At 58.1% G+C, this 67,303-nt stretch overlaps 4 protein-coding genes across 6 annotated transcripts in view; 1 reads left to right on the top strand and 3 right to left on the bottom strand.

Annotated features, from left to right (window-relative positions):
* The window catches only part of DOK3 (docking protein 3), a 9,227-nt gene extending 2,668 nt beyond the window's left edge, over nucleotides 1–6,559 (bottom strand). Inside the window, exons 1-3 of the mRNA XM_039910525.1 lie at nucleotides 6,454–6,559; nucleotides 1,923–2,216; nucleotides 27–123 (exon numbers count right to left, since the gene is read on the bottom strand). Of these exons, the coding sequence (XP_039766459.1) occupies nucleotides 27–123; nucleotides 1,923–2,216; nucleotides 6,454–6,510 (448 nt within the window). The 5' untranslated portion in view covers nucleotides 6,511–6,559. The remainder of the gene's footprint in view (nucleotides 1–26; nucleotides 124–1,922; nucleotides 2,217–6,453) is intronic.
* A 1,340-nt stretch (nucleotides 6,560–7,899) lies between these two features.
* Nucleotides 7,900–17,697, bottom strand: DDX41 (DEAD-box helicase 41). Its single transcript, XM_029053434.1, has 17 exons — nucleotides 17,598–17,697; nucleotides 15,528–15,632; nucleotides 15,226–15,385; nucleotides 14,932–15,006; nucleotides 14,498–14,558; nucleotides 13,795–13,931; nucleotides 13,112–13,184; nucleotides 12,840–12,993; nucleotides 12,574–12,710; nucleotides 11,064–11,226; nucleotides 10,819–10,950; nucleotides 10,313–10,384; nucleotides 9,956–10,052; nucleotides 9,533–9,682; nucleotides 9,035–9,106; nucleotides 8,438–8,548; nucleotides 7,900–8,168 (listed from the first exon to the last, which is right to left on the bottom strand). The coding sequence occupies exons 1-17, from the start codon at nucleotides 17,622–17,624 to the stop codon at nucleotides 8,032–8,034; spliced, it is 1,863 nt and encodes a 620-aa protein (XP_028909267.1). The 5' UTR covers nucleotides 17,625–17,697; the 3' UTR covers nucleotides 7,900–8,031.
* A 5,106-nt stretch (nucleotides 17,698–22,803) lies between these two features.
* FAM193B (family with sequence similarity 193 member B) lies at nucleotides 22,804–44,806 on the bottom strand. 2 transcript variants are annotated; one of them, XM_029053130.2, is made up of 11 exons: nucleotides 44,461–44,806; nucleotides 35,118–35,357; nucleotides 34,064–34,322; nucleotides 33,412–33,624; nucleotides 31,867–32,287; nucleotides 30,834–31,029; nucleotides 30,362–30,601; nucleotides 27,247–28,309; nucleotides 26,950–27,025; nucleotides 26,054–26,151; nucleotides 22,804–25,928 (listed from the first exon to the last, which is right to left on the bottom strand). In XM_029053130.2, exons 1-10 carry the CDS (start codon nucleotides 44,728–44,730, stop codon nucleotides 26,055–26,057), a joined length of 3,075 nt encoding a protein of 1,024 aa, XP_028908963.1. In that variant the 5' UTR covers nucleotides 44,731–44,806; the 3' UTR covers nucleotides 22,804–25,928; nucleotide 26,054. The 2 variants fall into 2 exon arrangements, with proteins under 2 accessions (XP_028908963.1, XP_039766431.1); XM_039910497.1 differs by having other exon boundaries at nucleotides 26,059–26,151.
* An 8,401-nt stretch (nucleotides 44,807–53,207) lies between these two features.
* On the top strand, nucleotides 53,208–66,975 carry LOC100084149 (lateral signaling target protein 2 homolog). 2 transcript variants are annotated; one of them, XM_029052479.1, is made up of 13 exons: nucleotides 53,208–53,614; nucleotides 58,907–59,047; nucleotides 59,320–59,457; nucleotides 59,688–59,902; nucleotides 60,605–60,694; nucleotides 60,826–60,915; nucleotides 61,168–61,269; nucleotides 61,956–62,366; nucleotides 62,806–62,906; nucleotides 63,468–63,560; nucleotides 63,938–64,021; nucleotides 64,349–64,452; nucleotides 65,859–66,975. In XM_029052479.1, exons 1-13 carry the CDS (start codon nucleotides 53,573–53,575, stop codon nucleotides 65,973–65,975), a joined length of 1,728 nt encoding a protein of 575 aa, XP_028908312.1. In that variant the 5' UTR covers nucleotides 53,208–53,572; the 3' UTR covers nucleotides 65,976–66,975. The 2 variants fall into 2 exon arrangements, with proteins under 2 accessions (XP_028908312.1, XP_028908313.1); XM_029052480.1 differs by lacking the exon at nucleotides 63,938–64,021.
* The last annotated feature ends 328 nt before the right edge of the window (nucleotides 66,976–67,303 follow it).

Here is a 67,303-nt window from a genome sequence, read left to right as displayed (position 1 = left end):
CTCCTGCCCGCCACGGCTTGACTCACCTTCCTGCCAGGAGGAGTAGATGGAGTTCTCTTCCATATGGAGGTCCCCTCGGGGCAGCGGACCTGACTCCCCCAGGCCCAGGTTCTCGTTCATGCACTGGAGGCGGAGAGGAGGGTAGGGGTTGGGTGGAGGGGGGAGCGGGGCTCAGAGCTCAGGGGGACCCCAGATGCCAGCAGGGCAGCACGTAGATCATGAAAATGCCAGTCAGAAGGCCCCAGTCAATCCCTGGCTCTACCCCTGGCCTGCTGTGTGACTTTGGACAAATCACTTAAGCTTTCTGGGCCTCAGTTTCCTCATTTGTAAAATGGGGATAAAATACCTGCTCGCTCTCTCCCTCTTACACTGAGTCTCATATGGGACAGGGACTGAGTCCGATCTGATCATCTTATACCTACCCCAGCGTTTAGTACATTAATAATTTCCATGATCATTGTCGATGATTATTATTCTTATATATTTATTCTTCTTTTATATTAGTAATAAGAATAATAATACCTTAATAAGAATAATCGTACCAAGAACAATAACTGTGGCATTTGTTAAGCATCTGTTAAGCGCTCATTTGCTCTAAGCACTGGGGTGGATACAAGCATATCGGGTTGGACGCAATCCCTGCTGTCCCCTATGTGGCTCACAATCTTAATCCCCATTTTACAGATGAGGTAACTAAGGCCCAGAGAAGTGAAGTGATCCGCCCAGGGGAACACAGCGGACAAGTGGCAGAGCCGGGATTAAAACCAAGGTCCTTCTGATCCCCAGTCTCACACTCTATCCTCTAGGCCACGCTGTTTCCACAGTTATATATGAAGTATAGAGCACAGAGAATAGAGGATAATGTTATTCCATTATGCCAACCTATACAATTATTATATAATTATTAGGGATCAGAATCTTCTCCCCAGACTCAATCGAGCCGCCGTTCAAGCTCTGCTCCTGCCAATAGAATCCTATGATTGACTGTCTGACGACGACTTCTCAGCCCTGGAGAGGTCATCGAGATTGAAACAGGCACCCCCGGGCTGTATCACCCCTTCGACCAACTCTGGCCTTAGCAATCAATCAGTCAATCAATCAATCGGTTGCGTTTCTTGAGTGCTTCCTTTACACAGAACACTGTTCTAAGCAATACAACAGCATTCAATCAATCAGTGGTATTTATTGAGCGCTTGCTGGGTGCAGAGCACTGTTCTAAGTGCTTGTGAGTGTACAATATACTAGAGTTGGTAGACATTCCCTGTCCCCAGTGAGCTTACTGTCTAGAGGGTCTTATTTAAGCATTCAATTTCTCCCCTCCTTGGTCCCCTCCCTAGCCATCTCCCCCAGAAGAGCATAAGCTTCTCGTGGGCTGGGAATGTGTGACTCTGTACTTCCCAAGCGCTTAGTACAGTGCTCCACTCCACGAGGACGTGCAGTAGCTCCTGCAGCAGCATGTAAGAAGCATGGCCTAGTGGATAGAGCACATGCCTGGTAGTCAGAAGGATGCGGTTTCTCTTCCCAGCTCTGCCACTTGTCTACTGGGTGACCTTGGGCAAGTCACTTCACTTCTCTGTGCCTCAGTTCCCTCATTTGTGAATTGGGGGTCAAGAATGTGAGCCCCATATGAGACAGGGACGGTGTCCAGCCTGATTAGCTCGTATCTGATCGATTGATTAACTTGTATCTACCCCAGTGCTTAGAACAGTGCTCGGCCCCTAGTAAGCGCTTAACAAGAGACATGGTTATTACCCCAGAGCTTACAACAGTGCTTGACACATAGTAAGCGCTTAACAAATATCATCATCACCAGCAGGAGCAGCAGGGGTGACGCTATTAGGGTCCTCTCTCCCTCCCGCTCTGGCAGAAGCCCCCAGTCCCCCGCCACCCATCTGGTCCCCCCAGCCGGGCCCGGGCCTCACCGGGAAGGCCAGCTGGCAGATCTGTGCCATCCACTCCGCCCGCTGCTCGGCCGCCAGCACGTGGCTGCGCTCGGACGTGTTGAGGAGAAAGGCGGCGGCCGCCCGTGGACAGCTCTCGCCGTCGACGCTCCGCACGGACACGCAGTCGGCCAGCCGGATGACGCGCCTCTCCCCCCGCCGGCTGCTGGGCTTGTCCCCCGCGGGGCCGCCGTCCCTCATGTCCCAGCTCTCCAGCCGTGCCACGCCCGAGGGGCCGCCGGGGTACAGGAGCGCCCACACCTTCCGCCAACACTTCTGGGGAGGGGGACAGGGGGCACGTGAGAGATTTTTACCCCCCTCCTCCTCTCTGCTCCCACCCATGCTCCACCCCTTCCCTGGGGTCACCAGGCAGGGTCACCCCGGGACCCAGCCCCTCTCCCCAAATTCAAAGGAACTTTTCAGCGGGGTCTCAAGGATGAGGATGCTAATGGGGGACTCCCATCAGGGATGAACGACTGAGCCTCGGTCCTGATACCTAGTATAGAGGCGTTGTGGGTAGTCCCTCTCCCTCCTGCCTGTCGCAGGCCTGTTGGGGCCTGGGATACCACCAGCGAGTAGGCGGGCAGGGGTGTGGAGCAGAGCGCAGTACCTGAGCAGACTAGCAGCCAGTTCTCCCCATTGCCAGGGCAGGGACAGCAGGGACCGAGTTAGGCCCATCACTGTGGGTAGCCTATGGCCATCGCCACCCTGCCAGCTGCTTGGCAGAAGCCGGGCCAGGAACCAGTCCAAGGGGGGCGGTCGGCCTGACCCTGCGGGGTCCCAAGGAGCCTCTTGTTTGTGCTTCCCGCCCCCACCCTGGGCCTCTTTGGCAAAGCTGGGGACTTCTCCTGTTATGGACTACCTCTCCTTGGCCCTCAACAACCCGGAATGGACAGCTGGGGCCATTCCATTCCTGCTGCCCCCGGGGGCGGGAGGGTGGGAGGGGGAAACTAAGATAATTACCCCCACACACACATACACAGCTAGGAGCATTACATACACACACACACACCTAGACCCATTACCTACCTACGGGCACAGAGGAGCATTAAGCATACACATTCACACACTGCACACAGATCTAGAATCATTACAGGCATACCCACACAGGCATACCCCCCCCCACACACACAGAGCTAGGACCATTACATACCCAAACATACAGTTAGGACCATTATATACCCACACAGGCGGTTAGGACCATTACATAATATGCACATGCAACGGTTAGGACCATTACATAAACACACTCGCACGGAGGTAGGATCATTCCATACCCCCTCCCCGAGACATACAGAGTTACGGTGACACAAAGACACACAAACAGCGGTAGGTCCAATACACAATAGGCCCACAATACACAACACCTGCCACTTCTCCAGAGGCGCCACCTAGTGGTCGATCCCGCCCACTCCAGGAGCCACGACCCGCCCCCCTCCCCGTGGACCCTTCCCTCCTTCAGCCTGGGCAAATCACTTCACTTCTCTGGGCCTCAGTTACCCCATCTGTACCACGGGGATTAAAGCTGTGAGCCCCACGTGGGACAATCTGACTACCTTGTATCTCCTCCAGTGTTTAGAACAGCGCTAGGCACATAGTAAGCGCTTAACGAATACCATCATCATTCATTCAATAGTATTTATTGAGCGCTTACTATGTGCATATTATTTTTATGATTACACCAATCAGTGACACGACTGCGTCTCCCCATCACAGTGTCCCCAAGAGGCTCTTCTGCTGCCCCCTCCCCACCCCAGTAAAGTTTCTAACCCTCTTCTACCCCATCACTTGAAGCCCACGTCCCCCACCCCTCTCTCACCTGCTCCAGCGACCGATATGATGAGGATGTTGGTATTTGTTAAGCGCTTACTATGTGTAAAGCACTATTCTAAGCGCTGGGGTAGATACAAGGTCACCAGGTTGCCCCACGTGGGCCTCATAGTTTTAATCCCTGTTTTACAGATGAGGAAGCTGAGGCACAGAGAAGTAAGGTGATTTGCCCAAAGCCACACAGCTGGCAAGCGGCAAAGCCGGGATTAGAACCCATGACCTCTGACTCCTAAGCCCGGGCTTTTTCCACTGAGCCACGCTTCTTCTCTCGATATGAGTATGACTACCTCCCACTCTTTCCTCTGCTTTCTGGATGGATTTACGGATGGCTCTCTCCCTTCCCACCTTCTGGATCCATCCCTTCCTCTGCATTCACTCATTCAGTTGTATTTATTGAGCGCTTACTGAGTGCAGAGCACTGTACTAAGCACTCGGGAGAGTACAATACAATAAACAGACACATTCCCTGCCCACAGCGAGTTTACAGTCTAGAGTGGGGGAGATGGACATGAATAGAAAGAAATAAATGAGAGATATGGACATAAGTCCTGTGGGGCTGGGAGGGGGGGAAGAACAAAGGGAGCAAGTCAGGGTGACGCAGAAGGGAGTAAGAGAAAAGGAGTGGACTTAGTCTGGGAAGGTCTCTTGGAGATGTACCTTCAATAAGGCTTTGAAGGCAGGGAGCGTAATACAATTATCCTTTTCCTAAAATGCCATTTGGAACCCATCACTCGGCTTCTCAAAAAGCCCCAGTGGCTATCCCATCTCTCCATGTCAATAATGATAATTATTGTTAAGTGCTAACCCAAACTCCTAACCATCAATTTCCAGGCTCTAACTGGCCTTTCCCTGTTAACTCTTCCCTCATCTCTCCCCAGCTCATTTTGGTGTTTCCCAAGCTGATTTCTAGCTGGCTGTGGCTCATACATCTCCCACCTCCACCCCCACGGCTCATACCTTTCCCCTGGGTGGGATTCCCTCCCCACTCAAAATCCATCAAACCCCCCACCCTTCCCACCTACTCCTTAGACCGCATTATCCAATTCCTTCCCACCTCCCACCTGCCACTCTTAAGCACCTAGGTGTATATCTGTTAATTAACTCATTCTCGCTCACTTTGGCCTTTTACTGGATTCCCTTACAGTTTGACTCTTATTCCTCTTGTATAAACACAGCCTGAACCTGCCTGTCTCCTTCACTCAACTGTAAGCTCCTTAAGGGCAGGGACTCCTAGACCTTAAATTCCCTCCGGACTGTAAACTCATTATGGTGTGGGAATGTACCTGTTCTATTTTACTCTCCCAAGAGCTTAGTACAGTGTTCTGCACACTGTAAGCATTCAATAAACACACTTGACTCGTGCCCCCGGCTTTTGCCAGGTGCTCCCAGGAGCCTGGTACAGTGCTCTGGACACTCCGACAGCTCATTAACTTCTGATGACCCACCTCTGCTGAGCCCCTCTGGGACACTGGGGGTTGGGGGCCTCAGCAGTGAACTGAATAAGGGGTAAGTGTAGCTTCTTCAGGGCCACAAGCTTCCTCCTCTGTCCTCTCCAGGCTCAATTGACGCCTAGACCGAGAAAAGATCCTTTTGGTGCAAGCTCCAGGTGGAGAACCTGGCACTGCTATGCCCAGGATAGTGGGGTTCACCAGGCCCGACCTTCCCCCTAGCACTGGGGCCCTGGGGGTTCACACACACTGTTGGGGACCCAGAGGGGAGGGACGGGGTAGTGGAACCGGAGTGGGAACCAAGAAGACGGCTCCCTCCCCAAGATCTCCTGCTTGGACTCCTCCTCTGGGGCAAGTTGGGCTATCCCGAGCAGGGGGTGGGGGGAGGACAAGAGGACTCAGGAGGAAACTTATGCAAATGGACCCCAGCAGAGGAAACAGCAACCGTTACTGCAGCTGTTCGGCCTGGCAGAGGAATGGGCCCTGTGACCTGTGTGTGTGTGGTGTGTGAGAGAGAGGAGAGAGACAGAGAGATGGGGGATGTGGGAGAGAGGAAAGGAAGGGGAAGAACTAGGAGATAGATTAAGAGAGAGAGACATCATGTGAGGGGTGGGAGAGGCGAGGGGAAGGCTCGCCTCCAGCAACCCCAGCTCAGGCCAAACCACATCCTGGCTCCTCTCCTCTCCCCTGACTGGATTCAGGAGCCCTTGGGGGCAAACAGCCAAGCCCATGGACATGGGAACCTTAGCCGCCTGCGTGTGGGTGTACCTACGCATCCGTGCAATTTACGTGATCCGCACTGGGGCCGGGGAGGGAAGAGAGGGTGTGTGTCGAGAAGCAGGGTCAGTGAGCAGTCCATGTCATTTGGACTGGTCTTGGAGGTCAACTTCTGCCCACTACTCCCTGGGCCCCCAGCCTAGTCCACCTCCAAGCACTCATAGGCCTTTGCTGGCGGAAAAGCTGCCTCGTTTGCCCGCCTCAGGATGGCAGTGCCCCAGCCCGATTCCCGGCTCTCGCCCAGGCTGCAAGTTGCCCACCTGGGGCTGCGTTATGGCCGGCTGGGGGGATATCGGTGGGGGGACCCGAGCAAGCCCCCACCCCCTGACCCCTTCCCCATCACTCCTGAGGCGACCCAGGCTCCGTGCAGTACAGGGGCGACCTTTTGGGAAGCCCGGGCAGGGGACCCGTTGCCGGAGAGGTTCCCGGGACGGCTGTGCCCCTGCCGGCTCTGTTACCTTGCCGAATTTCACGTGCTGCTGGTACAGGATCCCGTCCCGCAGCGGCGTCTCCATTGCCGGGCTGGGACTGGGGCCGGGACTGGGGTCGAGACTCAGTGGCGCTGGTGGCCGCCGATGGTGAGTGGGAGCCCGGAGGGGAAATCACACTTCCTTTCTTGGCTACTTCCCCTGGGCTGAGCCCAGAGCGGGCGGGGGGCGGGAGGGGGGGAGCCGGGACGGCTCCGGGGGTGGTGACGGTGGTGGGAGATTGGCCGGTTGAGAGGGGGGCACCTCTAGGACCACAGGCCACCGCGGGGGAGGTGAGGGCCCCCTGACCCCCAGGTGGCCCCCAGAGACGGGATCAGCTGTCTCTGAGCCAGTGGCCCACGAGGCTGTGCCAACTCAGCGGTTCCACGCCCCTCTCCCCACCTCTCCCACACCGTCCTCCAAGGGCAGGACCGAGGTTTGCCCCCCTCCCCCCCACGCCAACCAGGCTCCCCCAAACCCGGGCTGAGAAGGGGTCCAGGAGTGACCCCACCCAGACATGGGGGCCCTCCTGGGAACCATGGCCTTCTGATGTTACTCCCACCCCATGGTGCCGCTTCCCCTCTCCCCCTAGGCCTGCCCCTCCCTCATGTAGCCCTGGGGACCCCGCCTCCGGCTCAGGGCCAAAGATGGAGTGCGGGGAGGGGGACGGTCCTTTGGTCTTGGGGCTCCTGCTTCCATCTCAAACTGACCCTGACGAGGGCGTGGGGGGAAGGAGAACGGGAAATACTTTGTGGCGGCGGGGGGAAGGAATAGGGCAACAGCAGAGGAGAAGACTGGCGATTTCAACACGCTTCAGGGACCGGAAAAACGCCACTTACTACCCAAAGCCCTGGCTTTCCTTCCCCCCACCCCCCTGCTGCTCCAAATGGACCAGGGTGTGTGGGGGGGTGACAGGGATGGGGGGCCTGGGTCCATCGGTCATCCCTGGGAATTGGGGTGGGGGAGGTCGAGGACCATGTGTCAGGGTGTGGAGGGGAGGGCGACCACTGGGCAGGAGTGAGAGGAAAGAGATAAGTAGCCTGGGGGGCCCAGCCTGACGATTCAGGAAGCCAGAGCCAGGCACTCGCTGCCAGGGCCAGCTGCAGTCAGTGAGGTAAGGAACAGGGGGTGCCTGGAGGGGGGTTCCTGTGTCGGGGGTAAGTCCAGGGGCTTGGAGGCCAGGGCGTGAAGGGTAGGAGCGGGAAGGGGGCGAGGGGCACTTTCACAACGACAGCTCTGAGTGGTGCCCATTGTCAACACGACGGTGACTCGGGCTCTTGCGCCAGGCAGCAGTGCTGGCGACAAGTTTCCGGGGACACCGCAAGTGACAGGACACTGGCCCAATGCCCCCTTCCAGCCTCTAGGTCACCCCTCACATGACACCCCACCCCCACCATCCCCGGTCCCTCCCTCAAATGCAAGCCAGAGAACAGTCAGTGCCAGCCACTCCTCCTCTTTAATGGACAGGGAGGGGGCTGGGGTGGGCAGGAACAAGCGGAGTTCTCGGCTGTGGCATGGGCACCGGCCCGGGGCGGGGTCCCCGAGGCCTCGGCGCCAGCTCTCGGGGGCTCAGAAGTCCATGGAGCTGTGGGCCAAGTAGTCCTTGCGGCCAATATTGCTGACCTGCTTGGTCTGCATGGCCTCCAGCTTGGGGCAGTCGGTGATGCGGTGGCCCAGGCCTCCGCAGAAGGCACAGCCTCGCTCTCCTACAGGAATGAGAGACAGAGAGACAGAGAGTGTGTGTGTATAGCCAGGGATCCCTCCCGGCCCAGCCCCAGCCCTGCTCTGGCCATCCCCAGAGCCCTGTGGAAGTGAGCCCGTTGTGGGCAGCGATTGTCTCTATTGCGTTGCTTAATTGTACTTCCCAAGCATTTAGTCCAGTGCTCTGCACACAGTAAATACGACTGAATGCATGACATGCCACCCGTCAGCCCCCCGACACCGGTGGCGCGGAAAGGGTGGGGGTCCCCCTGACCTCCGATGTCCAGCATGGACTCGTCGCCACAGTGCAGCACCTGGAGGACGGGGGGTACCTTCTGCTTGGCCTCCAGCAGGAGAGCTTTCAGGTCCATTAGCACCGACTCATCTGGGGGGACGGGGTGGGGCGGAAGGGTAACAAATGAGGGAGGGGAAGGGGTCAGCAGAACACCACTAGCGGGATCAAAGACCAGCCCGCCTCGCCCCCCTAGAGCCGGGCAGAGGGCGCAGAGGCCCCGGGTGTCCCGGGGGAGAGGCAGCAATAGGGTCTGGGAGGCAGGCGACCTGGCTTCTGGTCCCAGCTCTGCCCCCGGCCTGCTGGGAGACTGCCAGGAGGTCCCACCGTCTCTCTGGGCCTCGGTTTCCCCACCTGTGAAACGGGGATGAGATACCCGCTCTCCCTTGCTCCATCAGGGTGAGGTCGGAGTGTTTCGGAACAATAGAAATGACATCCCGGGGCAGGAGTCACGGCTAAGGTGGGGCGGCGACAGGCCCTCTCAGGGGGTCACTGCCTCAGCACTGCTGCACCCCTGGGGACAAGGGACTCCCGGTGCCCACAGCTCCCGCCCGCCCCCCGCCCGCACTCAGGGCTCACCGCAGGCCTTGTTGATGAAGGTGGTGGCGATGCCGGTGTTCCCCGAGCGCCCGGTACGGCCGATCCGGTGAACTGGGAGGGAGAAGGGGAGAGCGTGCGGCTGGAGACAGAGGGCAGGAGAGGAGGGAGGAGAGTAGAGAGAAGAGGAGAGGAGAGGAGGGAGAGATGCGGGCACACACGGCCAGGGAAGAGGAGAGTAATCTCCTTGTGGCCAGGCATCGCGTCTTCTCCGAGTACTCAGTACAGTGCCTGCACCCAGTGGGCGCTCAGTAAATGTTACAGCCAGATTAATGCTCTGCACCTAGTAGTTGCTCAGTAAATACCACTGATCACATGCTCTGTACCCATTAAGCATGCAGGAAATCCTACTAAGAAAAGAGGGAGCAGGTAGAATCCGAGGACCAAGAGACCTCGTTACTGCTCTTTAGCTCAAGGTCCCAGTTTTAAAAGGGGGAACCCCATATGAGCTCAGCAACCAGGCGGGTGGGACCCCCCTACCATAGTTCTCGATCTCCTCGGGCATGTCGTAGTTGATGACGTGCTGGATGGCTGGGAAGTCCAGGCCTTTGGATGCCACGTCAGTGGCCACCAGCACGTCCTTCTTGCCATCCCGGAACGCCTCGATGGCCTTGGTGCGCTCCTCCTGGTCTGAAAGGAGAAGGCCCGTCGGTCTGGAGACGTGACGGACTCGAAGATCCACCCCGACTCAGCCCCCTCCCCGGCCCCCACCTCACCCTCTCCCAGGAGCACCAGAGGATAGGGCTTCCTGGCCCCTTGCCCGTCACGGATTGTGGGGTGGTAGTGGGGTGCCCGGCCCCTTTCCTGGGGGGCCAACTCTCCCCTTCTCTCCCTGCCAAGCCCCCGGTCTCCCTGCTCTCTCCTGGGGGAGAATCAGCCTCTCCCCTGGCCCAACCCCCTGACCTTTGCCCCCATGGATGGCCACAGCCTCCACTCCCTTGAGCAGCAGGTACTCGTGGATGGCGTCCACATCGGCCTTCTTCTCCGCAAAGATCAGCACCTGACGGAGTCCGAGGGAGGCGGGCGTCGGGCTCTGGGCTTCTTCCCTGGGCGGAGCCCGGGCCCTCTGTCCCAGGATCCTGCAGCCCCACATCCCAGGGTCGGGGGGGGGGGAGGGTACAGAGGGCGAAACAGCTGCCAGAAGAGTGCCTCTGCCCACATGGACCTTGGAATTCCCCTTCCCATCACGGGGCCCCCGGGGACGGCTGCTCAGAGAGCGTGCCGGACCCCCCACCGGGGGCGGCCACGGCCGGAACTCACAGGCGGGGGTGTCTTCTGTAGGCACTCCAGCAGGTACACCATCTTGGCCTCCTCCTTCACATACTCCACTTCCTGTACCCCACCCCCACCAGACAGAGGTCAGGAAAACCAGGAAAGGGGGTCAGCCTCTATCCCCTCGCCTAAGGAGTCTCCCCCCTCTAGACTGTAAGCTCACTGTGGGCAGGAAATGTGTGTGTTTATTGTTGCACTGTATCATCCCAAGCGCTTAGTACAGTGCTCTACACACAGAAAGTGCTCAATAAATACGACTGAATGAACTAATTTAAAAAGGAGCCTGAGTCCCCAGCCTCTCGCCCATTCAGGGCACCAGAGGCCCACCATGTTGTGGCGGGGCGGGGCAGTGGAGGGCAGTGATTTCCTTCTTGCCTTTAAGGGTTCCAGATAGACACCAGGGGGGTTGGGAGGGAGGAGAAGGACCCAACTGGGATGGGGGAGGGGGCTGCAGTGGCTCGGGGCCCGCCAGGGCACAGCTCCCTTTCCCGCACCTGGATGACATCCAAGCTGGCGGCCCCTGCCCGGCCCACGTTGATGGTGACGGGTTTCACCAGGGCGCTCTTGGCGAAGTTCTGGATCTTCTTGGGCATCGTGGCACTGAACAGGAGGGTCTGTCGCTGGCCCTGGGGTGGACAGCAGGGTCAGGCTGGCTGACGGGGGGGGCGGGGGGCGGCGACGGCGACTGGCAGCCCCCTCCCCCTGCCCGGTCCCTGCCCCCCTGCAGGAGCGGGCGCACCTTGAAGTAGGAGAAGATGGTACGGATGTCGCCCTCGAACCCCATGTCGATCATCCGGTCGGCTTCGTCCAGAGCCAGGTAGCGGCAGATGTCCAGGCTGACCATCTTCTTCTGCAGCAGGTCCATGAGCCGGCCCGGGGTGGCCACCATCATGTGCACGCCGCTGCGGAGATGGGCCGGGGTCAGCGCTGCCCGGTGGGGCGCGGGCCTCCTCCGTCGCCGTGACAACTGAGGCCGAGGTGGTGGCGGGAGGAGGAGGGCCACCTGGGGGAAACCGGACCCCCCGCAGACCCTGACTGCTGCTGCTTCCCTCGGGGTCAGTTCTGGTAGTTCCTGGCTTCCAGACACCTGGGCGGGGCCCCATGTGGAATCAGTGGAATCAGTGGTATTTATTGAGTGCTTACTGGGTGCAGAGCACTGTACTAAGCACTTGGGAGAGGACAATAATAACTGTATTTGTTAAGCGCGCAATATATGCGAAGCACTGTTTTAAGCACTGGGATAAGATACAAGGTGATCAGGTCGGACACAGTCCACGTCCCACATGGGGCTCACAGTCTCCATCCCCATTTTTACAGGTGATGGAACTGAGGCACGGAAGTATAGCAACTTGCCCAGGGTCACCCAGCTGACAAGCGGCAGAGCCGGAATTAGAATTCAGGTTCTTCTGATGCCCCGGGCTCTTGCTCTATCCACTAGACCACGCTGCTTCTCCACTATAACAGACTTGGTAGATGTGTTGCCTGCCCACAGTGTGTTTACGGCCACCCCCAGGATCCCAGGGGAGTGTTCTCCGTTAGTTTCTTGAAGGCAGGGATCATGTCTAAGATCTCAATTCCATATTGATGGCATTTCTTGTGCAAACTCTCTGCTAATCACACGGCTAAACCCTGGGGACATGGTCCCTGCCCCACATGGGGCTCAGGTTCTCTCATGGAGGGAGAACAGGGCTTTGATTCCTATTGAACAGATAAGGAAACTGAGGCCCTGCCAGGTTAAGGTCAACTAGGGGGCCTAAAGCAGAGCCAAGAGTAGAATCCACTGCCTCTAAATCCCGTGCTCTTTCTGCTGAGCTGAACCCAAGCTCTTAGGGCACTGCCTGGCACACGGAAGGCGCTCCGTCCCATGGGCATCGGCTCCCCCGACTTCCAGGGTCCCAACTCTCAAGGCCTCCCAGTCTGCCCGGGAAGGGTTTCCCGAGAAGCAGCATGCCCTAGTGCTTAGAGCCCTGGGCCTGGGAGTCAGAAAGACCTGGGTTCTAATCCCATCAATGGCACTTGTCTGCTGTGGGTTTTTGGGTAAATCGCTTCACTTCCCTGTGCCTCCATTCCCTCATCTGTAAAACGGGGATTAAGAATGTGACCCCGTTGGGGCCCAGACTGTGTCCGACCTGATCGCCTTGTATCTACCCCAGAGCCTGGCACACAGTAAGCGCTTAACGGATCCCACGAAAAAAAAATAAAAGAGGGTGGCCCAGTGCCCGTTCAGTGCCCGTGGTGAGGCCGCTTACTGCCGGATGGTCTCCATCTGCTCCTTGACCGACATCCCCCCGATACAGAGGGCACATCGCAGGGGCGGGGAGTTCTCCTCCTGCAGCAGGCGGCAGTAGTACTCCAGGATGCCATGGGTCTGGCGTGCCAGCTCCCGCTGTGGGAGACAGAATGCCCCACGTGTCTGCCCCACCCCGAGCGGGGCCGGAACCGCCCCCAATCCCACGTCCCTGCCACCCCCTCCCCCGGCAGACGCCCCCCGACCCGGGACCCCGCCGTCCCTCACCGAGGGGCAGATGATGAGTCCGTAGGGCCCCTCCCGCTTGGAGAACGGCAGCCTCTTCTCCTGCTCCAGGCAGAACATGATGACGGGCAGGGTGAACACCAGCGTCTTGCCGGAGCCGGTGAAGGCGATGCCGATCATGTCCCGGCCGGAGAGGCTGACCACACGGACGGACGGAAAGACAGACGCCCGCTCGGTGAGCCCCGGGGGGAGACCGGGCGCCTGCGGACGAGGCCTCACCCTCCCGCCCCCGTCTCGCTCCTCCCTTCACTCACATGGTGGGGATGCCTTGGATCTGGATTGGGGTGGGGTGATGGATGCCCTTCTTCTTCAGGCCTCTCAGGACAGCTGTGGATGGGACAGCAAGAATTGGCGGGGGTCGCCCAACTGATGGAATTAATTGTGAGCTGACGAAGCGCTTGGGAGAGTACGATAGTGTTAGTTAGAGAAGCGGCGTGGCCTAGTAGATGGGGCATGGATCCGAGAATCAGACGGAGCTGGGTTCTAATCCCGGCTTCGCCACTTCTTTACGGTGGGACCTTGGGCAAGTCACTTCACTTCTCTGGGCCTCATTTACCCCATCTGTAAAATGGGGATTAAGACGGTGAGCCCCATGTGAGGCAGGGACTGTGTCCAATCTGATTAGCTTGTAACTACCCCAGCACTATAGCAGTGTAAGGCTTAACAAATACCATCATTATTATGACTTATGAGAGGGACAATCCCTACACTCAAGGAGCTTGGAGTCTAGCTCCCCCAAGTTGCCTCAGCAGCAAGTGGTCAGGACCCCAGCCTTGAAGATCTGCCTACCCCTCTGATCTGAAGGGGAACACAGAGTTAAATGGGGGCGTGGGGGAGGGACTGGACATCCACCTGCCACCTGAGACTGACATCACCGTTCTAAGCGCCCCCCATGCCCCCACTCCACTGCCCGAGCGAGGCAGTTTGGGAGACTCACCTGCGGGAAACTTCATCTCCCGGAAGCTCTTGATGGGCGGTGGGATACCCTCCCCCTCCACCAGGATGTGGTACTTCTTGCGCACCCGGTCGTGGCGGGCTTCGGACATGCTCAGGACGGAGCGAGGGGGTTTCCAGCTGCGGACATCGGCCAGGGTCAGGGCGGAAGGACCACCCCCAGGGACCACTGTTTCTTCCTGACCCCACCAGGGGAGAGTCATTCCCCTCAGAAACGAGCCAGTTTCCCAGAGACGGCAGACCAGACAGCCAGGTATATTTCCAAAGTCCTCCACAGTCCGTTCTTTAAATGGGAGGCAGCGGGGCCGAGGGGAAAGAGGCCAGGCCTGGGAATCACTGGACCTGTATTCTAAGCCTGACCCCGCCACTCCACTTGCCTGCTGGGTGACCTTGAGCAAGGCACTTAGTCTCTTTGAACCTCAGTTTCCTCATTTGTAAAATGGGGATAAGAATCCCCATCTCTCCCTACTTTGCAGAGGTATTGGGAGATAAGGGAGTTAAAAGTGTGTTGGGATAACTAAGAGTCCTCTACAAATTCAAGGTGCAAACAGATCCGAGGATCTGACAAGCTGGCAGGGCATCCCAGCTCTTCCTTTCCTGAAACGTCGATTCCCCCACCCCAACCGGGTCCCCGCTCCCTGGGGATTGGGGGGGATGAGGGGGACGGCACCTCCCACGGGCAATACCTGGTTTTGATGGGGTCATCATAAGTGATTCCCTTTGCCATTTCCTTGACGGACATCAGCGCTGACAGGACAGAGGGATCAGGATCAACATCCACTCGGCTTGACACCCGGCTTCTCCCAGGCTTGGGGAGAAGGGTGAGGGGTGGCAAGGTGGCCATCTGGCCAGCTGCCTCTGACCCCAGGGAGCCAGAGGAGCTGGTTTGGTGGTAATGGGATTTATTGAGTGCGCTGCACTAACCATTTGGATGACAGGTCAGTAGCACAAGGCACGTTTTCAGCCTGCAAGATGCTCATGCTCTACCAGGAAGAGAGATGTCCATCTCAACCCCTTCTCTAGGTTCCCGTCCCTCCACCCCCACAGGGCCCCAGTACCAAAGACCCTCTCCCACCCCAAGCCCCCAGGCATCACTCTCGCTGCTTCCGGTAGCCCTCACCTCGCCCTTCGGCCACACTCTCCAGAATCTTCTCTTCCTCCTTAAGCTGTTTCTCCTTTGCAGACTCCTTCCGAGCTGGGGAAAGAAACCCGGGCATTCCGAGGAGGGGTAAACCCTCCCCCCTGGGGCTTTGCTGCCCAGCCCTGCCCACCCCAAGGGGCATATGCTGGATCACCAGGAGGCCGGGGGCGGTGGGCTCCAGCTCCCCCCACCTGCCTCTGAGCTACATGCCTGGAGAGCCCCCACCCGATCATCCCACTTGGAGGGTCCAGCTGGGTCCGAGCTGCCCACTACCTTCCGCCTTCTCCTTCAGGTGCTGGTGCTGGTCCAGGAGGCTCACGTTGGACTGGGGGCCCAGCGGGATGTCATCCTCATCCCCTCGGTGCTCGCTGCCGCTGTCTTTCTGCTCCTCCTCGGCCGTCCCTTTCCGACGCATCTGCAGCAGCTTCTGCAGCTGGAGGGGTCGGGAGGTCAGCGCTGACCCTCTTGGGTTCGTGGTGGTACCCACAACACTATCTTCCGCTTCTGGGGTCGGGGCCTTCCGGCGCTCCTACTCTCCCCTCCCAGCCTGGCCGGATCCCTGGTAGATGAGTTACCATTTGCTGCTTCCTCTGCTTGACCGGGACATAGGGGACGTAGTCTTCATCCTCAGACGGGTCCCCCGATGGCTGCCGCTGGACATCCTCCTCCTCGCGGAGCCTCTGTGGGGACAAAGTGTTCAGGAGGGAGTTGGGAGGCAGGGGTGGAGCAGGTCCCAGCTCTCGACCCCACAGAGACCTCAGGCCGGCCAGGATCGGGACCCAGTTATTATCCCAGTTCCACTGCCGTGGGATCTTGGGCAAGTTACTTCACTTCTCTGTGCCTCAGCTTCCTCTCTCTCCTCCCACTCCACCCCAGTTCACACTCATCATTCCTCTCAAGCCAGCCTACTCACTGTGCCTCCTTCTCATCTCTTCCACCCTTCATTAACCTCTTGTTCCCACCCTCCCTCCTAACTGGAACCCTCTCCTCCCTTCACATTCGACAGACCCCCTCCTCAAGGTCCTTCTGAAATCACATTTCCTCCAGGAGGCCTTCCCTGATTTAGAAACTCAACTGCAAAATGAGGGTTCAATACTGGTTCTCCCTCTCTCCCCCCGTTCAAAACCTTATTGAAGGCACACCTCCTCCAAGAGGCTTTCCCTAAACCTTCTTTTCCATTTCTCCCACTCCCTTCTGCATCACCCTGACTTGCTCTCTTTATTCATCCCCCCTCCCAGCCCCATACCACTTATGTCTCCATCTGTAATTTTATTTATTTTAATTAATGTCTGTCTCCCCCCTCTAGACTGTAAGCTCGTGTGGGCAGGGAACGTGCCTGTTTTACTCTCCCAAACACTTAGTACAGTGCTCTGCACACAGTAAGCACTCAATAATTATCTGATTGGGTCCCTCTCTTTGACTGGGAGCCTCATGTGGGACAAGGAATGTATCCTCCCTGATTTGCTTGTACCTGCCTTAACACTTAAAACGGTGCTTGGCACCTAGTATGCGCTTAACAACTAGCATTAAAACAAAAAACAACCCCCAAAAAACAAAACCCGTGGCCCGGGATGTGCGGGATGAGTCTAAAGGAAAAGCTCAGGAAGGGAGCCCTGGTCCGGGCATCGAGAAAGCTCGTTATGGGCAGGGAATGTGTTTACTGTTAATTAATCAGTGGTATTTATTTTCACTCATTCAATCGTAATTATTGAGGGCTTACTGCGTGCACAGCATTGTACTAACCGCTTGGAAAGTACAGTTCAGCAACAGATAGAGACAATCCCTACCCAGCAACGGGCTCACAGTCTAGAAAGGGGGAGACAGGCAACAAAACAAGTAGGCATCAATAGCATCAACGTAGATAAATAGAATCAGAGATATATACACATCATTAATAAAATAAATAGAATAATACGTACAAATAGGCACAAGTGCTGTGGGGCAGGGAAGGGGACAGAGCACAAGAAGGGAATCGGGACGACGGGGAGGGAGGGAGGAGCAGAGGAAAAGGGGGCCTCGGAGAAGCAGCGTTGCTCAGTGGAAAGAGCCCGGGCTTGGTGGTCAGAGGTCATGGGTTCTAATCCCGACTTCGCCGCTTGTCAGCTGGGTGACTTTGGGCAAGTCACTTCACTTCTCTGGGCCTCAGTTTCCTTCTCTGTAAAATGGGGATTAAGATTGGGAGTCTCATGTGGGACAACCTGATGACCCTGTATCTCCCCCAACGCTTAGAACAGTGCTCGGCACATAGTAAGCGCTTAACAAATACCAACATAATTATTATTATTACAATGAGGATGAAGCCTGTGAGCCCCACGGGGGGGACAACCTGATGACTTTGTATCCCCCAGCGCTTAGAACAGTGCTTTGCACCTAGTAAACGCTTAACAAATGCCAACGTTTTTTTTTCTTATTTTGTTTTCCCCCAAGCGCTCAGCACAGTGCTCTGCACACCCTGAGCGCTCAACAAAATAGGACTGGCCGCCTCCAGGCGCTGATGGGGAACCTGTCTGCTAATTCCGTGGCATTGTACCCTCCCGAGCGCTTAGCACAGTGCTCTGCGCCCAGGAAGCGGCCGACTACAGCTGGGAAGGGGGATGGAGGGGGATGGAGGGGGATGGAGGGGGATGGAGGGGGGGGGGTCCCACCTTCCGATCGGGTTCCGAGTCGTCCATGTCCTGACGCCCCTGGTCACGTGGTACGATCTTACCCAATCAGAACCCGAGCCGCTTCCAGGGGGGCGGAGCCTCGTCTCCCAGCAACTTCTCAACGCTCCCCCCTCTCCCCCCCCCCCACGGATGGCGCCGACGGACAAACTTCCCCTTCGCGAGGCGGGTCAGTCACGTGGTGGGGAGGTGCCGGGCGGGCTGAAGGCGCATGCGCGGAGGCGACTGGGTGGCCTGGCTGGACAGCGCCCCCTGGAGGCCCCTCTCCAAGCGAGGAGACGGGCGGGGCGAAAGGAGAGGGGAGAGAATATGGGATAAAAGAGGGGGAATAATAATAATAACGTTGGTATTTGTTAAGCGCTTACTCTGTGCAGAGCGCCGTTCTAAGCGCTGGGGGAGATACAGGGTCATCAGGCTGTCCCACGTGAGGCTCACAGTCTTCATCCCCATTTTGCTGAGAAGGTAACCGAGGCACAGAGAAGTGAAGTGACTCGCCCACAGTCACACAGCTGACAAGTGGTAATAATAATAATAGTAATGATGATGGCATTTCTTAAGCGGTTACTATGTGCCAAGCACTGTTCTAAGCGCTGGAAGGAATGGAGCAAATCTAAGCCTTGAAGGGGAGTCACCTCTACATGTCACTCGGAAAGACCCACCATGGCCCTTTGATAGGAGCAGCATGGCTTGGTGGCAAGAACACGGGTTTAGGAGTCAGAGGTCGTGGGTTCTAAACCCGATTTCACCACTTGTCTGCTGTGTGACCTTGGGTAAATCAGTTAACTTCTCTGTGCCTAAATGACCTCATCTGTAAAATGGGGATTGAGACTGTGAGCCCCACGTGGGACAATCTGATTATCTTGTATTCACCCCAGCGCTTAGAACAGTGCTTTGGCTCGTAGTAAGCGCTTAACAAATACCATTATTATTATATTTTCAAGATAACCCAGCCCCCTTCCCCACCCTCAAGGCACTGTGGGATGCTGCGGAGGGGAGAGCACGTTCCTTCTCATTCCTCTAGGAACCCCTCCAAAATGGAACATACCAGCTGGGGTGGCAGCACAGGGCTCACCCCTAGGGAAAGAGGGTGCCAAGGAACTCTTCCACTCTCACCTCCCACTCCACCCCAGCTCACACTCACCATTCCTTTCAAGCCAGCCTACTCACCGTGCCTCCTTCTCATCTCTTGTACCCGTCAGTAACCTCTTGCTCACGCCCTCCTTCCTAACTGGAACCCTCTCCCCGCCTTCGTATTCGACAGACCCCATCTTCAAGGTCCTTCTGAAATCACATTTCCTCCAAGAGGCCTCTGATTTAGAAGCTCCCCTCTATCTCTCCTATTGCCTGTTCAGTCCTTCTGCACCACTTATATACCCGAAGCTTTCCATAATAATAATAATAATTACGGTATTTGTTAAGCACTTACTATGCGCCAGGCACTTTACTAAGCGCTGGGGTGGATACAAGCAAATAGGGTTGGACACAGTCCATGTCTCATGTGGGGCTCAGTCTCAATCCCCATTTTACAGATGAGGTAACTGAGGCACAGAGAAGTAAAGTGACTTGCCCGAGGTCACACATCAGACAAGGGGCAGAGCCGACATTAAAACCCATGACTGTCTAACTCCCAGGCCCATGCTCTATCCACTCTGTAGCACATTTATCAATATCTTCACTTATACCAGGACGTAATCCTTTTTCATTCTTTTTCCTTCTCTGATATAGTGTAAGCTTCTTGTAGGCAGGGATCGTGCATTTTAGTTCTGTTGTACTCTCTGAGGTGGTCAATAATAACTGTGGTATTTGTTAAGCGCTTACTATGTCCCAAGCTCTGTATTAAGCACTGGGATAGATACAAGATAATTAGGTCCTATGAGGGGGCTCACAGTCTAAGTAGAAGGAAGAAACATCAATCAATTAATCATATTTATTGTAATTTATGTATTCATATTAATTTCTGTCTTCCCAACTAATAATAATTATGGTATTTGTTAAGCACTATGTGCCAAGCACTGTTCTAAGCAGTGGGATAGATACAAGGTAATCAGGTTGTCCCACGTGGGGTTCATAGTCTCAATCCCCATTGTGCTGATGAGGGAATTTAGGCACAGAGAAATTAAGTGACCAAGGTCACACAGGAGCATGTGGCGGAGCCTAGACTGTAAGCTCATCATGGGCAGGGAATGTCTGTTTACTGTTATTTTGTACTTTCCCAAGCACTTAAGATGGTGTTTTGCACACAGTCAGTGCTCAATAGATACGATTGGTTGATTGATTCGATAGAATTGGTGGATGTGATCCCTGTCCACAAAGAGCTTACACCTTACACGGGGAGATAGACATGACAGTATGTTGAAGTATAGCAGAGAATAGGTATAGGACAAAAGTGCTGTGGAGGTGGGGTGAGTATAGAAGCATTCCAGGGGTACCCAGCCAAGGGCATAGTCGACACACGGAAGGCTCTGTGCCTCAGTTCCCTCACCTTGCAAAACCTGTTCTCCCCCTGCCTTAGACTGGGCACCACATATGGGACAAGGACCGTGTCTGAACAGATGATCTTGTAGCTACCCCAGCGCTTAGTACAGTTCTTGGCACATAGTAGCACTCAACAAATTCCAGTTAGTATTATTGAGTCAGTAGTGATAGTAGGAGGAGGAAGAAGAGCAGCAGCATTTACTCTCTAAGGGGGAAAATGCTTAATGGTTCTAAGGACAGGAGGGGAGGAGAGCAGAAGATGGGAAGAATCAAAAGGAAATTATAAAAAGGTCTCAGAGCAGAGGAAGGTATGAAACATCACAGGGAAGAGAAATTGTCCCCAGAAGAAAAAAAATAAAAAGGGCAGGAAGACCAAGTAAGTTATCTCCAGATTCCTAGCTGTTGAGCTCATTTTCCAAAATCAAAAGGAATTCCCTGCTGCTTTAGCATAGAGCTGAACTTGAAACTTAATATCCCTGGGGTGGAGGGGGAATCTCTGGCTAGAAGTCACAGTGCAACAAAAGTAGTTACATTCTGAATGTAGGAAGAACAAAACCAACGTGTTTCAAATTTAGCAACGTTTCGTTTTCTAAAGAGGAAAGCAGGGTGGAAGACTGGAAGAGGAAGGCAGTCTCCCAGCTGAGGCTTTTTAAAGGTTCAAATTGGCTTGTGGGACCTGAGCCCGTGGCAGTAGGACTCCCCAGGAATGGGACACTTAGGGTCTCTGAAGACTAGGGGGGCGGAGGGGGAACGGTCTCTGTTGGCTGAATGGTAAGCTCCTCGAGGGCGGGCGTCGATCGTATCTAACTATTGGACTGATTCCCAAGTCCTCATTTCCTTTTCTCCCACTCCCTTCTGCATCATCCTGATTTGCTCCCTTGGTTCATCCCCTTCTCCGACCCCCAGCCCCATAGCACTTCCGCACGTATCCGTAATTTATTTATACTAATGTCCGTCTCCCCCTCTAGTAAGCTCGTTGTGGGCAGGGTATGTGTCTACCAACTCTGTCGTACTGTCCCAAGCGCTTACTATAGGGCACATAGTAGACTGTAAGCTCCTTGATGGTAGGGATCCTGTCTGCTAACTGCATTGGACTCTCCCAAGCACTCAGTACAGTGTTTCTACAAACAGCAGTAAGGTCATTGAGGGCAGGGATCTTATCTTCTAACTCAAATGGACTCTTCCAAGTGCTTATTCTGGTGTTCTACACAGAGTAGACTGAAAGCTCCTTGAGGGAAGGGGTCACGTCTACTCGCTCTTATTTTACATCCCCAAGCACTTCGTTCAGTTGGCACAGAATAAGCACTCAATAATTTACAAATCTAGGTCAGTGCAAGGTTTTGACTCCCTGGTCAATCAGACACCTAGCCTGACCATTCATTTTTTTTAATGGTATTTGCTAAGCGCTTACTATGTGCCTGACACTGTTCTAAGCATTGGGGTAGATACAAGGTAATCAGGTTGGACAAAGTCCATGTCCCACATGAGGCTCACAGTCTTAGTCCTCATTTTACAAATGAGGGAACTGAGGCCCAGAGAAGTGAAGTGACTGACCCAAGGTCACACAGCAGACGAGTAGCAGAGCCGGGACTAGAACCCAGGTCCTTCTGACTTGCCACTTGTCAGCTGTGTGACTGTGGGCAAGTCACTTAACTTCTCTGTGCCTCAGTTACCTCATCTGTAAAATGGGGATTAACTGTGAGCCTCATGTGGGACAACCTGATTATCCTGTATCTACCCCAGGGCTTAGAACAGTGCTCTGCACATAGTAAGCGCTTAACAAATACCGACATTATTATTATTACAGTGCCTGGCACATAGTAAGAGCTTAATAGATGCCATTTAAAACAAACAGAAAGACCAGGGTTCAGGAGAGCTGGCTTCTATTTCCAGCTCCTGTCCACGGCCACGGGACAATGACCTGCGACAACTCGCGTCTCCTTAAACCTATCTGCCATTCTTGTCCACTTATGCACAACTTGCCCTCTCCCATCTCTAAGCCACTCCTACTAATAATTAATAATAATTGTGGCACTGGTTAAGCGCTTACTGTGCCAAACACTGTACTACACACTGGGGTAGACAAAAGATCATCGAGTTCTACAGGAGGGACATAGGTATTGAATCCCCATTTTGCAGATGAGGGAACTGAGGCCCAGAGAACCGAAGTGGCTTGCCCAAGATCACGCAGCAGGCAAGTAGTGGATCCAGGAGTAGAACCCAGGTCCTTTGACTTCTAGCCCAGGCTCTCTTCTGCGAGGCCACACTGTCCCAATTCATCACTCCCTTTTCCCCCAATCTCCGCTTGAAACCGTCAGTGATTTAGACTGAGAGCCCCATGTGGCATAGGGACTGTGTCCAATCTGATTATCTTCTATGTACCCCAGTGCTCAGTACAGTGTTCAACACCCAGGCAGTGCTGAACGAATCTCACAATTGTTACTGCTGAGTCTCCGTCGTAGGTCCAGTGGAAAAAAGCACTACTTTCACTAGACCGCAAGCTCTTTGTGGGCAAGTACCGTGCCTATCAATCGTGTTGTATTATCCCAAGTGCTTAGTCCAGTGCTCTGCACGTGGTAAGCGCTCAATAAATGCCACTGGTTGATGCCCCCCTGCCCCTCCCTCAGCAGAAGAGCAGATGCCAGGCCTGGCCACCCCACCAGATGCAAACACCCCAAGGCCCCGCCCCCACAGAGCACCACACAGACAGCTCTGTGTCCAAATGTCCTTTAATCTTTCTCATTGAAAGACCTTCACAGTATCAAAAGTAAATCATAATTAAAAAAAACCCCACAGAAAAGGGCCGGGTCGGTACAGTGAGGACCCCCCACCCCCCGGCCGTGGGGGTCAACGGTCCAGACGGTGGTTAGCACCAGAAATCGGCTTTTCTGACACGGCGGGGGGTGGGGAGGGTAGGGGGAGTCTAGTTTCCATTACAGCTCAGTAGAAACCTGGGTTTGGGTTGGCCTGGGGGAGGAGTGTGGGCAAAGGAGGGAGGGATGGGGGTGACCTGATAGAAACCGTCCCCGTCAAATATTCGTTCTCCCTACTATGGCCATTAGGGAGGAGGGGAGAGTCTGTCCCCCAACCACCCTCCGCTCCTGCTCCCCATCTCTGGTTGCCACAGGCACCCGGAACGCTCCGTTCTCCCCTGCCCGCTTCAGCATCGCCATGGAAACAGGCAGGCCGGCGGGAGACACCTGCTGCTGTTTCTGCTCCCGGGATTGCAGGAGGAAGTGGGAGGTGCAGGGTGGAATATCGAGGTTCGACCCGGAAGCCGGTGGAGATGGGGGGGGAGGGAGGGGAAACGTAAACCCTCAAGAGCCGGTACCACCGAGGGAATGTTCGAGAGTCCCGTGTCCCCTGCATCCAGGGCTGACCTCAGGCTCCCACCGAGGGACCTGGGCCTGACAGAATCAGATTCCACTCCCCCCGGGCTAGCCGCCTTCCTCTAGTCAGGGGGGCCGGGACTGCTCTGGATGCTCTGGGGCTTGGAAGGAGTCTTATTTAGCCGCCCCTTGACTTGCTTCTTAAGCAACCCGGTAGTCCTGACCTTCCCTCCCTCCCCCAGCAGCACCCAGAGCCAGAAGCTTTGCTTTGGGAAGGGAAAGTGAGGCAGAGGAATGGGGCAACCTAGTACCTCCCCCCTTGGCTTCGGGGGAGGCCAGCTGGGAGGGTCCCAGGGGAGGAAGAGTCGAGTTGGCTGAGGGTGGCAGACAGCAGAAAGGGGAGGGGGAGACCTCGGAGGGAGGAAAGGAGAGGGGAAGGGGAGACCCTGGCTGGAGGCTCACAGGCGGGGGAGCAAAAGGAAATCGGGGAGTAGCAGTAGCCCACCTTGGGATCTCCTGCTCCCCTTCACTTCCCCCTCTCCCTGCACCACACTTGGGCTATGGGGAAGAAGGTGGAGGGAGAAGTGGGTAGCCTTTTGGGACCAGAGCTTGGTTATCAGCAGAGGCTTCTAAGGTCCCCGGAAGAGCCATCATGGCCTGGGCTACCCGAACACGTGTGAGTCTCAATAGCTGCCCCGCCCAGGGTGGCCCATGGAGGGAAGGGCCTGCCAGGTGGCCCGGTGCCAGGACTGCCTGAGGCTCTGCCAGTCCAGAAGAGTGCCCAGCTCAACTGGTGACCCAGTGGGGACAGAGGAACCAGCAGCCGGGGCGGGGGAAGGAGGGAGTTGGAAAGAGAAAAGGCCTAAACCCCGGCCCTTGGGTGAGGGCGGGGGGCATCCAGACCCTGCTCTGCCAGGCCAGCGGCTCCGGCCAGCAGCCAAGAGGGGCTGGAAGGCAGAGGCCCCATTCAGGGGGGAGGGGAGGATGGGGGGGCCCCTGCCGCCTACTCTCCAGGAGGGGACCTGGCTTCTTCCGAGAGAGGGAAGGCGGGTGTGGGCGGATGCGGGCCCCGCCCCGGGGCCAACCTGCCGGGGCCCCGCTCAAGCTTCCGAGGCCACTGAGCAATGCGGAGCAATGCTCAACCCCCTGGGCACGCGTGGGCCTCCCCCGGGGGCCCGGGGTGCCGCCACAGAGGTCTCGGACAGAGGAGTGGCACGGAGAGGCTCGGCCCCGAGCCAGGCTGAACAACAGCGCTATTGTCCTGTCCGTTTCCCCGGAAGGGACGGGATCGGAATCTCCCTCCGGTCTCCAGCCCGGCTCCCCGGCCCCAGACCGACAGCAGCTGCTGCTGCTGCCGTTGGCGGGGTGGACGAGCCAACCTGGCTGGGGCTGCAGGGTGGACACCTGTACGCATGTGTGTGTGCCTGGGGGTGGGGGGGTGGCGGGGAGGTTGTCTTCCCGGGACCCTTCACCTTTCCAGCTATCCCACGGCGACGCGGGGGGGCGTTGGAAGAGGCGGAACTGGGGGCCCGGCGTCTCTGCCCGCTACCACTTCTCTCCCCTCGTCTCCAGTCGGCCCTGGACCGGCTCTGTCACGCAAGGGTCTCTTGGCCCTTGGTGGGAGTGGGAGGGGGCGGGGGAATTTGAGCAGGGCACCGGGTCAGGATAGAAAGGGAGAAAATGCAGGCCGGTGGGAGGGAGGGAGGGAGGGAGGGATGGACAGAAGGGAAAGGCGGAGGCACTGGAGAACAGGCCTTAGATTGACCCTGCAAGTGCAGGTCCCCGCAGACTGACGGGGTACCCGGGATGGGCCCGGGAGCCAAGGAGGGGAGGAAGGTAACGGCCGATGGGTCTTCAGGGTTCTAGCAGGCCGAGGGAGAGGGGGCGGGCAGGAGGGGAGAAGCCGGTAAGAAACAACGGATTTTTTTTTTTTTAAATAAAATAAAAAATTAAAAAGTTCTTTATTGGGTCCAGCATGGTCCTTCTACACACCTGGCGGAGGTTCGGTGTGAGTACAACACGGGGGGCCAAAGCTCCCGGCTCTCAGGTCTGTCGGGGGCGGGGGGGTGGGGCGGGGGAGGCCTCCTCCACTTATCAAAAACTAACACGGTAAAAAAAGACAAAACGGGGAGAAAAACAGTCTAAACCTGGTGGATCGGGGCAGCTGGGCTAGAGGGAGGGGCCTGAGCCACCGCCCCGAATGGTTAAGGTCACAGGGGTCCCTTGAGGAGCCCGGACACCCTGAGGCCCTGCTCGCTTTTTCTCTGCCCCCCTGCCGACTCCCAGACCAGAGTGGGGGAGTTGGGGGAGGGGGCTCACAGCGGAGGGAGGGAGAGAGACCCCGGGCTTGCACTTGAAGGTGGACAAAAGGAGGAACCCCCTCCACCCAGACCCCGGGGGACAGGAGGTCCAGAAGGCTATGCCGTCCGCCACCCTTCTGAGTCCGCGGAGTCAGATGCCTCCCCGGGCCCGGGCAGCGCTGGAGAAGGGGGCCGGGGAGGCCCAGGGCCTGGGGGTGGGGGGAGAATAGGGGGCCGGTGAAGAGTGGCAAGTGAACGGGGTGAGGAGGAGGGGAGGGAGGAGCCTCCTTCCCACTGCCCGCCCCGCTCCCGGGCGCCCCCCACCCCACCCCACCTCACTGAGCTGCGCTGGAAGTGGTTTTCTTGAGGGTGAAGTTGGTCCAGTTGACGGCCACTTTCTGCCGCGTCTGCTTGGCAGAGTCCAGACAGAACCTGCAGCGGGAGCGGGGGCGATGCCACGTCAGAGTCCGCGCGCCTTCCGCGGCTCACCGGACCGCCCGACGCGGGACGGGACCGTCCCGACCCCCCGGGGCCCCGTGGCCACCTGGATGATGACCGACAGGTGGGACCGACCTCCTCGGGGCAAAAGGAGGGCCCGCCCTTGGTGCAGCCCCAGAGGTGAAGGGGAATGAGGCAAGCCCCTAGGTTGGGGGTTCTGGGCCTGCAGCAGGGAATGCTTCGGGCTTGGCCCTCAGAGGGTACCCCCTAGGCCCGTTCAGGAAATGACACAGGGCCTCAGGGGGACTCAGGCCTGGGGAGAGCGTGAGCACAGAGGTGACCTACTCGGAGAGGATTCACCCGGCTCTGGCGGTCCTGGGGCTAATGCGGCAGCAGAACGAGATCCAGGCCCAGACTAGGGGTCTGGATTCTAAGCTCCGGGGGTCCAAAGGAGTGGCCACTCTGACCCTGAGAGCGCCCAATCCTAGCCAAGGAGCAGGTGCTGGCACTGGGCTGCTTACCCAGCGCTTAGAACAGTGCTTGGCACACAGTAAGGGCTTAACAAATACCATCATTATTACCCTGCACAGGCCTCCAGGCAGCGGACACCACAGGGGGACGAAGAAGTCACATTACCCTGCCCGCCCCCCGAAGGGTGGTCAGCTCCCCGGGCAGGGCCCAGGTCCAAAGCTCCCCCGTGCTGGGGGGGGGGGGGGGGGGGGGCGAGGGGGAGAGCAGGGCTAGCCCGTTGCCCGGACCAGGAGCCGCGGGGGTGCAGCTGCCGGCACGTACCTCTTGAAGTACTCCACCTCCCGATCTGTCTCATCCATCTCCACTCCGTCCACGTCCTTGGGCAGGAACACGTCGTCTGCCAACACACGCCAGGCCCACTTAGCATACGAGACCGGCCCGCCCCCGTGGCCCCGCCAGACTCTCCCACCGGCCCCTCACCACTCTGAGCCCCCTCTGGCCGGTCCTAAGGCATGGGGGGGCCCGGTCCTGGCCCGCAGATGCGGGCCACCGGTAGGGGTGCCCCACGGACCGTTTTGGGCGGGGGGGAGAGGGGGAGCCAGGCCCCAGATCACTCACCGATGGCGGTGGCGGATTTCTCCGACTTGCTGCGGCTCTTCCGGGTCTTGCCCTTGGTCGGGGGCAAAGCCGTCACCGGCGCCAAGCTGGCCGGGGCCCGGTCCCCAGCACCCGCCGGCGATGTCGACTCCGGTTCCCCCCGGGCCTCATTCTTCCGGGGTCTCCACAAGCCGCCTTTCTCCTTCTCAGCCTTTGGGGGGCCGCAGGCCCAAGGGGGCCCCGGCCGGGTGCCGCGGGTCGCCTCAGCGGGTTCCGGGCAGCACCCGCCCCTGGGGAGCTCTGGGGCCAGGCTGGGCTTGGGCGGCTGCCTGGCGCCCGGCCCCTGCCCCTTGGCCCCGCTGGGGGTCTCCACCTTGGCCTGCTGCCCGGACAGCGGGCTGGCCTCCCCTCTTCTGGCCTGCCCGTTGGGCCTCTTGTTCTTCCTGGGCCTCCCGCCTCCGGGCCCGATGTCGGGAACATCCGGCCGGTCCGCCGGGGCCGCCTCCCTGGGGCCGAGCCCATCCGGGGCCGGGTCGGTCGCCTTGGGGGACTGGACCCAGATGACGCGGGAAAGGCTGGGTACGGCACTGAGCCGCCTCACCACCCCATTCTCCCCGGCGGGGGGCACCCCCTCGCCCCGAGGCGGACCCGGCTCACCGGGCGAGGGCGGGGCCTGGGGGCTCTTGCCGGGGGGGCCCAGAGTCAAGGGGGACAGGTCCAGCCCGATCTCCTGCAGGTCAGAGGAGCCGTTGAGGTGGGAGAGCAGGGCCTTCTGCTCCAGGACGGCCGCCTTCTTGGGGAAGTCGTTGACGTCCAGGTTGAGGTCGTAGACGCTGAAGCTGGCCCGGATGGAGTCTTTGATGGTGTTCTTGATCTCCTGCAGGCGGCTCGTCAGGAAGCTGTTGACCCGTTCCAGCTCCAGCTGGGGCCACTCCAGGAGCTTTTCCCCGGCGGGCTCGGCGGCCGCGGGGCCGGAGGGGGCGGGGGCGGGAGCTGGTGCAGGGGCAGGGGCAGGGGCAGTGGAGGGGGTGCTGGGGTCGGTCTGGCGCTGGGTCTCCGCCTCCAACTGGGCTTTTTCCTTCTCCTGCCGGCACAACAGGAGAGAGGGGGACATGGTCAGTCTGAGCAGCCTGCTCCCCGACGGCTCGGGGGATGAGGTCCGATAATGAAAACAAAGGAGACGTTGGTGGAGCGCTTACTCTGGGCTGAGCACTACAGCAGCCCACGTTCTATACCAAGGAGAAGGGGTGAACGGGACAGTTAGTGAAAGGGAATGGATGCGAGGGGCTCAGGCCCCACTGGTCCTCAGACTATAAGCTTGTTGTGGGAAGGGAATGTGTCTGTTATACTGTACTCTCCCAAGCACTTACTATAGTGCTCCGCACACGGTAAGTGCTCAATAAATACGACTGACTGACTGATCCTGCTGGCACTCCACTTAATGTTCCCCCACCAAGACTGCAAGATACTCGGGGACCACGGGTCAGAGATCCGATCGCCTCAGGTTGGCTGGGGGGAGAGGGGCGAGATGCACCGACACGGGAGTATTTCAGCCATTCTTGAGATTCGAAATACAGGTGGCGGCGGAAAGTGGGCAGGTTCGGAAATGGAAAACTTGGACGCGAAAGAAAATTCCGCTATTTTGTTTCAATGCAGCGATTCTGGAAAGCCCCCCCCCCCCCCCCCCCCGGGGAGAGGCCAGGTGGCACGGTGAGGCAAGACAAAGGACAGGATGGGGGTGAGCCCCTCTCCCTGGCCTCTGGATGTGCCACAGCCCTCCACTCCTTCGAGGGACAAGCTGAACAGACAGAATGGAGGAGGGCAGAAAAGTGGGGGAGGACCAGTCGGGTGTGAGGGCTTCTGAGTGGGAGGGAAATGTTGGCGGGTGAGAGGCCCCACAGGGAGTGGGAAGCCCTGGCCAGCTCCCTGAGAGCCAGAAAGGGGATTCCTTTGGCTAGTACCAATCGGTCTAGAAAGGAGCGGAGGATGATGGAGAACAGGCCTGTTTGCCCATCAGCTAGTATCTCCCCAGCTTGATGGGTGACTCGCGGCCCCTGGCTCGGGAGAGGAGTTGAGGTGAGGGGACCGAGTCCACCGTGGCTGAAGGGAGAGTGGCAAGGGAGGAGGTTGGGGAAGAGAGAAGGCTGGAGCTTCAGCAGTGAGAAAAGGTAGGAACCAAGGATTCTAGGAGGGCCTGCAGGAGGAGGGCATTTGGGGTGGGGAGCGGGAAGGAAGGGGCCACAGTGGGAAGGCCTGAAAGATGAGGTCGGGAGTCCACACTGAATCTGGGGAGTATTCAACCCGGAGGGTCGCCCTTCCCGCCACAAGGACTGAACAGACGGTTGGGTCTCTGGAGCCAGGGTGCGGCTCCAAAGCCCCACCCTCCCAGGGAGCTCCAGGGCAGAGAGCCCGGGCAGGCTTGCCCCCATGGTGTTGCAGAGAGGTCCCACAAGTCTTGCATAACTGCTGTAGTATCCTCTCCCAAGTGCTTAGTACAGTTCTCTGCACACGGGAAGTGCTCACTAAGTAGAACCGATTGACTGGGATTTGCCGGGGAGCAGCACCCCTCCGGGAACCCACCAGCTTCACCGGGATCCCACACAAAGGTCCTTTTTCTAGGGACCACCCCCACACCTCCCAAGGTAGGGCACCGATCCCGTTGGCTGGGGTGGGGAGCCGCCACCGGGCAAACCGGGCCTGCCTCCAGGCTTGAGATTCTTTAGCTCCAGCACTCTTGGGATGAGGGGGCACAACCTGCCCACTGACATAGCTCATGGCAATGAGAATGGGGTTTGGAACAGGCTATAAACCCTTCTCTACCACAAGGCGCTGGGGCCAGACCGTCCCTGAGCAATGACCGCTTCTTAGCCATCTAGGGCAGCCCTGAATGACTGATTCCGAGCCATCTCGGGCGGCCCCGGCCTCGGAGATCCTTGGGAACTCTCTCCAATTAGGTAGCCACATCTGAGACCCGACCCAAGGTTTCTTTTTCAGTTCCCACCCTCTGCTCAGGCACCGGGCCCGGCACCCTCCCGGGACCTCTGGGGGCTTTCCTTTCTCGCCCGCTGCCCCCGAGCTTGCAGGGGGGCGGAGGGGGGTTCCCAGGGCAGCCGGAGAGCCTGACAGTCCGACCCACCTTCTTCTTCAGCTTGTGCCGGGCCCGCTTGGCAGCCTTGGCGCTGTTGAGGGGCTTGGGCTCGGTGCTGTTGATGTAGTCCAGGAGCTCGTCCACGTCCCGATGGTCCACGGCCGGCTCCCCGGGGGCGCTGCCCACCTGCCCCGCCTTCTGGGGCAGCTCCTCTTTCCGCTTGGTCAGCCGAGAGCGCAGCTTCTCCCGGATCTCAGCGTAGTTCCGGCTCGTCGGGGCCGCCGGGGGCTGGAAGGTGGAACGCCGGCCCCGTGAGCCCTGAGGCTTGGAAGCCTGGTCCCGCTCGGGCTGCCCTTTTGGCCGAGCCCAGTCCGATCCCGCGTTTTGGGGGAGGCGGGGGTGGGGGCGTCTCACCCCGCTCCCGGCCGCCGGAGAAGCCCGGGTCTGCGGGCCGGGGCCCGGCCCCGGCCTCCTGCCTCCCGCCACCACCCCCAGCCGCGGGCTCGAGTCCCTCACTCACCGCGTTGTGGCCGAAGAACTCACAGTAGCAGCAGTCACAGAACTTCCCGTCTTTCTGATTGGTGGACGAGGAGGTGCAGGAGCTACGCTCCGAGCTGCTGTCCTCGTCCTCTCCCAGCCCCTCGTCCGCCTCGCAGGACTGCGGCGGGTGGCAGCCTGTACCGTTTGTAAACTTGTGGCCCTTGCAGCCGGGGTCCCTGCCATTGGTGGGGGGAAGGCGGAGGCGCCCGGTGAGGCTCGGCAGGGGAGGCCCCGCGGGTCCGGTCAATGGGGAACCCTGGGACTTTCGGGTCCCCTCAGCTGGGCAGAGAGGACCCCCAGGATCTCCCCAGCCATGCTCCTCCCTGCGTCAGTGGGCAGACCCCGGGCCCTGGGGCGTCATGGCGTGGGGATGCCAGAGTAACCGCCCCCCCGACACTTCCTCCGGCCCCGAGTCAGAGCCGCAGTCTGGAAACAGCTTCTCTGAGGTCCTCTGGGACAAGGGTGGGACCAAGGCTTGGCCAAGAGGGGAGGTTGCCTGGTCAAGCGTCTCGGTCGAGGCCGCTTCTCCAGCACTGGGCTAGATGCACAGACACCCACATGCACAGACAGCACGCACCCCTGAGCAGGAAACAAAGAGCAGAGCCCCATCTCCGGCAAGGGTGACGCAAGCTGGAACGTGACCCCGCGCTCCAGAGGGCGGGGGTGAGGACCAGGGCAGAACTAGAGGACCCACGTGTTGGAGAGGGGAGACCCCGAGGGCGGTATCTGTCAAGGAGGCTCCCCTGGCCACTCGGGGGATTACCGTGATGCCTCCCCCCTCTGAGGCCGCTCTCCCCCAATCCCCGGAAAGCCCCCAAGGCAACCCAACTCTGCGCTTACGGCAACGTTCCCCAGTCCTCCCTCACGTGGAAGCTCGGCTCCCTGGGAATGCCACTCCCACCCCCTGCCCTGCTGACCCCCTAGCGTAGCCCGAGTCTTGGGGCCTGCGGAGACCGCCTCCCCATCTGCCAGCTAGCCAGCAGCTCCCCGCTCCCGGCCAGCGTCCCACTAACCTGTTGGTGCCAGGGAGCTGGTGGGGTGCAGGCTGGGGGATCAGGGCCCCGCTGCAGTGCCCGTTGCAGGGGTGGTTGCACCCTGAGAGCGGTGGGGGCATCTTGAGAAGCGGTGGCACGTTGGCGGAGGGCAGGTGAGGGCTCTTACATGACGCCGGGCTGTGGGGGGGGGCGGCAGTGGCGGCTGTGGCGGTGGGGGACTCGGCGGCCGCCTTGGGCGCCGCGGGGTGTGGGCCGGGGACGGGCGTGGGGAAGGGTGTCGCCGGGGCGGAGGGCGGCTGGTGGCCGTGGGGTGGAGAGCCGAAGGGCCCAGGATGAGCGGGGGCCAGCGGTGCTGGAGGTGCGGGGTGGCCGGTGGGGCTGTTGGGAGGGGCGGCGAGATCTGCGTGCCGGTGGTGTTCCGAGGAGTGGAAGGCTTCGCCTGCGGGCAGACGGGAGTGCGGGGCTGTCAGGGTCCGTTTTCCCGGGCCGCGTCGCAAGGCCGCCTGGCCCAGATGGGGTCTCCCCTCGTCCACTCCGGCGGCCGGCACGAGCGTGGTGGGAGACCCTCTCGTTTCCTTCAGCCGTCGGGGAAGGGATGGAACGCGCCTGCTTTCCATCCTTTACCCCGGGGCCATCCCGGCTCGACCTGGGAGCCTCTCTCCAAGCGGGAGGAAGTGAGCCACCCGGGCCACCTCGGCCCTTCCCCTGGGACCACGTAGCGCTGCCAGGGACCCACGGGGCGGCAGGAGGGGAGGGGGCGAACCTCCACCCTGCACCCTCCAGAGGCAACCCGGCAAGTGGGGAGAGGCCACCTGGGGGTCAGAGCCAGGGTGTGGCAGCCGGCTCGGCGGGTGGGCTGTGCTGAGCGTGGGCAGCCAGGCTGGGGTGGCGGGGGGGCGGGGAGGGAAAAGGGGGGCTGACTCACTGGGAGACAGAGCCGCTGGAGAGCCGCTCCCAGCCCCGGGGCCCTGTCGCCGCCCCTTCAGGTTTGACCGGGCCGGAGAAGGCCAACAGAGGAGCCCAGCGGTGTCGCTCCTCTTGGCGGCCTGAGGCCCGACGGACCACGGGCCCAGAGGCCTCGGCCGGAGAGGCCAGTGGCCAAGCTGGAGGAAGGGGGTTCAAACCCCAAAGTCAGGAGGAGGTGGCCCGAGGCAGAGGTGCCCACTCCGTGGGGGCCAAGGGGGAGATGGCCCCACAGCCTTTGGAGCTAGGAGCTAGGCTCCAACCTCGTTCTTCCCAACTCTCCGAGACCTCGGTTTTCAGTCGGGGCCGGAAAGGCCCGGAATGGCGGCTTTCTGGTCTGTTTGCTCTTGGAAACCTGTCCCCCTCCCCTGTCCCCACTGGGCCCCCGAAGTGTGGGTGCTTTCAACAAGGAACTCTAAATCAGGATCAGGTCTGGCTTTGCAAGGCCAACAAGGGGAGGGTCAGGCTCAGTGACTGAGGGGAGGGGGAGACGGAGAGACAGAAAGACAGAGAGAAACTCCCAAACCTGCCGGGATGGTGGCCACGGCCTGGGCCCCTCGGGAAGTGGCGGGGATCCATCCGGGGGCTTTTGTCACCTACCTGGAGGGGTGGGCCGTCTGCACATGCTCTTGAACTGCTTGGGCAGCGTCTTGCAGAACTCAAGTGAGGTAGGCAGAGGAGAGCCGGGCACAGCTCCGCCGCCAGAAGCGGCCTGGGAGGGGAGTGTGTGGCTGAAGGGGCAGGTCTTCGGGCCAGGAGCGGGAGACTGGCTGACGCACTCGGGAGCCAGGGGAAGGCTCGCGTGTCTGTCACCTGGAGGAGTCAGAGGGAAAGGGCGGTTTCTCCTCTGCCATCTCCCGGGTCTCGCGGACCCCCAGCAGGGTGGGTCTCGGACTCCGAGGCTGAGCGGGCCTGGCTCTCTGGGGTCGGGAGGAGCCTGGAGGAGGCCCTGCCAGGCGGGAAAGGAAAATCAGGCCCTCATGCAGGACATCAGGGCTGAACCCCCCAGACCCCCAACACTGACTCGGGCCAACCCTTCCAGGTCCCCCGACACCTCCTGTTCCCACTGGCTCGTGGCAGGCTCATTTCGAGGGAGCCACAGGGCTGACCGGGCCCTCCCCTCGCCGAATGACCTCCGACGCACCAGGAAGAGAGCGAAGGAATTCCGTAGGGCCGACCGCACCCCTCCTCCCCCTGCCCACCGTCGGTGCACCAGGGAGAGAGCAGAGGGGGTCTGCAGTGTGGGACTCACCTGCCGGGGGGGCCGGAGGGCTCCCTAGTGAACTGCCCTGGAGGGGGCCGTGGGCGTGCTGAGAGTTCCAGAGGCCAGAGAGTTTGTGTGCTGACAGGAATGAGCTGGGATCCCAGTCTCCTGAGTTCCCATGGCAGGAGGAGGAGGAGGAGGACGAAGACGACGAGGAGGAGGAAGAGGAGGAGGAAGAGGAGGAGGAGGAGGAGTGCAAGCCGCTTCCACATGACTGGAATTTGCAGGACGTGTGTGATAATGAGACCTGGAGGGGGTGGGAAGAGTTGGAGGGGGAGGAGGAAAAAAGGGCCGAGAATTCAGGAGTGAAGGTCAGAGACAGCTGAATCCCCCCAGCCTCCCTCGGGGAGACGACAGCCCGCCTTGGCACCGCTCCCGTCGGGCCCCACCTAACCTGGTTAAGACTTCAAGGAGGCACCCCAGGAGGGCGGAGGAGCCCACCTCCCAGGACCTTCAGGCCTGGCCCCGGCTCGCCCCTCCTGGCCGGGTGGGCCGGGCTGCTCCCGCACAATCTCCTCCCGCCCGTGAGGCTGGAACCCTGGCAGAGAGGTAGCTGGGCAGGGAGAGAAGTAGCTGTTCTCCAGGGCTTGGGATCAAGAGAGAGGCAGGAAATCCTGCATATCCCTGGGGCAGTGGCCTGGCCCCCGGGCTGCGGGGGGACGAGGCCTCTAGCCCTCCTGCCCAAGCTGCCCGGCACCTGCTGGCCTTGGAGGCCGCCTCTCCCGGAAAGCTGGCTGCCGGGTCCCACCATAGCTCCCCGATCCCTGCAACAGGGCTTGGCTTCTTTCCCCGTAGCTACGGGACCGACTCGACCTTGGCCTGGTGACCCGTCCCCCGAGCTGCCGCTCCCGGCTGGTTCTCCCACGTGGTCCCCAGCGGTTAACTGCAGGACCCCCAACCTGCCGAGAATGACTCCCTCCCACAAAAGGCTTCGGGATCCCCCGCACAACCTGGCAAGTGTTCAGGAAGGTCCAAAGTGTCACCGACAGGGAGCCGAGGGACCACCGCGGGCACCCCCGAGATCGCCTGCCCGGGAACTTACCGCCAGCGCCTGCTCTTGAACTGCCCTGCGCTCCTCTTCTTCCACGCTCTTGCGGCAGCTCTGACAGATCCACAGAGGCATCTCTCCCAGCAGGTTCTGCACGAGTGTTGGCACAAAGTCGGGTGGCAGCCTCTCGCTCGGGGAGACCAGCCCGTTGGGGGAGGGGCCTCCCCAGTCCTTGCGCTCCCGGTGGCACAGCAAGCAGCACGTCTGAACGGACTGGTTGGTGGTGGGGAGGACCTGGATAGGAGGCATAATGCTGTGGGTGTGTGTGGTGGGGGGGAGGCGAGGGGGAAGGGGGTGCTGAGGGCGAGGGCCAGGGCCAGGGCCTCTCAGCACAGACAGGAAGTGGCTCCCAGAGGCGGATCATTCGCTCGTCCTCACCTCCCACCAAGCCCCTGTTTCGGGACAAGCGAGCCGACAAGCGAGCCACAGGGAACGTGAACTCTACCTGGACGCTAAAGGGTGGCAGGGATAGCGCTGCGTGCGTGAATGGGTGTGTGCATGCGTGCGGGAGAGCGTGTGAATGGGAGATCGCAGGCAAGCAGGTGTGAATCCTTGGGTAGGGGTTTCGTCTACAGCTCCGCCTGGATGAAAACCCGCGTTGGGTCCGGTGCCGCAGAAGCGGCTGGGCCGGGCCTCGAGGCCCAAGATCACTCCTGGCTCACGAAACCTGAAAAAACCAGTCGGGGGACGGGGCAGGTGGGAGCGAGCGCCTGCCTGCCTGCCTGCCCAGACGGCTAAAACCGGGACGGTTCCATTGGCCGAACTCGGCCGCCTCCGCCCCAGAGGTGCGGGGCGGCGGGCAAGCACTGCCCGGGGGGCGCTGAATGTTGCCCAATAAAACCCGCGTGAGGATGATGGCAAGGTCGGCCAGAGTCCCTCCATCCTGACTCGGGGCCACTGGAGCCACGCGGCAACATCGTAGAGGGCCGGGGGCCCAAATGGCTCGCGCCGCATGCCCTACTGGAAGCACCCCGAGGACAGGTCTGCTGGCTACCCTGATCCTCCCAAGCTCTCACTCAGCCTACGGCCCTGTATGCGGCAAGTGCTCTCTCTAGGGGCCCCGACTGAGTCCAAGAGGGACCTTCAGAATTGGGGGGGGGGGGGGGCCAGGAAACGGCCTCAAGGTCACCCCTCAATGGCCCAGGGCCCATAGCCCCCATGCTGCAGAAGGGTTTCATGTTTAATGGAAATGCCAGTGGGGCCAGGAGGCCAGACAAAATGACCGGAGCTGAGAAGTTGCCCAAGAGAGGCCCTCTCTGCCTCAACAGCATCTTGGGAGTCGGCGGTGCCTTCGGCCCTGAGCCTAACAGCTGCCTCACCTCCGGTGCCCAGCCCCAGGAACCCAGAGGAGCCCCTACACTTAGAACACAATAATAACAGAAACACCACACCTGGGGGCACCTTGATCCAAAAGAAGATGACGGAAGGAGGGGGTTTGGCCCTTCCCCTCTGCCCCCCGACCCCAGGGAGCCCAGAGCAGAGATGAGGAGGGTACACAGCCCCTGACGCAGGGACCTGGAGTCTGGGGTGGGGGTGGACCCTGGCCTTGGAGGGGGAAGAAGAGTTAGAACGGAAACCTGGCGACGACTCTCGTAATCGTTGAGCCGTTGTGACAGCCGTGAAGAGCGGAGAGCTAGGCCAGCGAGGGGTCCCCCATTGTCCGCGCCAGGCAGGGGGACCCCGGAACAATGGGAGACGGCGTGAGCCGCCTAAGAGGAGCAGATGGTGCCCGTGGGATGGAGGGTGAAGAGAAGGTCAGAGGTCGGGGAGAAAGTCGAAGCCCCCTGGGAGAAAGGTGTTTTTGTTCCCACTGCCAGCAGCTGGCGGGCCCGGGGGCGGGGAGGAGATTGGTTGTTGCTCGAGGAACCATTTCCCCCCGGGGTGCCCCGGGGAGGGGTGTCCGGAAGCGTCTCCAGGGGGACCCTGCTGCCCTTGGCAAAAGCAGAGGGAAAAGGACGGGGGGCCATGGGAGAGGAGGCCAAGATGAACCAATCCAACATCACAGAGGCTCCTGTGGGGAAACCCAAAAGCGGAGCACACCTTGACCCTGGAGGGAGAACACCTTGACCCTGGAGGGAGCCCCAGGAGGCCGGTGGCCCCGTGGCCCATTATCACACCTAGAGAAAAGGTCCTCCCCTTTATAGTCCCGCTGGGTCCGTCCACGGGGATGCCCGCTCCCAGAAGGCCAGACCCCAGTCTGGACAGCAGATCTGTCACTGGGGGGTGGGGGATAAGTCCACTTGACACCGCCTGAGGCCAGTGACAGCTGTGCGTGGAGTGCAAACTCCTTGAGGGCAGGGATAGAGCCGTCTAACTCTATGGTCCTCTCTCAAGGCTACAGTACAATCCTCTGCCCACCGTGGGTACTTGGGAAATATCACAAATTGACTGACCGACAGACCAGAACCCCTACGGTCGCCTTTCGGGCCTAATTGGCTGCTCGCTCTGCACCGCTGTTCCTCACCCATTCCTACTTGGCTGCCTGCCTTGGGACTTCCTCCTTGCCATCAGGGGGTGGTCCGGGAGGTGGAGAACCTCCCCGAAGATGCTGCCGCCATGCTTCTTCGAGAGCACCCCCTCTCACTGCCCACTTTACTCCCCTCTGCCGCCCCCCTTCCCCCAGCTCTGCCTTCCACCCTGCCAGCTTCTAGTCCACCCAAGTCTCATGAGCAACCTCCCTCTCCCTCAGCTGGGGTCTCTGCCCAGTGGGGTGGGCAAGGTAGCATTTTCCCTCAGGGTGCTGGGGGCAGCAGGGAGAGGGGTACTTCAAAGTTCCCTGTTCATCAGGCCTTTGGACCAGGAGGAGTTGGTTCACAGCCAAGTCTGGAGGAAGATCCTTGGGAACCGAAATGCCAACAGCTCACGGGAGAAGCTCACGGGAGAATCCGGCCGGCTGGTAAAGCCGGGCCGGGCCGGCCCCACTCGGATGCTAAGACGAGGGGGCAGAAGGAGACAGAGTCCTTCGGGACCCCGACTGGCCTCGCCCAATGATTTCTCGGGAGCCGGCCCAGGGCCCGGCAGCCAGAAGCAGGAGGGGCAACCCTCTTCCCTCCTGCGGTTTGCAGGAGCGGCCTAGCGGAGGGCTTAAGCGGCTCACCGACTGGTACCGCGGTCTTGGCCGGTACCGACAGTGACTGGACTTGGCCCGGCACTCCACCCCGAGCCCAATGCCCGTGGTATTGGCCGGCCGGAGGCCGCAAGCGTGCCAAGGTGCTAGGCATTCCCCGGCTCAAGGGAGGAGCGGCTGTAGTCCACCTGGCCAGGCATTTCCTACAGTGACTGGGGTGGGGGTTAAGTTCCTGGGGCTGGGAGCCAGGAAACCCTGGTCCTAGATCCAGCTTTCCCTACTGGCCTACTTTGTGGGACCTGGAGACTGGAAGGTCCCTGTGGGCACGGAATGTGTCTACCAAGTCTGTTGCATTGTGCTTTCTCAAAAACTTAGTACAGTGCCCTGCACATAGTAAGCACTCAGTAAATGAGAAGCGGCGTGGCCTATAGGACATAGCCCGGGCCTGAAAGCCCAAAGGACCTGTGTTCTAATCCCGGTTCCGCCACCTGTCTGTTGCGTGACTTGGCAAGTCATTCACTTCTCTGTGCCTCAGTTACCCCATCTGTAAAATGGGGATTAAGACTGAGTTCCATGTGGGACAGGTACTGTGTCCAACCTGATTAGCTTGTATTTACCCAGCACTTAGTATAGTGCCAGGCATATAGTAAGAGCTTAACAAATACCCTAAAAAAAAGAATACATGCCACTGATTGACCTGAGGCAAGTTCTTAATGGCTCTGGGCCTCAGTTTCCCCACCTGTAAAATGGGGCTAAGTGACCAGCTCTCCCTACAGTTAAGACTGCGAGCCTCATGTGGGAAAGTGGAAGTGTCTGAGCTGACTATATCCTGCCACTACCCCAGGGTCCAGCACAGTGCTTGGCATCCTCCTAGAAACCAAGGTTTCTAGGGCCCTCATCTCCGGACCAGTAGTCTCTCCGGAATCATAATCGGCCACAGTGGGGAAGAGGAAGGAGCTATTTAAGGGAACACTGGCTCCAGAAGAGGAAAAGGTCGGGAGAATTCTCGATTCCCGGAGGCCAGGCTGTGTTCCACCTGAATGTCTTGCATCTCCCCCAGTGCTTGGCACGTATTAAGTGTTCAACAAGTGCCACGATTATTATTTTTGTAATTATTCTTCGGTGGCCCCCACCCCGCATCTCTGCAGCCCTTCTGTTCCCGACGCTCTGTTAGGGGACGAGTAAGAGGCTCCCATGGCCACTCCACAGATGGGTCCTTCTCCGCCCTACACCGGCTCCCTAATGAGCTCCCAGCTCTCCTGGGTTCTGCCGAGGGAGGTCCGTTGCCGCGCAGCCTACCTACTCTGCAACGGGCTCCGAATCCAGCCTCGGAGAAGGTCGGCATTAGCGGGGGGGGGGGGGGTGCTCCTCTTTCCCAGCGGAGGCTGTGGCGGGTTTGGGAAAACCTGAGCCCTGGGGAGATTCACGGACCCCAGAAGTTCGGCGCAGACCGCTCCCCAGCCTGACGGCTCTCCAGCCTCTAGTCCCTCTGTGGACGCACACCCTCACTGCCCCGCGGGACTGTAGCTGTAAGCTCGTCTCTAGACTGTACACTCGTTGCAGGCAAGAAATGTGTCTGTTTATTGTCATACTGTACTCTCTCAAGCGCTTAGTACAGTGCTTTGCACACAGTAAGTGCTCAGTACGTACAACTGAACTCTAATGAAGCCGCTTCCTCCCCGTGACTCCTCCGTTGGCCCGGCGATGAATGGCGGAGGGGGGAGGAACCGGGTTTGTTCTGGGAGAAAGTCCCTGAAGAGATGGTGGGGTGGGGGGAGGCCAGGAAGCAGGTGCAAACCTACCTGTGCAAAGCCAGACAAATGCACTATGGGGAGACATAACCAAACTCCGATTTCCACTGGAAAAGAGGGGAAGGAAGACACTGCCCAGAGTTTCTCCAGAGGGAAAACAGGAAGCACAGATACAAGGCTTGAGCTTCCCTGAGGGAACCAGGGTTCGGGCCACCTCCCACTTCAGAAGAACACTGAGGACTGTCTTCTCTTCATAATAATTTAGGTATCTGATAAGCGCTTACTGGGTGCCAGGCACTGTACTAAGCGCTGGAGTGGATACAAGCAAATCGGGTTGGACATAGTCCCCGTCCCACATGGGGCAATTTTACATTTTACAGAGAAAGGAACTGAGGCATAGAGAAGTGAAATGACTTACCCAAGGTCACACAGCAGAGAAGTGGCTCTTGCCAACACTTCGTACAGCGCCTGGCACCTAGTAAGAGGACCAATGATCCCTCCTGGCGACAACTGCCGTTTTCATTCGTTCACGTGGGCCTGCCTCCTCCAAGACAGTGGAAGCCCCTCGTGAGAGGGGACCCCCATCCTGGGCTTCTGTTGCACTTTCCCAAGCACTTAATACAGTGTGTGGCCCACAGTAGGGGCTCAATAAATACACAAACCACCATACGGGGGACTGGTTTTCAACCCTTCTGCTGAAAGTCAATCGACGGCATTTACTGAGTGCTGACTGTTTGCAGAACGTTGCACTGAGTGTTTGGGACAGGACAACTCTGTAAAATTGGAAGACAAGATGCCTGCCCTCAAACAGCTTAAGGGGGAAGACAGACATTGAAATAAATGACAGGGGAAATGGCAGACTGTAAGCTCCCTGTGGGCAGGGAACATGTCTACCATTTCCGTTTTACTGTACTCTCCCAAGTGCTTAGTACAGTTCTCTCCGCACGCAGTAAGCGCTCAATAAATACGACTGATCCATGAAAATGGGCATGTCTGTTCCAGGAGGTGGAGTGTCTCCCTAGCTGCCCGCCCTAGCAGGGTAGAGCGGAGGGGAGGACAGGGGGCACAGAGTGGAAGAAGCCAAGACCTGGTCCGGGTTCAGAGCTCGTTGGCAAAAGAAGAGACAGACGATGGCCCTGCCTTGGGCTGAAGAAAGAGACAAATGAGAATGTTTGCAATCTAGCCTGGTTAAGCTCCCATGAGCAAAGTTCTTTGGCTTACTCTAAGGAAGGGTTGCAGGGTGCTTGTCTAAATAATGACAGGGGAGCTGGGATCCTATCTGTATTTTATTTTAATATCTGACACCCCCCACACACACCCACCCACCCGACACTCAGCTCCTAGAGATTAGGAATCGTGACTACTAACTATTGGACGCTCCCAACCACGTAGTCCAGTGCTCTGTACAGAGGAAGCACTCTATGATAAGAATGATAGTTACTGTACTTGTTAAGCACTCACTATGTGCCAAGTGCTGTCCTAAGCACTGGGGTAGATACAAATTAATCAGGTTGGACCCAGTCCCGGTCCCACATGGGCCTCACACTCTTATCCCTATTTTCCAGATGAGGTAACGGAGGTCCAGAGAAGTGAAGTGACTTGCCCAAGGTCACACAGCAGGCATGTGGCGGAGCTGGGATTAGAACCCAGGTCCTTCTGACTCTCAGACCTGTGCTCTATCCACTAAGCCACACTGCTTCTCAATAAATACCACTGACTGATGACCCACTCTGGGGGCGGATGGCAAGGTACAGAGAGGAATCACTGAGTGCCACAGGAGAGGATAGAGAAAAGACTCTATTGGACTCTCCCGAGTGATAATAATAATAATAATAATGTTGGTATTTGTTAAGCGCTTACTATGTGCAGAGCACTGTTCTAAGTGCTGGGGGAGACACAGGGGAATCAGGTTGTCCCACGTGGGGCTCACAGTCTTAATCCCCATTTTGCAGATGAGGTAACTGAGGCCCAAAGAAGTTAAGTGACTCGCCCACAGTCACACAGCTGACAAGTGGCAGAGCTGGGATTCGAACTCACGCCCTCTGACTCCAAAGCCCGTGCTCTTTCCGCTGAGCCACACTGAGTGCTTAGTACAGTGCTCTTCCCAGACTAAGTGCTCAATCAGCACTGCTGATTCATTGATAGACCTACTTTGGGGGCAGACCCCAAGTACAGAAGGGAATCACTGAGCACCCCAGGAGAGGGCAGAGAGAATGCTAACAGGACGCTGCTGAGCAAACAAAGAGTCGGTTGATCATCATGGAGGAGCCCGGCAAAAACGTCTCACCCACAGGTGGGAAAAGCGGCCTCTTGAGTCATTTCGAACGAGACCGGGCAGAGCGAGTGCGGGAGGGTACCCCGAAGGGAAGGCTGCTGGGAAGCCAGAGGGGAAAAGGAGGCGGGGTGAGCTAAGGGCCCTTTCCCCATCTGAAATTCCTGCTGCACGTCCCCTCGGTCCTCCTCTCGACCCTGCCCAGGGTGCCCAAAGCCTGGGGAGTAAAACGCACAGCGTTCTGGACAACAGAACCGAATTGCGTTTTTCACGGGGGTTCCCAATGCAAGACGATCTTGGAGGATTCCCACCCTCAACCCCCAAAGATCCTGAGAGTGGCTCTGCTTCTCCCCCACCCACGAGACTCTGGGAGGAAGGATTGACGGTGGGGTGGGGGAGGAGGAGAGGGGTGCGAGGGCCTGGCCTGCCAAGGAGAGAACCTGTACCTTTCCGATCTTAACCACAAGCCCAGCCAGGCAACTCGGGCAGCATGGATGGAGCAGGGATGAAGAGCGCGGGCGGACCGGCGAGGGTGAGGGGGTACCTTGAAAGCAGGCCTGGCAAGTCTGTAGAAGTCACAGGCACCAGCGCTGCCATTACTTAAGGGAGTCTGCCCAGCTCCACCAGCATCACTGGCACCCCCTCTGGAAAATGCCAATGGGGGAGAAGTGGGGTCACAGCTGGGGGCTGCCAAGCACCTCCAGAAAGCACCGACTCTTAAGCCATCCTCCTCCTTTCCTCGAGAGGTGACACTCGCCTTACCTTCGAGAGGGGGGAAAATGGTGGGGTCCAGGGAGGAGACCCCCTCCTACCTTAGACCTTCATTCATTCAATAGTATTTATTGAGCACTTACTCTGTGCAGAGCACTGTACTAAGCGCTTGGAATGTACAATTAGGCAACAGATAGAGACAATCCCTGCCCATTGACGGGCTTACAGTCTAATCGGGGGACCTGACAGTCAAGCGGCAGCAGAGCGAGACGAAGCACTCCCTTTCTGCACCCCCGGGTCTCCCTGGGACTTGAAATTCCCAATTTACTCCCCACGTGGGCTACGGGACAGTGGGTTCTCAGTCCTGAATCAATCGTATTTATGAAGCGCTCAAAGCACTGTACTACGCGCTTGGGAGAGTACAACATAAAAGCTAGGAGGTTCTGCTAACAGAAACGCTTTTCTCTTAGCCCACCCAAACGCCCTCTGAGTCAGGAGGCGACGCTGCCTGCAAAGAGACCCCCACAAACATCTCCCCTCCGGGGAGGAAATCTCATCGAAGACGGGCGACGCGTCCGATTCCCGGATCTCTAAAGAGGGGCTTGCAGTTTCCTTTAGTAGTAATAGTAACAGCATTTCTTACAAGCTTACTGGGCTCAGAGTCCTGGGAAAGGCTCATTTTACCACACACAGCTTTCCAGACTGTCGAAACGAGACTGCCACAGCCCTGTCTATTGGCAGCCGGAGGCCTTGCTCTGAAAACGTCTATCAAAGGCACCAGGAGCTCCCCTGCTGAAAGATGCGAGGTTTCTGCAGAACAGAACGCATTTCTAACCCACTGCATCCAGCCCGTGGCAACCTGGGGCCCGTGGCAACCTGGGGCCTGTGGCATCGCGGAGCCCGTGGCATCGCGGAGCCCGTTGGCATCGTGAAGCCTGTGGCATCTCGGAGCCCGTGCCATCCTGGAGCCCGTGGCCAACTTGTCCCTACGGTTCTGGGTGAATTCTTGGGCAAACCTGCGGGGAAAAGCCCCGGCCCCCTCCAACCCCCAGCTGGTTCTCACGTCTCCCCCCAACTCTCACTGCCCTTCCAAAAAGCGGCCTGCCCGGCCCCTCCGATGGCCCTGACAGGGCGCTTACGACGGTAAAAATCGGCGTGGCCTGGTGGAGAGGGCACGGGCCCGGGCGTCGGGGGCCCTGGGTTCTAATCCGACCCTGCTGGGTGACCTTGGGCCTCGGGGTGGGCTCCGTTTCCTCGTCGGGGAACAGAGGGGAGTCGACCCCCGGTCCTCCCCGGCCCGGCCAGGACTCCACCTCGGGGCTCAGCCCAGCGCCCGGCACGGAGTGGGAGCCCTTCCCGGACGGGGAGGACCGGGCCGGACGGGGAGGGCCGGGCCGGACGGGGAGGACCGGCCCGGTTTCCCCGCCCCGGTTTCCCGCCCTCTCCGTCTTCAGCCCCGGGGGCCAAGGTGAGCCGGCGACCCCCGCCGGGGTGGGCGGGCGAGGGGGAGGGGGTGGGGTCCGCACGGCGCCCTACCTGAGGGGCCTTGCCCGGCTCCGGCTGGACACCGACACCGCCTCCTCCTCCTCCTCCCTCCTGCCCCACCGCCTCAGGAGCCTCGGCCCCCGCCAGGCTCGGAGGCTCCGATGCCTCAGGAGGAGGCGGCGGGGGCGGCGGCGGCGGCTCCTGCTGCTGCTGCTGCTGCTGCTGCTGCTGCTGCTGAGGGGGCGGCCCCGACGCCCGCTCCCGCCGGACCCCGACACCGACACCGCCGCCGACACCGGCCTTGTTCCGCCTCCGTGTCATCCTGGGCCCCCTCAGGCGCTGCTCCCCAACGCCGCCGCCGCCGCTCCGGAGACAGGACAACAGCCAATATGGCGGCGCCCGCTGCTCCCTCCCCTCCTCCTCCTCCTCCTCCTCCTCCTCCTCCTCCTCCGCCCCCCGGCCGCTGCCGCCGGGTTAAAGGTCAACGCGGCCGCCGCGCCGCCGTCGCCGCCATGATGGGTGAGGGCGGTCCCCGCGGGGCCACCGGGTGACGTGATGAGGCGACGGTGTGAGCGAGGACTGGGTGGCAAGAGGGTGAGGGAGGACTGGGAGGAGGGGAGATCGAGGAGGGAGGACTGCGAGGGAACAGTGTGAGGAGGGAGGAGTGTGAGGAGGGAAGATCGAGGAGGGAGGATTGTGAGGGAAGATCGAGGAGGGACGACTGTGAGGAGGGAAGATTGAGGAGGGAGGAGTGTGAGGGAAGATTGTGAGGAGGGAACAGTGTGAGGGAACAGTGTGAGAAGGGATGAGTGTGAGGGAACAGTGTGAGGAGGGATAAATATGAGGGAAGATTGTGAGGAGGGTTAAATGTGAGGGAAGATTGTGAGAAGGGAGGAGTGTGAGGGAAGATTGTGAGGAGGGATAAATATGAGGGAAGATTGTGAGGAGGGAAGAGTGTGAGGGAACAGTGTGAGAAGGGATGAGTGTGAGGGAACAGTGTGAGGAGGGATAAATATGAGGGAAGATTGTGAGGAGGGTTAAATGTGAGGGAAGATTGTGAGGAGGGAGGAGTGTGAGGGAAGACTCTGAGAAGGGAGGAGTGTGAGGGAAGATTGTGAGGAGGGATAAATATGAGGGAAGATTGTGAGGAGGGAGGAGTGTGAGGGAAGATTGTGAGGAGGGATAAATATGAGGGAAGATTGTGAGGAGGGAGGAGTGTGAGGGAAGATTGTGAGGAGGGATAAATATGAGGGAAGATTGTGAGGAGGGATAAATATGAGGGAAGATTGTGAGGAGGGATAAATATGAGGGAAGATTGTGAGGAGGGAGGAGTGTGAGGGAAGATTGTGAGGAGGGAGGAGTGTGAGGGAAGATTGTGAGGAGGGAGGAGTGTGAGGGAACATTCATTCATTCAATAGTATTTATTGAGCGCTTACTATGTGCAGAGCACTGTACTAAGCGCTTGGAATGAACAAGTCGGCAACAGATAGAGACAGTCCCTGCCGTTTGACAGGCTTACGGTCTAATCGGGGAGACGGACAGACGAGAACGATGGCAATAAATAGAGTCGAGGGGAAGAACATCTTGTAAAAACAATGGCAACTAAATAGAATCGAGGCGATGTACATTTCATTAACAAAATAAATAGGGTAATGAAAATATATACAGTTGAGCGGACGAGTACAGTGCTGAGGGGATGGGAAGGGAGAGGGGGAGGAGCAGAGGGAAATGGGGAGAAAAGAGGGTTAAGCTGCGGAGAGGTGAAGGGGGGTGGTAGAGGGAGAAGAGGAGCTCAGTCTGGGAAGGCCTCTTGGAGGAGGTGAGTTTTAAGTAGGGTTTTGAAGAGGGGAAGAGAATCAGTTTGGCGGAGGTGAGGAGGGAGGGCGTTCCGGGACCGTGGGAGGACGCGGCCCGGGGGTCGACGGCGGGATGGGCGAGACCGAGGGACGGTGAGGAGGTGGGTGGCGGAGGAGCGGAGCGTGCGGGGTGGGCGGTAGAAAGAGAGAAGGGAAGAGAGGTAGGAAGGGGCGAGGTGATGTAGAGCCTCGAAGCCTAGAGTGAGGAGTTTTTGTTTGGAGCGGAGGTCGATAGGCAACCACTGGAGTTTAAGAAGGGGAGTGACAGGCCCAGATCGTTTCTGCAGGAAGATGAGCCGGGCAGCGGAGTGAAGAATAGACTGGAGCGGGGCGAGAGAGGAGGAAGGGAGATCGGAGAGAAGGCTGACACAGTAGTCTAGCCGGGATATAATGAGAGCCCGTAATAGTAAGATAGCCGTCTGGGTGGAGAGGAAAGGGCGGATCTCGGCAATATTGTAAAGGTGAAACCGACAGGTCTCGGTAACGGATCGGATGCGTGGGGTGAACGAGAGAGACGAGTCAAGGATGACACCGAGATCGCGGGCCCGAGAGACGGGAAGGATGGTCGTGCCATCCACGGTGATAGGGAAGTCTTGGAGAGGACCGGGGTTGGGAGGGAAGATGAGGAGCTCAGTCTCGCTCATGTTGAGTTTTAGGTGGCGGGCCGACATCCAGGTGGAGACATCCCAGAGGCGGGAGGAGATACGAGCCTGAAGGGAGGGGGAGAGGACAGGGGTGGAGATGTAGATCTGCGTGTCATCTGCGTAGAGATGGTAGTCAAAGCCGTGAGAGCGAATGAGTTCACCAAGGGAGTGAGTGTAAATGGAGAACAGAAGAGGGCCAAGAACTGACCCTTGAGGAACTCCAACAGTTAAAGGATGGGAGGGGGAGGAGGCGCCAGCGAAGGAGACTGAGAATGACCGGCCAGAGAGGTAAGAGGAGAACCAGGAGAGGACGGAGTCCGTGAAGCCAGAACAGTGTGAGAAGGGATGAGTGTGAGGGAACAGTGTGAGGAGGGATAAATATGAGGGAAGATTGTGAGGAGGGATAAATGTGAGGGAAGATTGTGAGGAGGGATAAATGTGAGGGAAGATTGTGAGGAGGGATAAATGTGAGAGAAGACTGTGAGGAGGGAGGAGTGTGAGGGAAGATTGTGAGGAGGGAGGAGTGTGAGGGAAGATTGTGAGGAGGGATAAATATGAGGGAAGATTGTGAGGAGTGTGAGGGAAGATTGTGAGGAGGGAGGAGTGTGAGGGCAGATTGTGAGGAGGGAGGAGTGTGAGGGCAGATTGTGAGGAGGGAGGAGTGTGAGGGCAGATTGTGAGGAGGGAGGAGTGTGAGGGCAGATTTTGAGGAGGGAAGAGTGAGGGAAGATTGTGAGGAGGGAAGAGTGTGAGGGAAGATTGTGAGGAGGGAGGAGTGTGAAGGAAGATTGTGAGAAGGGAGGAGTGTGAGGGAAGACTGAGGAGGGTTAAATATGAGGGAAGATTGTGAGGAGGGAGGAGTGTGAGGGAAGACTGTGAAGAGGGAGGAGTGTGAGGGAAGACTGTGAGGAGGGAGGAGTGTGAGGGAAGACTGTGAGGAGGGAGGAGTGTGAGGGAAGATTATGAGGAGGGATGAGTGTGAGGGAAGATTATGAGGAGGGAGGAGTGTGAGGGAAGATTATGAGGAGAGAGGAGTGTGAGGGAAGATTGTGAGGAGGGATAAATATGAGGGAAGATTGTGAGGAGGGATAAATATGAGGGAAGATTGTGAGAAGGGAGAAGTGTGAGGGAAGATTATGAGGAGGGATAAATATGAGGGAAGACTGTGAGGAGGGAGGAGTGTGAGGGAAGATTATGAGGAGGGATAAATGTGAGGGAAGACTGTGAGGAGGGAGGAGTGTGAGGGAAGACTGTGAGGAGGGAGGAGTGTGAGGGAAGACTGTGAGGAGGGAGGAGTGTGAAGGAAGACTGTGAGGAGGGAGGAGTGTGAGGGAAGACTGTGAGGAGGGAGGAGTGTGAGGGAAGACTGTGAGGAGGGAGGAGTGTGAGGGAAGATTGTGAGGAGGGAGGAGTGTGAGGGAAGACTGTGAGGAGGGAGGAGTGTGAGGGAAGATTGTGAGGAGGGAGGAGTGTGAGGGAAGATTGTGAGAAGGGAGGAGTGTGAGGGAAGATTATGAGGAGGGATAAATATGAGGGAAGATTGTGAGGAGGGATAAATGTGAGGGAAGACTGTGAGGAGGGAGGAGTGTGAGGGAAGACTGAGGAGGGAGGAGTGTGAGGGAAGATTGTGAGGAGGGAGGAGTGTGAGGGAAGACTGTGAGGAAGGAGGAGTGTGAGGGAAGATTGTGAGGAGGGATAAATATGAGGGAAGATTTTGAGGAGGGATAAATATGAGGGAAGATTGTGAGGAGGGATAAATGTGAGGGAAGATTGTGAGAAGGGAGGAGTGTGAGGGAAGACTGTGAGGAGGGAGGAGTGTGAGGGAAGACTGTGAGGAGGGAGGAGTGTGAGGGAAGACTGTGAGGAGGGAGGAGTGTGAGGGAAGATTGTGAGGAGGGATAAATGTGAGGGAAGACTGTGAGGGAAGACTGTGAGAAGGGAGGATTGTGAGGGAAGACTGTGAAGAGGGAGGACTGTGAGGGAAGACTGACTGGTGTTCTAGGCCAGAGACAGGATGTGGGCTAGAGATCGGCAGTGAGATCTATGAGATCTATTGGTTAATTGATTCTCTGTCCCTTAGTTCCCTCATCTGCAAAATGAAGATTCAATATCCATCCTCCTACCTCTTTAGACTATGAGTCTCATGTGGGATCTGATTGTCTTGTATCTACCTCAGCACTTAGTACAGTGCTTGGCATATAATAATAACAGTACTTGTTAAGTGCTTACTAGGTGCCAAACGCTGTTCTAAGCATTGGGATAGACACAAGTTAATTAGGTTGGACATAGTCCCTGTCCCTCATGGGTCTCAATGTCTAAGGAGGGAGTCGGATTTAATCCCCGTTTTACAGATGAAGTAATTATGAAGTAATTGAGGCACAGAGAAGTTAAGTCACTTGCCCGGGGTCAAACAGCAGGCCTGTGGCAGAGGCGGCATTCGAACGCGGATCCTCTGACTCCCAGGCCTGGGCTCCTTCCAGGCGGCTTTCCGGAATTGTTCAACAGGGGCTGCTGCCGAGAAGGGAACCACCTCCACACAACCTCCTCCCCACCGGGCTCTCAGGGAACCTTGAATCCCATGTTCGAGAGCGGCCCCCACTCTCAGCCCCTCCTCTGCCCAGAACTTCCAGAACTAGTCCAGGCCCGGGCGTGGGGTGAAAAAAAAACCCCAAAACATTTCTGGCCATCGACCTCCTGCTCACCTCCTCCTTCCTGCCTGGAACTCCCTCCCCTACAGCCTCTAGACTGCAAATGCATTGTGGGCAGGGAAAGTGTCAACCAACTCTGTTCTCCCAAGCACTCGGTACAGTGGTCTGAACACAGTAAGTGCTCAGTAAATACAGATGATTGACTGACCGATCGATGCCCCTTCAGGTCTGGCAGACCACCGCTCTCCATACCTTCAAAGCCCTCTGAAATGCTATCTCCTCCAGAAAGCCTTCCCCAATTTAACCCCCCATCTCATCTCCCTTCCTTATTTCCCCACAACTAGTAGGCACTTGAGTCCTCACCGCCTAAGCTCTTTGGAAGTCACTCCACCCTCTCCCCCCACGGCACTTATGTACTCACCTATATACTCAGTTCCTTCCCCTACCTATAATTTATTTTAATGTCTGTCTCACCCTCCCTGGATTGTAAACCCTTTCAGGATAGGGATTTTGCCTACCAACTCTATTGTCCCCTCCCAAACCCTACAAAGAGTAAGTGCTCAATAAATATAATTGATAATAGGGTGGTCCTGAGAAACACTCTGTGGCCTGCTGGAAAGAGCACTGCCCTGGAAGTCAGAAGACCTGGTTTCTAATCCCAGCTCTGCCACTTGTCTGCTGTATGACTTTAGACAAGTCACTTAGTCTCTGTGCCTATTTCCTTATCTGTGAAATGAGGATTCAAAGGCCTGTTCTTCCCTTCTATTTAGACTATGAAGTCCCAGGTGGGACAGGAACTTTGTCCAAATTCATTATCTTGATTTTACCACAACACTTAGAACAATGTTTGGCACATAGTAATGCCGATGGTATTCGTTATGCACCTACTATGTGTTCTAAGCGCTTGACATTATTATTATTATCGTGGAGGAGCAATTAGAAAACAATTCTTAGTCTCCCCATACTCAGACTGTGGAAACTGAGGCTGGGAGACAGATTTCATAAGAAATAAACATTAGGGAGGAGACACGAAAGCCAGACCCTCTGGACCCTCCCACTCTTCGAGTCTTTGCCCCCTCCCCCCCGCCAGGTCCTTTGGATTGCTGGGTTTTGCACCTCTCCCCGTTTACTGTTCTGCTATTGCCGGCACGACAGTTTCCCCTTTGCTTCCTCTATAGCAGGGGTCACTGACTCTAAGGCCGAATTGTACATTCCAAGCGCTTAGTACAGTGCTCTGCACATAGTAGGCCTCAATAAATACTATTGAATGAATGAATGAAAGGCCCAGGTTGTGAGACTGAGGCTCACAGTGCTTAGTACAGTACTCTGCACAGAGTAAGCACTCAATGAAAACAATTGAATGAAAGGGGCAGGATAAAACAGGCGCAGGGATTTCCTTCTGCAGGCTTCCTACCCTTACAGTGTTGACAGAGGGAGCCCGCCCAGGCCTGTCCGGCCCCAGAGGGTCAGTGGGTTCCCTCTCCCCTGCCCTGGGAACACCGACCTGAGCGTTGCCCAGGCCGGCGACGCCTCTGGCTGCCCGCGCCCACCAAGCAACACCCTCCCCTGTCAAGGAATGGAGGCCAGGGATTACTGGGGTTAAAAACAAGGGATTCTGGAAAAGTGGAGGCAGAGCGGTCTGGGAAGCTGCTAGGGGTGAACCGTGGGATTTTTCGGAGATGGGGTGACCCGGGATCTCCCCTCAACTCACCTCAGCACAAGCAGCGGGGCCAAGTGGAACGAGCCTGGGCCTGGGCCTGCCCCAGCCCCACAGCACCTATGTTAAAAAAATCCATAATTTCTAGGACTGTCTGTCTCCCCCTCTAGACTGAAAGCTCATGGTGGGGAGGGAATGTCAGCTCTGTTATACTGTACCCTCCCAAGTGCTTAATAATGTGTTCTGCACACGGTAAGCACTAAATACGATTCATTGATTGGGAGTCAGAAGACCTGGGTTCTCATCTCCCCCCCACCCCTTTCTGCTGCCCGTCAGCTGTTTGACCTTGGGGAAATCACTTAGGCTCTCTCTGCCTCAGTCACCTCATCTGTAAAATGGGGAATCAATATGGGGTTCTCTCCCTTAGATTGTGAGCCCCACGTGGGACAGGGACAGGGTCCGACCTATCTTGCATCTGCCTCAACACTTAACGCAGTGCTTGGCACATAGGAAGTGCTTAACAAACATGACAGTTATTCAGTGGGCACAGCCAAGCTCACTCAGGACCCGCCTCTGCAGCCCCCGCAGCCCTGAGGGCTTGGAATAGCTATGAAGGACTATGGCTCCAGCCTGTCCCATAACCGGTTTGCCTGGATGGAAGTTGCTTGGGGGGGAATTTCCCCCAACCCCCTCCTCACAGAGTGATCAATCAGTCAGTGGTGTTTATTGAGTGCCCACTGAGTGCATTGTACTGTACTAAGCAATTGGGAGGGTGCAACACATTAAAATGGTGGTGGTGGTTTCTTTTAAGTGATATATGTAAATGCTTACTATGTGCCAGGCACTGGTACTAAGCTCTGAGGTAGACACCAGCTACTCAGGTTGGACACAGCCCATGATCTACATGGGGCTTTCAGTCGCAATCCATATTTTACAGTTGAAGTAACTGAGGCACAGAGAAGTGAAGTGATTTGCCCAAGGTCCACCCAACAGATAAGGGGCAGAGCTGGGATTGGAACCCAGGTCCTCTGACTCCCAGGCCCGTACTCTTTCTACTACTAATAATAATAATTGTGGTATTTGTTAAGCACGCACTATGTGCCTGGCATTGTACTAAGCGCTGGGGTTGTTACAAGATAATCGAGTTGGACAGTCCATATCTCACCTGGGACTCACAGTCTTAATCCCCGTTTTACAGAGGAGGGAACTGAGGCCCAGAGAAGTGAAGTGGCTTGCCCAAGGTCACACAGCAGACAAGTGGCAGAGGAGGAATTAGAACCAGGGTCCTTCTGACACCCAGGCCCGTCCTCTATCCACTAGGCCTTGCTGCTTTTCTAGAGTCGGTGGGCACAATCGCTCCCCTTGAGGAGCTTCCAGTCTAGAGGGGTGGAGGGTCTTTGGCCCAGGCGGGGAAGGGGTCATCCATTCATTCATTCAGTCAGTCGTATTTATTGAGCGCTTACTGTATGCAGAGCACTGTACTAAGTGCTTGGGAAGTACCATTCAGCAACCGAGACAATCCCTACCCAACAACAGGCTCACAGTCTAGAAGTGGGGAGACAGACCACGAAAGTAAACAAGTAGACAGGCATTGATAGCAGCATTATAAATGAGTAGAATTATAGATATATACACATCATTAATAAAGAGAATAATAAATATGTACATATGGACACGTGCTGTGGGGAGGGGAAGGGGCTAGAGCAGAGGGAGGGAACCGGAGCGATGGGGAGGGGAGGAGGAGCAGAGGAAAAGGGGGGGGGCTCAGTCTTGGAAGGCCTCCTGGAGGAGATGAGCTTTCAGTAGGACTTTGAAGAGGGGAATAGAGTTAGGTGGATTTGAGGGGGGGCATTCCAGGCCAGAGGCAGGACGAGGGCCAGGGGTCGACGGCCGGGATGGGCGCGAACGAGGCCCAGTGAGGAGGTTGAGTTTCATTCGATCGTATTTATTGAGCGCTTACTATGTGCAGAACACTGGACTAAGCGCTTCGGCGACAGATGGAGACATTCTCTGTCCGACGACGGGCTCACAGTCTAGAAGGGGGGAAACAGACAAAAGAGCAAAACTGAAGGCGGAAAGAGCAGCCCCCAAGTCCATTGTACTTTCCAAGCGCTTAGTCCAGTGCTCTGCACGCAGTAAGCGCTCAATAAATACGATTGAATGAATGAAGGCCCGCCCCCACGGCCTCGGGCCTCGCCCACCCCGGGAGGGGCCAGGTGTGGGTGATGTCACTGGGGGGCGGGACCCGGGGTTCAGGTGTGGCGGCGGCGGCGCAGGTGGGAGTGGGCGCTGCCGGGGGCCGGGAGGGGGGCCTCGGTTGGACGGAAGGAGCTCCCGGGTCCGCGCCTCCCCCCGAACATGCTGCCCGCCGCCGTGAGGAAATGGCTCAACCGCCCCAAGGTGAGTCTTCACCCTCTTTGGGAACCCAGGCGACCCGGCTCCCCTTTGCCCCTTCCCAACTGGGGCTCGGGGCAGGGGGCTCCTCTCCACACTTGCTGGGATGGATCGATCGGAAGTTGGCACTGGGGAAGGGCTTCCTCTGAGCCCTCTCTCCCCCTTCTTCCCTCTCATTTTTTACTATGGTATTGGTTAAGCGCTTACTATGTTCCGGGCACTGTACTAAGCGCTGGAGTTGACGCAAGCTAATCAGGTTGGACACAGTCCCTGTCCCACGTAGGGTTCACAGTCTTAATCCCCATTTTACAGATGAAGGAACCGAGGCACAGAGAAGTGAAGTGGCTTACCTGAGGTCGCCCACCAGACAAGTGGCTGAGCTGGGATTAGAACCCGGGTCTTTCTGACGCCCGGGGCCCGGGCTCTACCCATTAGGCAACACTTCCTCCTTTGTCCCCACTGTGTGGAGGTTCCTGGCCCTTGGCTCCTGGGGGAAGGGAGAATTGAGAGGGAGCCCTGGGCAGATCGAGGGCATGTCGGGGGCTCCCTGTCTCCCATAACCCAGATCACGCCAGTGCCTGTGCATGCCCACTTTCGCTCACTCAGCTCCCTTCTTGCCTGAGGTTTTGGGGGCGCCGGGAGGAGCTGCCTGGACGGCACCCTCCTCCCTGGGCCGAGGGGGTGCTGCCAAAACAGCTGGTGGGGAGACCTGGTCCCCATGGAATAGCGATGGTTCCTTGAGGCCCACCCAGGGACCCCTCCCCAGAAGGGCCTTCTGCAACCAAATCCCCCTGGAAGGGCCACAGGAAGGTGCAGAGCTTTGAATTCTGAGAGAAGTGGGTCCCCTCTAGGCGAGAACGCTTGGGGCGAGTGGCGGCTGAGGCCGGGAGTGAGGGTGGATGACTGCGACTGACTCTGGGGTGACTCACCCCCGCGCTGCACGCCGCAGGACGTAGCCCAGGCTCTGAGCCAAACCTGGCTCTGCCCCTGCCCTCCCCAAGGGAGGAGAGGTGGGGGCGAGTGGCTGAAGGGTTTGTCAGTGGGCAGCCCCCTCCTCGCCCCCCACCCCCAATTCCTAGCCCTCGGAAGGCATTGACGATGGCAGCTTCACTCTGTCACTTGCCTCCCCTGCCCTCCGACCCCGTTCTGGAGACACTGTGGGGTCTGGGCTGCCACTGCGGGACAAGATACCCAGGTCTGACCTCTGACTTTGCTGGGGGAGCCAGGCCTAGCAGGGGGTGGGCTGGCCTTATGGGCAGCTGGGACTGGTAGTCTTGGTAGGCACATGGAATTCATTCATTCATTCGTATTTATCCAATGCTTACTGTGTGCAGGGCGCTGTACTAAGCGCTTGGGAGGGGACGACGCAACGATAGACACATTCACTGCCCACAACAAGCTTACAGTCTGCCGGGAGGAGACAGACCTTGGGACTGTGTGACCCTTTGCTCATATGCAGGGAAAGTGTCTGCTAATTCTGTTGTACTCTCCCAAGCGGTTAGTACAGTGCTCTGCCCCTAATAAGAGCTCAATAAATAGGATTGAGCAGCAGGTGGGTGGCCAGTGTCTCTCTAACTGCCCCAGAGAGGCCTGAAATGGTGAGGAGGCTTCTTTGGGGGGGGCGGAGAGGGCAACCTGGAAATAGCTCTTCTGTATTATGTCCCGGGGCACTGTCAGCCCGGAGCCTGGAAGAGAGGTGTGCGATTGATGTGGTCCTGGGCTCTGAGTGGAGTTAATCTGGGCCAACTTCCCTGCCCCAGTCTGGAGTGGTAGGTCAAGGGTGACAAGGAGGAGATGAGACAGGCAGTGGTGCCCTTGCTACCCTGGCACCGGGGAGGCTCTCGGCTGTTCCGGTCCCTTGGGGCTACCCTGCCCACAGGTGTGACCTCCGGTAGGGTGGGAACCCTGGGAGGGACTGCCACCCAATCTCTTATTTTGCGCTCCCAGTGCTGGGTACGATGCACATAGCGAGCCTCGATGAAATCCCATCCCCGCTGCCCCCGGCAGCCCCTGCGCTCCCAGCCAGGCCCTGGCTCTGTCTGTGTTCTACCCCCATGCCCCCTTCTACCTCACCTCGCTACTCTCCTACTACAGCCCAGTCCACACAGTCCGCTCCTCTAACACCAGGCTTCTCACTGTACCTCCATCTTGCCTATCTCGTCGCCGATCTCTCGCCCACGTCCTGCCTCTGGCCTGGAACGCCCTCTCTCCCTCCTAATATCTGACAGACAGTGACTCTGTCCCCCTTCAGAGCCTTATTGAAGGTGCATCTCCTCCAAGAGGCCTTCCCTGACTAAGCCCTCTTTTCCTTTTCTTTATCTCCTGTGTCGCCATGACATGCTCCCTTTATTCACACCCTCCCTCAGACCCACAGCACTCATGTCCATATCGGTTATTTATTTATATTAACGTCTGTCTCCCCCTCTAGACTGCAAGCTCGTTGTGGGCAAGTAATGTATCTGTTATACTGTTATATTAATAATAATGTTGGTACTTGTTAAGCACTTACTATGTGCAGAGCACTGTTCTAAGCACTGGGCTAGATACAGGGTAATCAGGTTGTTCCATGTGAGGCTCACGGTCAATCCCCATTTTACAGATGAGGTAAGTGAGGCACAGAGAAGTTAAGTGACTTGCCCACAGTCACTCAGCTGACAAGTGGCAGAGCCCTTCCTCCCCCACCCACCCACACTGGACACACACACCTGCAGACCTTCTTGCAGAGAGAAACCCCCCATGGCGTGCTTGTCTAAGTTCTTAAAGGTGAAGTCGGGAGGATTGGATTCCATTTTTTATTGTTATCAGTAGTAGTAATAATAATAATCACTTATTGAGCACTTACTGTGTGCAAAATACTGTACTAAGCGCTTGGGAGAGTACAATATAACATAAGACACATTTGCAGCCCATCTGATCTCCCAGCTGGGGCATCTCTGTGGCTCAGTGGAAAGAGCATGGGCTTTGGAGTCAGAGGTCATGGGTTCGAATCCCGGCTCTGCCACTTGTCAGCTGTGTGACTGTGGGCGAGTCACTTAACTTCTCTATGCCTCAGTTACCTCATCTGCAAAATGGGGATTAAGACTGTGAGCCCCACATGGGACAACCTGATTTCCCCGTGTCTACCCCAGTGTTTAGAATAGTGTTCTGCACATAGTAAGCGCTTAACAAATACCAACATTATTATTATCTGCAAGCCTTTGCCTCTACCCTCTGCTTCCCTTCCCCAGCCTTAGCACCCCAGCCCTGTTGAAGTTTCCCAGCCTGAATTAATCAATTGGTGGCATTTATTGGGCGCTTACTCTGTGCAGAGTGCTGTAGTAAGCGCTTGGGAAAGTAAAACAGAACAGAGTCAGAAGACACGTTCCCTGCTCACTAGAACAGTGCCGTCTCCCTTCCCCCCAGACCACAGCTCCTCCTCCTCTCCACCCTTACCTTCTCTATCCAGAGCTGCTTTCCCACCCCCATTCCCAGCGGGCAAGAAGTCCTCCTTTATCCCTCTAAGGAGTCTTAAGCTCATTGAAGGCCAGGATCAGGACCAGTCTACTAACTCTACTGTACTCTCCTAAGCGCTTAGTACAGCACCCTGAACCCAGGAAATGCTCAATAAATAGCATTAATGGAGGCAAGCAGAAAAAGCATGACTCCTGGGAGTCAGAGGACCTGTGTTCTAGTTCCAGCTCTACCGCTTACCGGCTGTGTGACCTGCTAGCTTGTCCTCCCCAGTGCCGACCGGTCCTTGACGCTGTAGCCTCCTTTGCCCAGGGGGAAGCGGGTCTGGTTTGGTGGAGTCGGGTAGGAACCGAAGCCGCATTGACTCCCGTCCTGAGGAGGAAGGGGCGGCCTAGCCCCTGGATGAGCCCTTTCACTCTCCAGCTCTGCATGCGCCGCTGGTGGGAAGGGAATGCGTGGGAGCAGCGGAATCTGCCTTTAAAAATAATAATCATTGATGTTTGTTAAGCACCAGGCTAGAAAAAAGATTATTAGAACCCAGTCTCCGTCCTATGTGAGGCTCACAGTCCAAGGGGGAGGGAGAACAGGAATGGGAGCTCCAATTTTATAAACGAGGAAACTGAGGCTCAGAGAAATGAAGTGACTTGCCTAAGGTCATCCAGCAGGCAAGTGGCGGAGCCAAAATTAGAACCCAGGTCCCCTGATTCTCCAGTCCGTGTGCTTTCCACTAAGTGTCACTGCTGCTGCTTTTTGCTCAGTGAGTGTTAGGATGGTGGGGACACGGGGGGCTTGGGTGGGGGCAGGCTTGTGGTGGGGAGGGCTGTCTGCAGAAAATACTCCCAGGTCGCTAGAACCCAAACCTGAGCCTTTCAGCCATCATCAGAAGGTCCCAATCAATGATATTTATTGAACACTTACTATGTGCAGAGCACTGTGCTAAATACTTGGATGAGTAGTAACAATTCAATAGAGTTGTTGGCATGACCCCTCCCCACAAGGAGTTCACAATCTAATGGGGGAAACAGGCATTAAATTACATAAGTGCTTTAGGGCTGGTTCAAGTGATTTACTGGGTGCAGACCCAAGCACGTAAATGATGCAGAAAGAGGGGTGAAGACAGGATCCTTGTCTTTTCTCCATGTATCCCCATTCCCTCAGATAACTCCCACGGTTTCAACTATCACCTCTACATAGTCAAATCCCAAATCTACCTCTCCAGCCCTGAGCTCTCTCCTTCTTCTGCAGTCTGGCATTTCCTCCTGCTTTCGGGACATCTCTACTGAGATCTGCCAGTCAGTGGTGTTTACTGAGCACCTGTGGCCAGGGATCGTGTCTACCAACTCCATTATATTGTATTGTGTATTGTTATTTACTGAGCTTGGGAGGGTATAATATAAATTACAGTGCCCTGCATACAGTAAGCACTCAATCCTACCACAGGTCAATTGATTGGAATTGAGAGGTTAGTCAGGGAAGGCTTCGTGGAATTTTTTAGGAGGCCTTTGAAGATGGGGAGATGGGTGGCTTGTCGGATATGAAGGGGGAAGGAGTTCCAGCCCAGAGAGAGGAAGTGGGCCGGGTATCTGGGCAAGATAAATGAGACTGAGTGTTTACTGCGTGCAGAGCACTGTACTAAGTCCTTGGGAGAGTACAATGTAACAATAAACAGACACATTCCCTGCCTGCAACGAGCGTACACAAGGTACAGTGAGTAGGTTGGCTTTAGAGGAACGGAGTGTGTGCGCCTGGATGTGATATTAAGTGCTTAACAAATACCGGTGGGAGAGGGGGTGGGGCTGTGCCGAATCCCGAACCATGGCCTCCCGGCCCTCCCGCCCTCCCCGACAGAGGTCGGACCCCCGCCTGCTGGCTCAGTTCTTCTTCGCCGACGAGCGTGTGAATGAGGTGGTGGCGGAGATCGTCTGCCTGGACGTGAGGGCCGAGCCCCAGCTCTACCTGGTGCTGCTCAGCCAGCTCCACTCCAGCCAGGTAGGCCCCCTCCCCGCCAGGAAGCCTTCTGGGCTTCATTGCAACCCTCTCAGCCCCTCCTTGGACTTGGCCGGACACCCTTCGAGGGAAGGAAGGATCCGAGGTCCATTCGGGAAGTGGTCATGGCTGCTGGGCCGACCCCGGGGGGGGGGTGAAGGAGGAGGGCTTACCGGGGAGAGTGTGAGAAATGGGGGATGGCCGAGGGGGCGGTGTGATGCTTTGGGGGGTCGGGAGGCCGGGTTGCTGAAGGAACCCCTACCCTGCCCCTGCAGGAGCATCTTTTAGCCATCCTGGAGCAGGTGATGCAAGAGTGCATTCCCCAAGAGCGGGCCAGCCGAGACTACCTGGTCAAGTTCCCCGAAGACTTGGTCGCCGAGAACCTGGGACCCCACGTGCTCTTTGCCGCTGAGGTGAGAGACCCCTCCCGGCTCCCGGGCACCCAAGGGCTCCCTCCCTCTTGCACCGAAAGCCCCCTGTGGGGTGGGGGCTGTGTCCGGCCTGACCGTCCCCTCTCCACCCTCCCGGGCTTAGCTCAGTGCTTGGCACATGGCAAGCGCCAAACGAACGCCACCCTGCCCGGGGCTCGGCCGCAGCGCATCCCTCCCCTCCCTCGCGACCTTCGGTCCGTCCGTCCCAACAGTGCCTGGTGGCCGGCTCCTTCGTGGAGGTGGACGAGGCGGCGGGCGTGCTGCTGCGGCCGCTGGCACGAGAGCTGCTGCTGAGCCTGGAGCGGGTGCGGGACACGGTGCGGGAGGCGGTGTGGGAGCAGCGTCTCAGCCGCCCTGGCGCCCTCCCCGACCCCCTGCGCCGGGCCCTGCTGCGTTTCGACGGACTCTTCGCCGACTTCCAGCTGAGGTGGGGGGTGGCCCGCCCACCCTGGGCCCAGGGGAGAGGGAGATGCCATCTCTGACCCGGGCTGGGGGTGGGGTATGGGATCCCGATGACGATGATGGAATTTGTTAAGCGCTTACTATGTGTCAAGCACTGTTGTAAGCGCTGGGGTAGGTACAATCTAATCACGCTGGACGCAGACCTTGTCTCACATGAGGCTCACAGTCTTCATCCTTGTTTTACAGATGAGGGAACTGAGGCCCAGAGAAGTGAAGTGACTGCCCAAAGTTACACAGCAGACAAGCGGCAGAGCTGGGATTAGAACCCAGTTCCTTCTGACTCCCAAGCCTGGGCTCTGCCACGTGTCTGCTGTGGGACCTTGGTCGAGTCACTTCACTTCTCTGGGCCTCAGTGACCCCATCTGTAAAATGGGGGATTAAGACCGTGAGCCCCATGTGGGACAGAGACTGTACCCAATCTGATTAGCTTCTATCCACCCTAGCACTTAGTACAGTGCCTGGCACGCAGTAAGCGTTTAACGAATACCACAATTATTACTATTGTTAGTGCTCTGCACATAGTGAGCGCTTGACCAATCTCAGCAACCGTTATTATGAACAGAGCCCCAGGCGTTCAGGATTACCCGCAGCCGGTGGGAAGGGAGAGGGGTGGGAGCCCCTCCCAGCTAAGCTTCGGGCTCTCAGCTTCCCCGTGTCCGTCCCCCAGCTACGTGTCCACGATGGCCGTGGTCAAGTCTCCCGAGGAGATCTACCAGCAGCAGGACATAGCCGTGCTCTTCTGCGAGGCCGTAGCCAGGTGACCCCCGACCCTCAGAGGCGGAGCGGGGGAGGGCAGGGGCCTGGTCAACTGGTGTGGGGGCTTGTTTGAGGAGGGGCATCCAGTCCACCCTGGCATGAACTCACTCCGCCCAACCCCCACCTCACCAGAGCCCTGAAGCTGGGCTACCTGACCCAGGAGATGATTGACAGCTATGAGCCTCAGCTGATGTTGACCATCCCACGTCTGGCCATCCTCAGGTGGGAAAGGAGCGGGAGTGAGGCGGGGGGAGCTCAGACTGGCCCTGAAGGCTCACGGGGGAGCTTGAAACGCACCTCTTGTCCCCACCGCAGTGTCGCCCCTCACGTGGGGGCGGAGTTTGCCCTGCTAAATGACAGCTAAGGGCCTGCAGCCCCTTGCCCGGTCACCCCTGGGTGACCGGGGCTACCCGTGGGCAGAAGTCCAGGCCCTCCATCCCTCTCTCCCTCCCTCCCTCCCTCCCACCCTCGCAGTGGTCTCCTGATCTACCCGGACGGTCCCCTGAGCCTGCGGCGCCCACCGGAGGAGATGGCCTCTGTGTTCAGCCCCTTCTACCCCCTCCTGAAAAAGATCCAGTGAGTAGGTGGGACTGGGTCGGCCTGCTAGAGGAGTGGCTGGTGAGGGAGGGGTGACTCTCTCTGGGCTGAGGCTGGTTGGAAAGCCCCGGGGGAAGCCAGGTCCCATTCCCAGATCTGACCCTTCAATCCCAAGCCTCAGGGCGGGGACAGAAGGCAGCCTCTCTCCAGTATAATATGGTATTCGTTAAGCATTTACTTTGTGCCAGGCACTGTACTAAGGGCTGGATTGGATACAAGTAAATCTTCCTGGACGCAGCACCTATTCCACTTGGGGCTCCTGGTGTTAATCCCCATTTTACAGATGAGGTAACTGAGACCCAGAGAAGTGAAGTGACTTCACCAAGGTCACCCAGCAGACAAGTGGCAGAGCTGGGATTAGCACCCAGGTCCTTCCAACTCCCAGGCCTGTGCTCTATTCACTAGGCCATGCTGCTTCCTGACAGACTGACTTGGAGGAGGGGTCCTGGCCCCCATAGGCTGCAATGGGGGGGAGTGCTTACTGTGGGCAGAGCACTACACTAAGCACTTGGGAGAGTATAATATACTATTCACATTCCCTGCCCACAACAAGATTACAATCTAGAGGTCTAGTAGGGGGCGGTGGGATGGGGGAGGGAGGTTTTCCAGGACTCATCCCATCCCCTCCCTCTCTCCTCCTCCCCCCTTACTGCTCCTGCCTTCAGGGCCCTGCTGAGAGTCCTGTCAGAGGAGGAGCTTGCCCTGCTGGAGAGGAGCCTATGTGCGGCGGAGGAAGCCCCCCAGACCGGACCCCGGGCCGGGACCAGCCCGGGACCCTCAGCCACGGGCCGACACAGCTGGGCCCACGGTTCCCTCCGCGGAGCTGGAGAGGGACCCCCACCTGGGCCTGCCGTCTCCCCCCGGAGCGACGGAAGATCCCCGGGGACGAGGACTGATGCCAAAGCCGCAGCCACCCCACCCACGGAAACCCAACGGCCTGGTGCCGACCGGGACCCCTGCCCCAAGCGGCCTCCGGGCAACACCGGCCGCTCCGAGCACCGGGCCCGGGAGGTGTCCGTGGAGCCGGGCCGGGAGGCCGGGGGGTGCCGCCGGCCTGCAGCCCCCAGCTCCGGCAGGTGATTGGGGCTGAGAGCTGGGTGGGGGGTCCTCTGCCACCCGGGGACCCCAGCCGGGATGGCTGTAACCCTCCTTGCCCCTCCACGGCACCGTATAAGGACCCCGGCCCGGGGCTGCGGCCTCTGGCCCGGAGCGGCAGAAAGAGTGGGGCCTGACCGCCCTCTAATCTCTGCCTCGTGGGCAGCCCGGTCCTTGTCCCACCCTGAGGCTCCCTGGTTGGCACCCCTGGACGCCGGATCCTACCATTTCAGGCCAGTGTGCCCGCCTCCTGCCCTCCTGCCCCCCAGGCCTAGGATGGATCTGGATCTCGTTGAGGCGGACGGGGTGGGAAGGCGAGCCTAGCCTGGGCCGGTGTCAGTGCCCGGGGTAGGGGCGGTCAGGGTCGGGGTGACTGCTTGCTAGCTGTGCTGGTGTTAACCCCTTCCTTCCCTCTCTGAGGCTGGGCGGCAGCCCTCTGAGCCCCGCGGAGAGGAGGGCCTTGAGGGCCCGTTACACCAGCCCCCAAGACATGGTCCACACCCTCTTTGTCTGCATTTCAGGTAAGGGGGCCCAGGACACGTTTGGGCGGGGGGCGGGGTCTATCCTGGGTGGGGGCGAAGGGGACGGGGCTGGGAGAAAGGGCCCCTTCGCCCCCCACCCCCCGCCTGGGGAGGGCTGGGAGAAAGGGCCCCTTCCGGGTGGTGACCAGCAGGGGGAGCCGTTCCCCAGGAGAAAAGCCGGGGCTGCGGTCATTCATTCATTCAATAGTATTTATTGAGCGCTTACTATGTGCAGAGCACTGTACTAAGCGCTTGGAATGTACAAATCGGTCACAGATAGAGACAGTCCCTGCCCTTTGACTGGCTTACGGTCTAATCGGGGGAGACAGACAAGAACAATAGCGATAAATAGAATCAAGGTCATTCCATCTCCGTCCACCAGGGGGAGCGAGAGTCGCCGTTCTCCCCTCCCTATCCCCCCCCCCCCCCCCAACCCTTGACCCCTGGTCCCTAGCAGTCAGGGCTCGAGGGGGTCCGGACCCCCGCCCCTGGTTCGGAGGAGGGGCAGGGCCGGCCCTGATCCCACCCGTGACCCTCCCCGGACCCCCTCCCGCCTCACAGGGGTGGCCGACCAGCTCCAGACCAACTTCGCCAGTGACCTGCGGGCCATTTTACAGACCGTGTTCCTGGTGGTGGCGTCCAAGCCGGAGGCAGGTGAGGATCTTCGTCCGTCGGCGCCGGGGCGAGGGGCCCGTGGCCGGCCGGGGTGGGGGCAGGCCCCGTTCTGAACGGGGAGGGCCAGGTAACGCGCTGGCCAGAGGACACCCGCCTCTTGGGGGAAGTCTAGGGGAGGAGGAGATGACACGGCACCCAGCTGCCTCCTTGCCCTCTTCGGGAGGGGAAACTGAGGCTCAGAGAGGGAGGAAGCAGGCCCAAAATAGAGCCCAAACCCAGGCCCGCTTTGGTGGGCCCCCATAGGCTCTCCTGAGTCCTCCCCTGCCCCTGGCCTCCCTACTGATAGTGGATCTGGGGCATCAGGGGGGCACCGGTCCCTCCCCGCACTCAAGCTAATGCCAGCCCTCTGTCCATAGAGGATGAGCGAGGGAGCCCTGACGTGCCTGGGACGACCACCCCCACGGCCACCTGCGCCCTCTGTGCCGAGCGGGGGACAGGAGGTGAGCCCGGGACCCCCGGGGCTGCCCTGCCTCTGCAGGGAACACCTCGCCCCACAACCCCGATGGGCCAAAGGCTGGGGGGGGGGGGGGCGCACCTGGTAGGACATCTGCTCTCTAGCATTGGCCACCGCAGTCCTGGGGAAGTCACCTTTGACCCCCATCCCCCCCACCCCCTCGCCTTCCCCTTTCCCCTTACCAGCTGGCTCATCCTGTTGTCCTGGTGCCTTGCAACATCAGCAGCAGCTCCTGGAGCTGCAAGAGGTCATCTGGTCCAGCCCCCTGCCTCCAGGCAGATGAATCATTGGGCCGTCCCCCCTCTCTCTGCAGAGCCCCCGGCCTGGGTCCCCGACAGCTCCTCCCCCTGCTGCCGTGCCTGCCGTGCCCCCTTCACCTTCCTACGTCGCCGGCATCACTGCCGCAGCTGTGGACAGGTACGAGGCCGGGTGCTCGGGGAGGGCGGCAGGGACGGCCGGGCTAATGGGGCATCGCCGCGATAGCCCAGCCTGACTGGCACAGCTGCCTCATCCACCACCTTGGAGGGCGGCGCCTTCCCCCTGGGCGTCTGAGCCAACGTACCTCCTGACTGTTGCAGACTACCCTCCCAAGTGCTCAGTACATTTAATACTTATGGTATTTAAGTGCTTACTATGTACCAGGCACTGGACTAAGCGCTAGAGTAGATAGAAGCAAATTCATTCATTCAGTCGTATTTATCGAGCGCTTACTGTGTGGAAAGCACTGTACTAAGCACTTTGGAGATTACAATATTAAAATAGACACATTCTCAGATTGAACACAGTCTCTGTCCCAAACGGACCTCATAGTCCCAGCCCTGTCACTTGTCAACTGTGTGACTGTGGGCAAGTCATTTAACTTCTCTGTGCCTCAGTTACCTCATCTGTAAAATGGGAATTAACTGTGAGCCTCATGTGGGACAACCTGATTACCTTGTACCTACCCCAGTGCTTAGAACAGTGCTCTGCACATAACAAAGCACTTAACAAATACCAACATTATTATTATAGTCTTAATCCCCATTTTACAGATGAGGTAACTGAGGCACAGAGAAGTTAAATGACTTTTCCTAGGTCACACACTGAGCCTTCTGTTAAGCACTTACTGTGCCGCCAAGCACTGTGCTAAGGTCATCAGGTCAGATTCAGTCGCTGTTTGAAATGGGACTCAGTTTAAGTAGGAGGGAGAACAGGTCTTGAATCCCCGTTTTACGATGAGGCATGGAGAAGTTGTGACTTGCCCAAGATCACCCAGCAAGCAAGTGGCGGAGCCGGGATTAGAACCCAGGTCCTCTGACTCCAGGCCTGGGCTCTTTTCACTAGGCCACGTAAACACCTTGAGGGCAGGGATCGTGTCCACTAACTCTACTGGACTCTCCCAATCGCTTAGTCCAGTTCCTGGAGGACAGGGATTGTATCTACTCAGTCTTACTTCCCCAGATGCTCAGTACAATGTTCTGCATGCAGTGGGTCCTAAATCAAGACTGTTGATAACAATGATAATAATTATGCTATTTGTTAAGCGCTTCCTTTGTGCCAAGCACTGTTCTAAGCTCTGGGGTAAAGACAAGATAATCAGGTTGCCCCATGAGGGGCTCACAGACTTAATCCCCATTTTACAGAAGAGGTAACTGAGGCACAGAGAAGTTAAGTGGCTGGCCCAGTATCACACAGCAGACAATTGGCGGAGCCGGGATTAGAACCCACATCCTCTGACTCCAAAGCCTTCGCTCTTTCGACTAGGCCACGCTGCTTCTCTGGTGACGGGGGACGTTCCCGCTGGCGTCTCCCACTTCTAATGTCTCCACCTTCCTCCTTCCTAGATCTTCTGCTCCCGCTGCTCCTCGCACTCGGCTCCCCTGCCTCAGTTTGGTCACGTGAAGCCGGTGCGAGTCTGTTCCCACTGCTACGCCACGCACCTCGCCCCCGGCTGTTCCTGACGGCCCCGCCGGCCGCGGGCAACGGAGGCTGCCCAGTTCTGGGCGCGATTGCACCCTTCCACCCGGGCGGGTGGGGGTGAGAAGTCGCTTCCCCCCCCAGTAGAGGGGCAGGGGCAGTTGGGGATGGTTGGGAGAAAGACCAGTGGGTTGGGGGCAGACCCCTGCTCCACCCTTGCCCCGCAAGCCCGTGGCTGCTGGTGGTAGCCTCCCACCAAGCGCTGCAGTCTCGCTGGTCTTTCTCCTCGCGCCCCGTCAGGGTCCCCGAGGCTGGCAGAGCCCACGTGTGGAGGGAAGAGAAGGCCAACTGGTTAGGGCCGGGCACCAGCCTGCCCGAGCCTGCGCCCCGGAGCAGCCAGCCCCCGCCTCGCCCTCCCCTGGGCGTCCTTGCCCCCTCCTCTCCTACCTCACCGCCCTGAGCGGGAACAGGGTGCCACCTACCCCCCCAGCCCCTCACCATGCACACATTTACCTCGTCGTCCATCTCTGCCCAGAACCTGCTGGGCCCAGGTACCACCCCCGGTCCCGCCATCCCCACCCCGGCTTTCTGAATCCCGGACTGAGCCCGGAGGCAGCCGCTCTACGGTAACGGCTTCTTACTGAGGAAACCCTCCACCTCTCCCCCGTAGCCTCGTGTGAAGGGGAAAAAGACGTGACCCCCGAGGTGCTGTTCTAACCCAAGTGTTCCCTATACCCCTCTCCCAATCGGGCCCGATCCGGGGGCAGGGCTGGCATCTGCCCCTCACCCCACAGGTCCAGAGCCTAAACTCCCCCCAGGATTTTCCCGATCCCACACCGTCCTGACCCGGGCCCGCTTACTGCCTCTCACAGCCCCGCGCACTTGAACCCCCTGGTCCGGCACCGGCAACTGTCCCCTTGGGTCGGTGTCCCACGCACCTGCCCCGCGTCATCTGCCTCAGTTTTGATATGAGTTCTTGTTTCTCTTCGGCGGTGCTGCGTCTGCTGCAGATGTTTGTCTCATTAAAGTGGAATTGGTCTCCGGCCCCTGCGGCTGCTGTGGCTTGTGGCTGGGGGTGGCGTGTGGGGGAGGGGGTGTCAGAAAGGCAGAACCTGACCTGCCCAGGTTGAGCGTTTTTGGTTTTTTTAAAAAATGGTATTTGTTTAGCGCTTACTGTCTGCCAGGCACCGTTCTAAGCCCTGGGGTAGTTACTAATGGGGTTGGACACAATCCATGTCCTATATGGATCTCACAGTTTTAGTCCCTGTTTTACAGAGGAGGCAACTGAGGCACGGAGAATTGAAGTGCCTGGCCCAAGGTCACCCAGCACACAAGAGGCAGAGCTGGATTAGAACTCAGGTCCTTCTGACTC

Source organism: Ornithorhynchus anatinus, chromosome X2, assembly GCF_004115215.2.
Source record: "Ornithorhynchus anatinus isolate Pmale09 chromosome X2, mOrnAna1.pri.v4, whole genome shotgun sequence".
NCBI classification, from domain to species: domain Eukaryota; kingdom Metazoa; phylum Chordata; class Mammalia; order Monotremata; family Ornithorhynchidae; genus Ornithorhynchus; species Ornithorhynchus anatinus.
Note: the sequence above shows the minus strand (reverse complement) of the source record. Positions and strands in the feature narration are given on the sequence as shown.

What these genes read in the sequence shown, in the direction of transcription:
- LOC100084149 (XM_029052479.1), top strand. Translation starts at nt 53,573, where the DNA reads ATGCTGCCCGCCGCCGTGAGGAAATGGCTCAACCGCCCCAAG. An exon ending in GCCAGCTCCACTCCAGCCAG is followed by an intron (nt 59,048 to 59,319) that starts GTAGGCCCCCTC and finishes CTGCCCCTGCAG; the next exon opens with GAGCATCTTTTAGCCATCCT. An exon ending in CCCCTCCTGAAAAAGATCCA is followed by an intron (nt 61,270 to 61,955) that starts GTGAGTAGGTGG and finishes TCCTGCCTTCAG; the next exon opens with GGCCCTGCTGAGAGTCCTGT.
- FAM193B (XM_039910497.1), bottom strand. Translation starts at nt 44,730, where the DNA reads ATGACACGGAGGCGGAACAAGGCCGGTGTCGGCGGCGGTGTCGGTGTC. An exon ending in AGCCGGGCAAGGCCCCTCAG is followed by an intron (nt 35,358 to 44,460) that starts GTAGGGCGCCGT and finishes CCTCCTATCCAG; the next exon opens with GTCCTCCCCACCACCAACCA. An exon ending in CCCTCCGGCCCCCCCGGCAG is followed by an intron (nt 33,625 to 34,063) that starts GTGAGTCCCACA and finishes TGACTCCTCCAG; the next exon opens with GTGACAGACACGCGAGCCTT.
- DDX41 (XM_029053434.1), bottom strand. Translation starts at nt 17,624, where the DNA reads ATGGACGACTCGGAACCCGATCGGAAG. An exon ending in AGCAGAGGAAGCAGCAAATG is followed by an intron (nt 15,386 to 15,527) that starts GTAACTCATCTA and finishes CGACCCCTCCAG; the next exon opens with CTGCAGAAGCTGCTGCAGAT. An exon ending in GAGTGTGGCCGAAGGGCGAG is followed by an intron (nt 14,559 to 14,931) that starts GTGAGGGCTACC and finishes CTGTCCTGTCAG; the next exon opens with CGCTGATGTCCGTCAAGGAA.